Source organism: Adiantum capillus-veneris, chromosome 23, assembly GCF_014529385.1.
Source record: "Adiantum capillus-veneris isolate H3 chromosome 23, ASM1452938v2, whole genome shotgun sequence".
In the NCBI taxonomy this organism is placed as follows: domain Eukaryota; kingdom Viridiplantae; phylum Streptophyta; class Polypodiopsida; order Polypodiales; family Pteridaceae; genus Adiantum; species Adiantum capillus-veneris.
In genome coordinates, this window is record NC_140953.1 from 130,527,589 (window position 1) to 130,599,677 (window position 72,089).

The window sequence follows — 72,089 nt, forward strand, 5'->3', positions numbered from 1 at the left end:
AAGGATGCTGACCCGCATTATGATTTTTTAAGCTATTTGGGAGGTCCTTTTAGAACATAGAGAAAAAGGGTGTAGCCAAGCAAGTGTAGCCGGATGTGACATTGAAAAATAGTCCACAATTTTGAAAAACATGAGCTTCCTTTCACTTTTGGGACCTCTTTCTTAGGTTTACCTCCAAAAACACCTTTTACAGTGGGTGAGCTGGAGCTACAACATTTAATATACCTTGACTTGCAACTAGCACACCTACATACTAACAATATGTGGAGAAAAATCTGCCTCTAGTTTATTCTATTCCTCCTCTTGGGAATTCTTAAACCCTCTAGACAACACTTTTCTTGTGTTGTTTGTCCCTACAAGCTCTCCTCCATAGCATACTCGGAGTGTTTTGATAAGGTCCCCTATGCCTACTCTGTCACGCTATGGAATTACTAGTTGTTACTCGAGTTAGCCCAAATTCTTTGTTATCTCCAAGACCTAGAAGTCCCAACTCCATTGTGCCCTCCATTCTCATTTGGAACGCTATTGACTCTTACAATCAATAAATAGAGATACACATGGCCCAAGGGTCTTGGGTGGTAATGGAGCCTAGTTGAAGAAAATCCTCCCATACCTCTAATATCTATAGAACATCATTGAAAATGAACAAGTATTGGATTTCAAAATGGAGTCTAGAAGAAGGACCATTTGAGAGGTACTTTGTCCAACATATATGGAGCTACATTGATATTGTAAAGCATGGTGGTGAAGTCTCTTCATTCAGTAATCTATATTACAACTATAAGTATGATGGTCTTCAAATTAACTAATGTGGACTAGAAATTTATCAATTGGCTAGTTCCAGACACACTCATAATGAAATTTGTGAAGATCAATTTGTTAATGGAGATTCTTTGGTGGAGTTTTTGGCCTCTTCGTCTCAAGTATCAGGTGACTTGTTTTCGCTTCAACTATTTGCCTCAGTAAACCTTCCTCCTTTGTCTCTAGCCCATGATGTATCACCCATTTTTGTAACTTTGTATCATTCGATTTTTTCACCCTAGTGTGACACCTTTTTGTTCATGCCCATTGAACTTGGCACCTCACAAAATCCTCATAATAGGTCAACGCCTTGACCAAGCCATTGGGTGGCTGTGTGTATAGAAGGACTCCAACACGATCAAAACTACATTGTAGCTAAGGGTGGCTACACACCACCCACCCAAGATTCGGAGTGCAGACATGGAAGCAACATGAGGTAAGATAATTTGTTGTGTAAAACGTACTACGGACAAAATATGGGCAACCTTGACCCCCTCCTACTGCCCAAAATCAGGTGGGGGTTAAGCTCTTGACATCATATTCAACTTTTATAAAATAACCAAGAGTTGATGTGTAATACACATATGCTCGTCCCCAAAAGTGACAGGAAAGCATTGATTTATCATGTATGCAACCTAGTTAGGGTTTGAGGTTTGGCAAAAAATATAAATTGCTTCTTTAATTTTTGTGTGGCTTGGAGCTCTCATAGAGTGTTACCAAGGCCTAATCAAGTTCTTCAAACAAACAAAAAATAGGGCGAATAGTAGATCTTTCTTTAGCAAAAATTGAAGGAAAGGGGATCAAAAAATTGACTTGTCCACATGGATAAAAAAGAGAGTAATCAAACATTGGTTTAGCACATGTCTATATCTCTTTTTCAACACACATTTTTGCTATGAAAATAAGAATGTGACTAAAACATTTATAAGAATCAAAATATAAAATTGGTATATTTGCAATCACAATATTGACAATATAGACATGGAGACCAACATGCCATAAAATAATTCTTTATTTCAAAAAAATCAAGATCAACCTAATTAAGCTTATAGCCACTACAAAGCATGGCATTGCCATTAGAAAGACTATAACAAGCTTTAGACAAGTAGTTATAGACAAGCATCACAATCGTAATCGATTGGGTAGTCGCTAGAATCTGGTCAATCCCATTTGATACTGATGAAGAGATTCTCACATATAATAACATGAAAGCCATCTCTATGCTTCACTTGTAGGACACAGTAAAGATTGCATGTAAGTCAATTTGCACACACGCACCTTGTGAGACAAAGGAGACTACAAAATTAAAATCAACACCTAAGCTTGAGACAAAGATCGTGCACTTAAATATCCATAAAGTATACTCACAAGGAGTGGTTCCTCTACAAAGAAACCCCTCATAATTCTTATGTAAAGATAACTGAGGCATTTGGGAGATAATGCCGCATATGTGCGATAGTGGGACCCTTGCCTAGAAAATTAGAACATGAAAATTTGTGAATTATAGAAGAAATTTCATGGTTTTGATCTCACCATTGCATCTGCAACTCCCAAAATCCCTAAATATGACTATCCATATACCTCATGTTGACACCCGGAGAGGAATCCCTTGGTTCATTTTCCACCACGAGTTTATTTGAGGATTTTTAGGCGTTCTAAACACTACGGTGGGCAAAATCATAGTTTTCACATTTTACTTTTTAGGATGATTACCCCACTTGCACTTATACAACATTATCTACCAAATGCTTTACAAGCCTTTACAGTATCCTAAAAATTGTAGTAGGGTGTTCTGCAAAGGTGCTATATGGATGGCTCATGATGTTGCACATGTTCTCATGTACCTTTACTATTTCTTCTTCAAGGTTCTTAAGTTGGTCATCTATTGCCCATGAATAATCTTCCAGAAAGAAGAGGGTTTTTCTCAGGAAGAAGAGGAGAGAACTAGCTCAAGTACTCTCTGTGCGTGCGTGCATGCGTGTGTGTGTGTGTGTGTGTGTGTGTGTGTGTGTGTGTGTGTGTGTGTGTGTGTGTGTGTGTGTGTGTGTGTGTGTGTGTGTGTGTGTGTGTGTGTGTGTGTGTGTGTGTGTGTGTGGGGAAATTCAAGGTACTAAGCATACAGTCAGCATCTTCATAGTTGTCACGAGTATGTGTTGTTTTTATGTTCCTTAAAAAACCACCTTTAGATTAACACATTTAGCATATTGAAAAAAATGTGTGCTAATATCTTTGTGTTACTGTTATCAACATAGTTCCAATTGTCTCGTTTTATTAAGGATTGAATTAGTTTGCTTTTGGCAGTTCATGCACAATATTGCCTTGACCTTTTACAAAATTGGATTTGTTTAAGGCATTTAGAGAAATTTATGTCTATTTGTTGAAGTTAGCATACACAAAACAGCTACATGGCCGGGCCATAAGTTCTTTGCTTCTTTTGGCATGGCATGGCAAGCATTTGTCACAATAGTGTTTTACAATCATATAAAATATTGACAAAGTATATTGTTGTTGAGATGTTGATGTTTTACATAGTTTCAATGTCATCTCTTTGGTCGATTGAATGCATTTATTATTATAATATCTTATATGTCTTTAAAGTGACCTTGGTAAAGGATAAGGTAGCTAAAGTCAACATTGAATGATATACATGGTGGGACTCCCTCAAAAATGAGATCGCTCAAGAAACTTGCTCACTTTGTGAAACTCTTCTCATAGTGGGCTATCAAGATACACATTTTTGAGAGAGAATGAGCACTGGTAACAAAACCCTAAAATATAACTGAGTCACTATGTGAACTCTTTGGCCTTATCTACCGGTTCCTATTCTTATCCTGTAATGCATACAAGCTTATGGAATGCCTACAGACCTTATAAATTTCTTTATGTCATGTGAAAAGATTAAGCCTTCCTTTTCTTGCAAAATGAGAGAGAGAGAGAGAGAGAGAGAGAGAGAGAGTCCTCCTAAGAACCATCTCAAGAGACCTCAAGGATCTATCCAACGGATCTTGAACTCGAGGCCTGATATCCAAGAGTAATCTCGGATAACCAATCCACCACACTTCGGAGATAGACAAGTTATTCCAATCTCCTCTTCTTCATCACACCCACCCATGAGAGAGAGAGAGAGAGAGAGAGAGAGAGAGAGAGATAGAGAGAGAGAGAGAGAGAGAGAGAAGAAGAATAAGAAGAAGAAAAGAATTTTAATGTCATGGGAAACTATCCCAAAAGACCTTAAAGATCTATCCGACGAGGAGAGTTGAACTTAAGACCGGTTATTTAAGAGGGAAATGGCATAACCAATCTACCACACTTGGGTGATAGAAAGGTTATACCATTTTTCTCTTCTTATTAGCGCACACACACACACCCAAGAAGAAGAGAATCTTAACGTCGTAGGAAACTATCCCAAGAGACCTTAAAGATCTATTTGACGAGGAGAGTTGAACTTAAGACCTGTTATTTAAGAGGGAAATGGCATAACCAATCTACCACACTTGGGAGATAGAAAGGCTATACCATTTTCCTCTTCTTATTAACGCGCACACACACACACCCAAGAAGAAGAGAATTTTTAACGTCGTAGGAAACTATCCCAAGAGACCTTAACGATCTATCCGACGAGGAGAGTTGATCTTAAGACTATTATTTAAGAGGGGAATGGCATGTCCAATCTACCACACTTGGGTGATAGAAAGGTTATACCATTCTCCTCTTCTTATTAGTGCCCACACACACACACACCCAAGAAGAACAGAATTTTAACGTCATAGGAAACTATCCCAAGAGACCTTTAAGATCTATCCGACGAGGAGAGTTGAACTTAAGACCTGTTATTATTGTATAACTAATCTACCACACTTCGGTGATAGAAAGGTTATACCATTTTCCTCTTCTTATTAGCGCGCGCACACACACACACCCAAGAAGAAGAGAATTTTAACGTCGTAGGAAACTATCCCAAGAGACCTTAAATATCCGACGAGCAGAGTTGAACTCAAGACCTGTTATTTAAGAGGGAAATGGCATAACCAATCTACCACACTTGGCTGATAGAAAGGTTATACTATTTTCTTCTTCTTATCAGCACACACACACGCGCGCACACACCCAAGAAACAAAATAATGTTAACGTCATAGGAAACTATCCCAAGAGATCTTAAAGATCTATCTGACAAGGAGAGTTGAACTTAAGACCTGTTATTTAAGAGGGAAATGGCATAACCAATCTACCACACTTGGGTGATAGAAAGCTTATACCATTTTCCTCTTCTTATTAGCGCACACACACACACACACACCCAAGAAGAAAAGAATGTTAACGTCATAGGAAACTATCCCAAGAGACCTTAAAGAACTATCCGACGAGGAAAGTTGAACTTAAGACCTGTTATTTAAGAGGGAAATGGCATAACCAATCTACCACACTTGGGTGATAGAAAGGTTATACCATTTTTCTCTTCTTATTAGCATACACACACCCAAGAAGAAAAGAATGTTAACGCCGTAGGAAACTATTCCACGAGATCTTAAAGAACTATCCGACGAGGAGAGTTGAATTCAAGACCTATTATTTAAGAGAAAAATGGCATAACCAATCTACCAGACTTGGGTGACAGAAAGGTTATACCATTTTCCTCTTTTTATTAGTGCACACACACACACTCTCAAGAAGAAGAGAATTTTAACGTCGTAGGAAACTGTCGCAAGAGACCTTAAAGATCTATCCGATGAGGAGAGTTGAACTTAAGACATGTTATTTCAGAGGGAAATGGCATAACCAATTTACCACACTTGGGTGGTAGAAAGCTTATACCATTTTCCTCTTCTGATTAGCACACACATAGACACCCAAGAAGAAGAGAATTTTAACGTCGTAGGAAACTATCCCAAGAGACCTTTAAGACCTATCTGACGAAGAGAGTTGAACTTAAGAATTGTCATTTAAGAGGGAAATGGCATGACGAATCTACCACACTTGGTTGATAGAAAGTTTATACCATTTTCCTCTTCTTATTAGCGCACACACACCCAAGAAGAAAAGAATTTTACCATCATAAGAAACTATCCCAAGAGACCTTAAAGATCTATCCGACCAGGAGAGTTGCAATTAAGACCTGTTATTTAAGAGGAAAATGGCATAACTAATCCACCACACTTGGGTGATAGAAAGGTTTTTCCTCTATTTCTTATCACACACACACACACACACACCCAAGAAGAAGAGAATTTTGACGTCAAAGGAAACTATCCCAAGAGACCTTAAAGATCTATCCAACGAGGAGAGTTGAACTTAAGACCTGTTATTTAACAAGGGAATGGCATAACCAATCTACCACACTTGAGTGATAGAAAGGTTATCCCATTTTCCTCTTCTTATTAGCGCGCACACACACACACCCAAGAAGAATAGAATTTTAATGTCTTAAGAAACTATCCCAAGAGACCTTAAAGATCTATCCGACGAGGAGAGTTGAACTTAAGACCTGTTATTTAAGAGGGGAATGGCATAACCAATCTACCACACTTGGGTGATAGAAAGGTTATCCCATTTTGCTCTTCTTATTAGTGCACGCACACACACACCCAAGAAGACGAGAATTTTAACGTCGTAGGAAACTATCCAAAGAGACCTTAAAGATCTATCCAACGAGGAGAGTTAAACTTAAGACCTATTATTTAAGAGGGAAATGACATAACCAATCTACCACACTTGGGTGATAGAAAGATCATACCATTTTCCTCTTCTAATTAGCGCGCGCGCGCACACACACACACACACCAAGAAGAAGAGAATTTGAACGTCGTATGAAACTATTCCAAGAGACCTTTAAGATCTATCCGACAAGGAGAGTTGAGCTAAGACCTGTTATTTAAGAGGGGAATGGCATAAGCAATCTACCACACTTGGGTGATAGAAAGGTTTTCCCTTTTTCCTCTTCTTATTAGCGCACACATACACCCCCAAGAAGAAGAGAATTTTAATGTCGAGGAAACTATCCCAAGAGACCTTAAAGATCTATCCAACGAGGAGAGTTGAACTTAAGAGCTGTTATTTAACAGAGGAATGGCATAACCAATCTACCACACTTGGGTGATAGAAAGGTTATCCCATTTTCCTCTTGACCTTAAAGATCTATCCAACGAGGAGAGTTAAACTTAAGACCTATTATTTAAGAGGGAAATGGCATAACCAATCTACCACAATTGGGTGATAGAAAGGTTATACCATTTTCCTCTTCTGATTAGCGCACACACACACGCACACCCAAGAAGAAGAGAATTTGAACGTCGTAGGAAACTATCCCAAGAGACCTTTAAGATCTATCCGACGAGGAGAGTTGAGCTTAAGACCTATTATTTAAGAGGGAAATGGCATAAGCAATCTACCACACTTGGGTGATAGAAAGGTTACACAATTTTCCTCTTCTTATTAGCGCACACATACACACCCAAGAAGAAGAGAATTTTAATGGCGTAGGAAACTATCCCAAGAAACCTTAAAGATCTATCCGACGAGGAGAGTTGAACTTAAGACCTATTATTTAAGAGGGAAATGGCATAACCAATCTACCACACTTGGGTGATAGAAAGGTTATACCATTTTTCTCTTCTTCTTGGATGTGTGTGTGTGCGCGTGCTAATAAGAAGAGGAAAATGGTATAACCTTTCTATCACCCAAGTGTGGTAGATTGGTTGAGCAACCCATGCTGGTCTCCAAGGATGTTAGGCCACGCAAGTTATTACAACCACTCCAACCATACAAGACAGTTGGTTCATGAAGGTGATTTACCATTGTTCCATAGGTCCCATTAGATCAAATCAACATGAGAATCTGAATATGTATGTCTCACCTTGACTTCTCCAGTTCACTGTGTGCTCATAATACATAGAATATTGAGACCTGAATGATGGTTCTCGTGACAAAGACGACGACGACAAAGAGAAATTTTCATATCATAGGAACATTCCCAAGAGACCTCATGGATCTATCTGACCTCATAAATCAACAAAGAAAAGAGTACAAGGATTCATCAAAGCTTGCTGTAGTAACCAGTAACAACAGGGTACAAGCTTATGCCAAGCGAAAAAAAATTATTGAGCTCGGTGACCACAGCAATGCCCATTCAAAGTAATCAAGCTGATTAGTCCATTAACTCATAAACCCGGGGCACATGATTCAAACACTTCCAGAAGCTGGAAAAGGTACCAAATGCTTACAAAATTGCGAACATCTTATTGGCAAACTCTGCCTGCTTGTCAGCGCAGACAGCAAAAGAATAAACAACAAAGACCTACACTATCTATCTTTATTATACAAGGAGTGCCATCAAAACTAAGCCTAAACTCCGACTTTAACATTAGGAGGGTCTTCGACAGCAAAATGTACAAAAGGCTAATTAGCACTCAGAAAAGGTCAGTTAGTGATGTATCTTGTCCTAGGATCTGGTATAATGCTCTTCCCGCCATTGACCTCTAAATCATGCCTGCATCACAAGACCATCTTAAGCAAAATTCTAAAACGACCATTGTTTTCAAGGCTTCACATCTTTCACTTTTTCAAAGCTGCTTACTGGAAGACAAAATCTGGGATGGTCAGTTGCTCTCTAGGTACAAATTTGAACAGCTGCAAAAGCCTCTCCACGTACATGACTTTGCGCCAAACCTTTTAATACATATATCGAAACCCATCTTCATACGAAGTCATATGACAAGACAATTTCACGGGGAATGTAACCAAACTGGTACAGAAATCAAATTCCCTACCTCGCCGTCAACAAGCAGCTGCAATCCCAAAATAACTGCCTTTAACCCAAAGGTGGGATGGAGGACATAAATTGCCTGCAATCAATTGTTCAGAAGCATGCTCAAAGAACCTCCAAAAACAAATTTCTCTTCAAAATAGTAATCTATCTTTCTATTCAATGACTTCAAGTGAAAAAACATTAAAAATAAAAATGGTTTCATTACAAAACTTTGCAGAAAGCCGCTGTCACTTGCACCCCTAGAATAGCCATGATCAAAGGCTTAGAGCAGCAGGGACATCAGCTAGAATTAACTATGGTAGAAATTTACACGTGACATGCCTTGATTCCTGAGAACTGAAAAGGTAATATTTAATTGCCAACTCAGCTTCTCCCCCAGAAAACCTCATAACAACAAAAGTAAAACTGCACTCTCGTGTGGAGTTTTTAAGAGGAGGCTTCCTATATTTGGGTAGCCCCTCCCTCCTCCATGTTTGCATCCTCATTTTTCCTTCCCTGATATCTGATTTTCACTCTGGCCTTATTATCCATCAGTTCCATTGCTCCTTTCTGAGTATTCTTTACTAAAGGCTCTACATTATCATTGTACTTTTCTTTTCAAAAACACGGGCTTAGAGTGGATCAAATTCTTTGCAAAGCTGCACCGCTTGGGGCTTCAGTTTGTCTTGAGCAGATTTGTGTGGCCCTGTTATCCAATCATCTGCCACTTCAGCTTCCTACTTTACCCTATCTACATGTATTTTGGTCTCCTGATCATGTGCACTTGACTAGAGAGCAAACCATACCCTCCTCTCTTATTGTGAACACCCTCGTGCAAGTCAGCTCCCGAAACTCCCTCCCTGCGCGCACAAAAGCTTCCTTGGTCGATCATCGGTCAGAGGGTTCCTTGGGTCGTGCAAAGGTCATTGGTGCTACTTATGGGATGCTGCACATATGCGAGAGACTGATGCGGCTATTCCTGCTGACTGACATGGCCTTATTGGGGATTTGCAGGTTGGCTGGGTTGGAAAACCCTAACCCGCCACGCCTTTCGTGGCTTGAGATGTCAACAGTTTGTGACAATGTGTGTGTGTGTGTGTGTGTGTGTGTGTCATGAGGCTGTGGCAACCACTAACCTTAATTGTTGGTTTCTTTCCCTTTATTTTTAATTAAGTTTTGGGACCCTCTTTTTGAAGTCACAAATGGCCGGACATTGTGTGCCTAGTGTGAAACAGCCGACGGCCGAGAGTTTCACCCGCAGACGGGAAGGGCAACTGGCCACGAGATGGTCGGGCCAACTGGCACTCGAATCCGAGCTGTAATAGGGTATCTAGTCTCAGTTCAAAGTCATTCAGGCCCCTCGCTACACTTATAAGTCGGTGGGAATTGGAAATTAACTCAAAAGAGGAAAAAATGGACACTTGGCGGCTACAGAGCAGTTTGCCAAGTCCAGCATGAAGAGGGGGCGCCCATTTCAAGAGGGGAGGCTGATTTTAGCTACGAAGTGAACCACTGTGTCTGAGAGTAGTGGGTGCAGGTGATCACAACTTTAATGGAAAGCTTGCCTTCTCCCTTGCTTTATGTAGCGTGATGATTCCGCTCTGGCTCACCTCTCTCCCCCTTTAAATACAAAAACATGATGCCCCGCTCAAGGGCTTTTCATCTGTATGTACAGTTGTGTGGGTTCATGCGCGAATGCTGAGGCAAGACCCTCTTGCACATATACTGGAAAGCTAGTTGCTAATCCAGGTCGAGGGCTTGCTACAGATGCGACCGGCACGTGAAACGGAGCAACCTCCTGTGTAGTTTTGCAGGTTTAGGGTTTTGGCCCTAATTGATCCCTAATACCCCCAGGAGCTTCAAGGAAGCGTTGGGATCACGATTCACTGTACAGGTGATCTGGTGCATTTTCAGGGCAGAAAACAGAGAATTCAGCATGCTACAGATACTTGCCAGGTTTGGAAAAGTGTCTGTATGCGCCGGGAAAGTCACCTTTGGCATGGGGATTTTGTCTGTGAAGCCTCCTACTACGGTTATGCTGCCCAAATCGTTCTAGAGTAGGCCATTTTCAGCCCGGTAAAAGCGGGACAGCTCGTAGGAACTTGCAGGTTTTTGTCCCAAGTTTTATGATAATAAAGGAATACCAAAAGGGGCGCCAGTCTTTGGGGCCTACAGGGTGTCGTTGTCTGCTTGGTAGCGCTCTAGCTCATAGTTACAAGGAATGGCCATTTTCAGGTCCCAATTTCCCGTTCCACATCCCCGTTCCGTGTTTCACACGTGAATATCCGAAACAGGGAATGGCATTTCATGCATGTTGTCGTTCCCTGTTCCGGGTAACTATGCTCTAGCTGCCAAGCCGTGGTTTGTTTGAAGTGTTAATTCCAGTCTCACGTTTATTCGTGAAGTTCCTATGTGTCATAAAGTTCAAGTAAAGATATCAAGTAAAACTTCGGGTGAAAGTAAAAGTCTACCAGGACAAAATCACTTTTTCCTTAAAGAGTGAGCCTTGGTTGGTTTGCGGCGAAGACACAGAGCACAAGAACTTGGAATTACACTATGGCTGACAAGACAAACGACGCCAGGGAAGAGAGTTCTTCCTCACACGACAAAGAGGTTGTTCCTCCTCCAGTGTTTGAGCGTGGCGAGAGTTCACGGCCACCCCTGTTTGTACATTTTGTTGATTTGAATGTTCCACAGGGTCAAGGGTCCATGATTGGGCAACTAGACAAGGATACGTTCAAGACACGGTTGGTTGCTGTTGTGAATGTGTTTTCTCGATTGGTACAAAATCCTAGGTTTATGGAATTTTTGCAAGTGCCACCAGTGTCACAGCAAACAAGGAAACTGTCTCACGCAATAGGGCATGTTGAGGCTCAAGCCCAGGTCCCTTGTGCGTCCCAGCAAGGCGGGGAGCACTCTCATGTTGCGGAGTCACGTGGGGCTCCAAGAAAAGTTCCTTCTGTTCACAAATACGTGGTTAGGACGCCTATTCCACAGGCTTTGCCAGTTCAGCCCGCCACCTTTCAGAGTCCAAATGTTGCATTAAATGGACAAGGAACCAGTTTCCAGGCTATGCAACAAGTCTTTCCACCACCCACGGTACATCCTGGATATTCTGGGGATGGATCAGTGTTTCAGAGCATGGCTGGTTATGCGCCTGGAAACCAACAATATATGCTAGGAACAATATTTGGGAGTATGCAAGGCATGATGCCAAACCCCATGTATGGTAACATAGGCATGCAGCAAGGGTTTCACTGCAATCAGGGCAAGTTTGGGGTGCCAAAGGGCAATTTTGGCATAGTTGGTTTTCCCGACTAGCAGCCACATATGGCACCAATGACGCCGAATGTCAATGGCCAAGGGGCACTGATGATCCCTATTAAAGTGCCCATGTTGCAGACGCTTCCCTATGACAATTTGGGAGCATTGGAAAAGCCAAAAGCCTACAACGAAGGTGGTGCAACTGTAAAGTTTTATTCTTTTAGCGGCTTTGAGGATAAGGCAAAGGCTCTTACTTTCCTCCAGCAGTTTGATACAGCTTATGCAGGGGAAAATTTTACAGAGGCCTCCAAGGTTAGGAAAGCTGCCGCTTTCTTGAAAGGCAATGCGCTTACATGGTGGATGACACTGTTGATGCAAGGATAGACACCCGCCACATGGATATACTTCAAGCAAATGTTTGCATCTGCGTGGCTGTCAAATGAATTTGAAGCTGATGTCATAACAATTGGCACCAACTCACTGCGGCTACTTGCAAGAGCCTACAGGAGTACAATCGGAGGTTCTATAAAGCGTGCTCTCAATAACCTCCTACAAGTTTGTGCCATTGACAGAGCAGATTGAGAAGTATTGTTGTGGGCTGCCTAAATTATTGTACAAAGAACAGAGTGGCTACCCTCACTCAGCTTATGGAAGTTGCCTACACTGGTCTTGCCTTGTTGGAGGGAGAGGACAGTGGGTTTCCAAGCAACGTGAAAGAGGGGCAACAAAAGAAAAATTCAGCACAGAAGCCCGTTGTGAAAGTGACTCCTGAAGCGTCCCAAGGGTCAAAAAAGGTAAACTAAGGCGCAAGTCATTCGAGGAAAAGAAGGCTTTAATGGCTGAGAACAAATGCTATATATGCGAACAGCCTGGTCACTTTGCTACAGATTGTCCACAAAGAAGAAGACCAGCTGATTCGGATGATAAAGAGGACAGGAAAGGCAAGAAGCCTAAACCCACACCAAGTCTAGTGCCAGATATGGTGGGTGATAGGCCCAAGTTCAGATGCCAGTGAGCTATGCAGAGCGTGGGGTAAAGTCAAAGATAAGACAGCACTTATCTTCTTTGATCCAAGTGCTAAAGCCAACGTTATCTCACCAATGTTGGCCATCAAGTTGGGCATCAAAGCGTAAGAGATGGGATACACAACAGAGGCAAGGTTGGCATGTCCTGGCCACTCAGAGTGTGTTACGCCTATCATTGGAAAGTTGCGTCTGCATCTCCAGTCATATGTAGACACAAAGGAATTTTATATCATGCCATTGGAAGGGTGCGATGCGCTGTTGGGAATCCCGTGGATGTTCCGTATACATGGAGTGCTGGATGTCTTCATCAAAAAGATCACCCTTCAGCATAGGGGCAAAACTCACATCCTCGATGTAAAGCTTAAAGGGGAGTCTGTCCCTATTGTATCTACTTCCGCTATCACTTCTGTAATTAAGAATCATCTTTCTACGTACTTGATTTTTGCACGAGATGTTTCAAATAATTGTCAATCACATTTATCTGTTTAGATAAAGAAAGATCAACATTTTTGCGAGAGTTTAATGACTGTTTTTCTGACTCATTACCGTCTCGGTTGCCGCCGGAGAGGCCCGAGGATCATGCGATAGATTTGGTGCCAGGTTGTAGCCCACCAAATAGGCCTCCCTATAGGGTTAGTGCAGCTCAACAGAAAGAGATTATGGGCCAAGTACAGGAGCTGTTAGAGAAAGGGTTGATTCAACCTAGTTCTTCACCCTTTTGCTCCCAATGCTTCTAATGCAGAAGAAGGATGGCTGTTGGCACATGTGTATTGATTACCGTGCGTTGAATAAGAATACCATCAAGAACAGGTTTCCTATTCCAAGGATTGATGATATTCTTGACCGACTAGAGGGTGCTGCAATTTTCAGCAGAATAGACCTTAAGAGTGGTTACCATCAGATTCGTATCAGGCCAGAGGATGTGCACAAGACTGTGTTTAGGACAACATTTGGTCTGTATGGTTCTTAGTGATGCCGTTTGGTCTTACAAATGCTCCTGCTACGTTCAATAGGAAGATGGGTCGATTTTCCGTCCACATCAAAAGTTTGTCGGCACATTCTTTGACGACAGGATAGTCTACTCAAAGAATGAAGAGGAGCATAGGAGTCACTTGACCATTGTCTTCGAAGAGCTACGCAGTCACAGGTTGCTCATTAATCCTAAGAAAAGTGAGTTCTTCTTGGAAGAGATTCACTTTCTTGGCCACAATGTCAAAGGATGGTGTCCGAATGGATCTTGCCAAGGTTAAAGCCATTAGGACATGGCCAAAGTTAAAGACTGTGCATGATATCCGTAGCTTCTTGGGCTTATGCTTTTAGTGAAGAAAGTTTATCAGGAACTTTGCCGAGATTGCTTCACCACCACATGCTTTGCAAAAGAAAGAGGTCACGTTCAAGTGGACACAAAAAGAGATTTCAGCTTTTAATCTCTTAAAGGAAAAGATGACTTCAGATCCAGTAATTGTTTTATTGGATCTCAGAAAGTCGTTTGTGGTCCACTGTGATGTGTGTGGCAATAGTATTGGGCAGTGTTAATGCAAGATGGTCGGGTAGTAGCTTACGAGAGCAGAATCTTGCAAGGGCCAGAAAAGACGATGCAAATCTATGAGAAAGAGTTACTGGCCGTCATTCATGCGCTCTCTAGCTAGAAGCACTACCTGCTAGGTGCTGATTTTGTTGTCCAGACAGATCATTAGACCTTGCGAAATTTCTTGACACAGTAAAAGCTATCCGAAAAGCATATGCGATGGGCAAACATTCTCTCTATGTTCCACTTTCACATTTTGCATATGGAAGGCAAGAAGAATGTTGTGGTTGATGCGTTATCGAGAAAGCCACGAATTTCACTTGTGTCAATTCCTTATCATCATGAGCTTGATGACATGAAGAAACACTATGCTATTGATGAAGATTTTGCAAAGATCTTTGAACAATTGCAAGATGGGCAACGCCATGAGCACTACCTCCTCAAGGATGGTTTTATGATGATGCATGGCAGATTATGTGCCACTAGGCCATTACGACATAAGGTTATGGTAGAAAGCCATTGTTGGGTTAAAGGCCTAAATAACCCCGTTTTGTACATTTTTTTAAAGTCACTTAAAATAAAAGTGGGAAAACCCAAAACTCACTTATTGAGTTTTCCCCAAAAACGTGAGCTCTCTCTCTCTCTCCCTGCTTCGATCCCTAGCGCTTCCTCTCTGTTGCACTCCGTCTCCTGCTTCTTGCCCCAATCCTGCACTACATCGCGACACGCACCCACCGGTACCCTCTGCTTCGCGCTTTCAACTAGTATCAGAGCCCTAGGGTTTCACAAGGACCTGCGCAGGTGGCTGGACAGCAAGCAAAAAGTGTTTTCTTGCGACAATCTCCACTTCTATCGTGAACCCCCTTGCTTCCGGGGTCACCGAGGATACCGAGAGTGCCAAAGCAGCCCAAAACAAGCTGTTTTTAGGTCAAAAACAGGTTATTACAGCAAAGTACAGGTTCTCTCATGATGTATTAAGTTGTGGGAACACTTGTACTTGGTCCCTACTACCCTAAATCAACCAAATTTACTGAAAAACAGGTTTTTACAGCAAATTACAGATTTATGCAAGTTTATGCAAATGTACATTTGATGTATTTGGATTGGGGAAAGTATTAAATGCTGTAATTCCCGAGCATTAAGCAAGTTTTGGATGCAAAATGTCCTTTTCGAGTCAATTTTCTGCAACTTTATGCTAAAAATTGGGGCTTTTGTCCATACATGCTCCCAAAGGCTGTGTTTTTGCATTATGTACATTCTTTGAGGTTAAAAACAACAACATTTGTTGTTTTTGGGCAAAAATTTGCTTGCTGAATTTTCTGCACAAAAAATTCAGAAAGTGCTATTCTTGCCTAAACTTGCATATTTTTTTCTCAAATTGCTTCTGTGACACTTTGGAGCTGTTGTGCACATTGCGATGAGGTTATATTCTGTTTTTGGTGCATTTTGCCCAAAAATTTCAGCATTTAAGCCCTCTTGTTTGTGCAACTATGGCATCGACTTCCTCTGGCGTTAAGAATCTCTTCCAGATCAAGCGGTTTGAGGGAACAGGTTTTGATCTTTGGAAGGATAGGATTCAAGGAATCCTCTTTCTTAAAGATTGTGACAGGGCACTTGAAGCAGAGAAGCCAGAAGATATGTCAGATGCAACATGGCTTACATTGAACAAGAAGGCCATTACCTACATTAAAATGGCCGTCCCTGACGAGATCTTGGTAGATCTCAAGGGTCTTGTCAATGCGTTTTGAGTTGTGGGAGAAATTGAAGGCAACGTATGAGAATACGACCCCAGTTAATCAGGTGCATTTGATGCGGGAACTTGTTGGCATGCAATTAGATGAGTCCAAGAGCGTTGCAAAGCATTTGTCATTGTTTACAAGCACTCTATCTCAGTTAAGGACTCAGGTTTGCCCCCTTTTGATGATAAGCTCAAAGCTATCTTCTTGCTGATGACTCTACCCGATTCTTGGAAAACATTGGTGGTCTCACTGTCAAATAATCCCAACTTGACTTTTGATGGAGTTAGGGGTTCAATATTGAATGAAGAAATCAGGAGGAAAGCAAGTGGAGAAGGAGGTGGCTCAGCCAACATGGTTAGAGGCAGGACAGAGAAGAAGAATGCCTATGCACAGAGAAGTAAGAGTAAGAGTAGAGAAAGGGGAAATTCCAGCAAAGGCAAGGGTGATGTGACATGCTATCAATGTGGCAAGAAAGGTCACAAGAAACCCGACTGCAGGTACTATAAGGCAGAATTGGAAAGGAAGAAGAACGATGGAGACAAAAAGAAAGAGAAGGAGGAGATCAAGACAGATGCACAGGACAGTCCAAAGGACAAAGAGAAGGCCAATGTGGTCTCTAGTGTTATTATTGAGGAGCTGTCAGATGTTGAAGACATCTTATGTGCCACTTTGTCAGCTGATGATGCTCATAAGTCTGATGCCTCTCTCAATGTTCATACACAAGATATGCAGATCACCAAGAGTGATCTAATTGATGCTTTATTGACTGTTCATGATGCATTATCCCAGACTTGGATAGTTGATTACGGTGCTTCATTTCATGTGACTCCTATCAAGGAGTGCTTTTTTACTTTTGTTGCAAGCAGCCATGGCCATGTTTACCTTGGAAACAATCATGCATGTTCCATTGAGGGTATTGGCACCGTGCATCTTTCTATAGATGGCACAAATGAGCTTGTCTTGCATGATGTTAGATATGTGCCAGGAATCAAGAAGAGTCTGCTTTCTGTTGGTTAGATAAATATGCATGGTTACAGCATTTTGTTTGAGAGAGGATCATGGAAGATGACAAAAGGCTCAAAGCTGATTGTAAAAGGTACAAAGAAAGGGACACCTTACTGCTTGCATGGAAAGGCCTTGTGCCAGGAATCAAGAAGAGTCTGCTTTCTGTTGGTTAGATAAATATGCATGGTTACAGCATTTTGTTTGAGAGAGGATCATGGAAGATGACAAAAGGCTCAAAGCTGATTGTAAAAGGTACAAAGAAAGGGACACCTTACTGCATGATGTTAGATATGTGCCAGGAATCAAGAAGAGTCTGCTTTCTGTTGGTTAGATAAATATGCATGGTTACAGCATTTTGTTTGAGAGAGGATCATGGAAGATGACAAAAGGCTCAAAGCTGATTGTAAAAGGTACAAAGAAAGGGACACCTTACTGCTTGCATGGAAAGGCCTTGTTGGGCAAATTTATTGCTTTGGCTGAAATTAACTCACATATGGAGTTGTGGCATGAGAGGCTTGGCCATATGAGCCAAAAAGGCCTTACTAAGCTTTGTAATTTGAACAAGCTTGATGCTAAAGGCACAAAGCTTGATTTTTGTAATGAATGTCAATATGGCAAGCAAGTAAAAAGTTCTTATTACTCCCGTGTCTCTCGCAAATCTAATGTGCTTGGTCTTGTACATTCTAATGTTTGTAGCATGCCCACTAAATCTATGGGGGGTGCACATTATTTTGTCTCTTTTGTTGATGATCATTCTAGAAAAATCTGGGTTCATTTGCTCAAATCTAAGGATGAAGCCTTTGCTGCGTTTAAGAAATTTCATGCATTTGTGACCACCCAGACAAGTAAAAAGCTGAAATGCTTACGTACGGATAATGGGGGTGAGTTCACAAGCGGTGAATTTAACAAATTTTGTGAAAATTTAGGCATTAAGAAGGAGCTTATTGTTCCATATAGCCCCTCTTCTTATGGTGTGGCTGAAAGATACAATAGGACTTTATGTGAGAGGGTGAGATGCATGCTGTCCACAGCTAATCTCCCTCATGGATTTTGGGGAGAAGCTCTAAAAACTGTAGTGCATATATGTAATCGATCCCCTCACATGTCTTTGAAAGGTGACATCCCTCAAGAGGTTTGGTCTGGTAAACCTGCTTCATATGATCACTTATGCGTCTTTGGTTGTGAAGCGTTTGAGCATGTAAGACATGAGTTGAGGAGTAAGCTGGATGTAAAGTCCATTAAAGGCCTCTTCATGGGATACGGTGAAGAAGGTGAAATGGGCTACAGAATTTGGTTACCTCAGCTCAAAAAGGTTGTACGCAGCCGGGATGTTGTTTTTAATAAGGCAAGGCTGCTTAAAAACAATTGTGCCTCTAATGATGACCATAAGAAGGTCAAATTTCAGCATGTACAGCCACCTATTAGGCCTAATTTTGACCCTCGGGATGCACCACATATGGCTAAAAATGTTGATGAACCAATGTTGTTTGAGCCAGATGATGTTGGACAACAAAATGAGGCTCCTGAAGGGCATGTGCAGCCACATAACAATGCTGAAAACAGGGCTGAAAATGATGTACAGCAGCCCTTTGTTGATGATATCATTGTTCCACCTGATGTAGACCCATTTCCAGATAATGTGGATCATTGGGTGAGGCGTTCTACTCGTCCAAGGCAGAATGTGAGTAGATATGATCCCTCTTTCCATTATATTATGCTGACAAATGAAAGGGAGCCTCTCACTTATAAAGAGGCTAAGACATGTGAGTCACGCAGTAAGTGGGAGTGCAAGAGGAAATGAAATCCTTGTATGCAAATGATACTTGGGATCTTGTGCCATTGCCTAAAGGGAGAAAGGCTCTTCCTAACGAATGGGTATACAAGATTAAGATTGTGGATGAAAAACCCAACTACAAGGCAAGATTGGTTGCAAAAGGATATGCACAGAAAGAAGGAATTGATTTTCAAGAAATCTTTTCTCCTATTGTAAAGCTTACAACTTTACGTGTCCTTTTTGCTCTCGTTGCAGTGCTTGATTTGGAATTGAATCAAATGAATGTAAAGACAGCGTTTTTGCATGGTGACATTGAAGAGGACATATACATGAAACAACCTAAAGGTTTTATAGTTCCTACACGTGAGGAACTTGTATGCAAACTGAAAAGGTCTCTATATGGTTTGAGACAATCATCACGACAGTGGTATAAGAAGTTTGACACTTTTATGCTGTCTCAAGGCTTTAAACGCAGCCATGCAGATCACTGTTTGTATACGAAAAGGGATGAAGATGAAGATGGTAGTCCCATCATACTTGTTCTCTATGTTGATGACATGCTACTTGCCAGAAAACATAAGACTAGTCTTGATGCTCTAAAACGTAAGCTAAATTCAGCATTTGCTATGAAGGATTTGGGTGATGCAGAGCATATTTTGGGCATGCGTATTAAAAGAGATAGAAAACGAAATTGCTGTTTTTATCTCAAGAAAGGTACGTTGCAAAATTACTTGACAGGTTTAATATGGTTGATGCTAAGCCTCTTGGAGTACCTTTACCTCCATACACTAAACTTAGCAAAGCAGATTGCCCAAAGGATGAGGTGGCATTGAAAGCAATGAAGGGAATCCCCTATGCATCAGCTTGTGGTTCTCTTATGTATGTTATGGTTGCCACTCGTCCCGACATTGCTTATGCAGTGGGAGTTGTTAGTCGATACACGTCGAATCCTGGCAAAGCGCATTGGGAAGCTGTCAAATGTATTTTGAGATATTTGAAAGGTACACAATCAAAGTGTATTCGTTATGGAAAAAGTGACTTGAAGTTGCAGGGATATTGTGATGCAGACATGGCAGGTGACATGGATACCAGGAAATCTACCAGTGGATATGTATTTGCCATTGTTGGTGGTGCAGTCTCTTGGTGTTCTAGGTTGCAAAAAATTGTGGCATTGAGTACTACTGAAGCTGAATATATTTCAGCCACAGAGGCTTCAAAGGAGGCCATTTGGTTGGGCAAACTTGCAAAAGAACTTGGCATGCCTACTCATACACCCGTGTTGGGTTGTGATAGCCAGAGTGCTGTCAAAAATGCCATGTTTCATGCGCGTACCAAACACATAGATGTGCGGTACCACTTCATACGTCAGGTATTGGAGGATGGTCTAATCACCTTGACTAAGATCCATACACAGGATAACCCTGCATATGTTCTCACCAAGAGTCTTGCTAAGGCTCAACATGAGCATTGCATACAATTGGTGGGAGTTGGTTAACTTAAAGGCGTCATTTATGCCTTTAAGTGGGAGTTGTTGGGTTAAAAGCCTAAATAACCCCGTTTTGTACATTTTTATACTTTGTCCACGTTCACATTGAACCTGGACACATTTTTTTAAAGTTAGGTTCACATTGAACCTGGACACTTTTTTTTTAAGTCACTTATAATAAAAGTGGGAAAACCCAAAACTCACTTATTGAGTTTTCCCCAAAAACGTGACCTCTCTCTCTCTCCCTGCTTCGATCCCTAGCCCTTCCTCTCTGCTGCACTCCGCCTCCTGCTTCTTGCCCCAATCCTGCACTACATCGCGACGTGCACCTACCGGTACTCTCTGCTTCGCATTTTCAGCCATGACCCACCGTATGCAAGGCATCGTGGTATAGATGCGACACTAAAAGCGGTCGAGACATTCTTTTATTGGCCTACTTTGAGGAGAGATGTGGATGCCTTTGTGCAAGCGTGCGTAATTTGCCAAAAGGTCAAGTTTGACAGGCAAAAGGCACCGAGGTTATTGCAGCCACTACCTATGCCAGATAAGCCGATGGAAAGCATTGCTATGGATTTTATCTTTGATCTTCCGAGAACGCAGACAAGGAATGATGGTATATGGACCATTATTTGCAGGTTTAGCAAGCAGCCCATTTTATTTCTGTAAGGAAGAGGATAGAAGCTGACCAGATGGCACAGTTGTTTATGTACAATGTTTTCTAGTACCATGGTATGCCACAGTCTATTGTCAGTGATCGTGATCCTCGTATGACGAGCCTGTTTTGGAGAGGCTTGTTTGAAAACATGGGCACCACGCTCAAGTTTTCATCCACAATCGAATGGACAGTTAGAAGAGGGTGATTCTACTGTCTTGGATCTGTTGAAGTCAGATAATAAGGGCAAGTGGAAACAATATCTACCCATGCTTGAGTATACGTACAACAATACGGTGCATTCGTCAACAAGTAAGGCACCTTTTGAGATTGTTGAGGGTGGCAAAAAGGTTCCTCCCATTTTGCACACAAAGGATAAAATTTTCGAAGCAGATCGTCATGTTGAGAATATGGATGAAATGTATAGAAGATCAAGCTTGCCTTGGAGAAGACTCGGGCAAAGGCCGCTAATCGTCACCGTCGTGAATTTCTTTTTTCACCTGGTGATCGGGTACTCTTACGGTTTGAAAAGGCAAGGTTAAAGAAGATGAAGGGCACAGGAAGGTTGTTTCCAAAGCTCACCATGCGTTACCATGGGCCTTTTCAAGTACTTGAGAAGATCAGTGATGTTGCGTATAGGCTAAAATTGCCTGACACTTGGAAAATTCATAATGCGTTTCACGTGAGTCTTCTAAGACCCTTTGTGGGTGATGTGCTAGAAGATATGCCAGATGAAGATCAACCAGAAGTTCAAGAACTTGATGAGATCTTGGTATCTGAGCAGATTTTGGCACATAAGGAAAGAAAAGTTAAGGGACAGGTTGCAAGATGTTATTTGGTGAAGTTCAAGAACTATCCACCTATGGATGCAAAGTGGATAGAAGAGTGAACTTTTGGAGTCACCAAATGTATTGCAGCTTTACCTTGAAGCCTTGGGTTACAACTTTTTGCTACACAAGCGATGGCTGAATTCTACACAAATTGAAGCTGCTTCATTTTACGCAAGCTAGAGAGAGAGAGGGCTTTAAAAGATGCTTTTAATTGAACGTCGTTGGGCTCCCACTTCTCAGAGCATCTGGATGCAGAGTCTGAGAGTGAGACCCAACCATTCCCGTGTACTTTGTGCAACAGATTATTACAAAAAGAAATACCGAAAGGGGTGCCAGTCTTTGGGGCCAATATCTCTAGGCACGGAACTCCGATGGGCCGTGTCGAATCAATTGCGAACTGTGAACTGTTTTGAAGTGAATTCCTGTCGTGTCATGGTAGAATCTTGACTTGGAGTGTCCAAGTCTGTTACAGCACGCAATCTCTATTGAGTTTAATATTTTATTCTACCCGCGGAAGATACCCTTAGTGATATTCTAGTCATCCAACCTGAGGCACATCAGGAATACACACACTGCAATATTCAACTCTATCCTGACTTACAGAATTCTTCCTGCACAATATTCAACTCTATCCTGACTTACAGAATTCTTCCTGCACAATGCTCTAGTAGTTCTCGAATGGTCTAACTTTCTCTGTGCCATCTTATGACACACTAAGGATATCATTCTACCTAGAAGTACCTATACGATATTCTGTTCACAATCCTATACTCATCTATCTGATGATGACGCATCCTGAATACCCATTCTGACTCAGATGAATCCATACTCATTCTGTGCACAAACAGAGCATTACTATTTATCAAAAAATAGCTTTAACAGGTACAGATTAAGCTACCGCAAGTCACTTTGAGGGTTGTCTTTTTGAAGTTTTTGGTGTCAGGTACTCCCACATCACAAAGTCACTTTGAGGATTATCTTTCAAAATTCTTTGCTGTCATGTACTCCCATGTCATTTGGGAAAGACATTATAGATTGAAGCCAAAAAGCCTTCTACTCTGAGCCACCTTCAAACATACCCTCACACTCAGCCACACCATCCCCTACAATGGTGGCCATTGCTGATGCATCTCATTGTAAGCCTCCTAATGACAGAGGAGCAATGCTAGGGCCCTGTCGATCTCATAGGTCAAAGTCCAAGTGTGTTCGTAGCCAGCTTCACCCTTTGTACTTGACCTTGGGGTCTAAGCCCTTGAAGCATTTATTGATGGAGGATTTTTTCATAATAAAGAGAAAGAGATATCAACAGAACAAGTAATCAATTCATGCAATGTCTAGAATGGACGTATTTCTAAACCCTAACTTCAAATTAAGTTTCCCAAAAAGTAAATTTCATTTAGCCCTAGTAGAAAAGAAATGTGTAGCAGAAGCCCTCCAAAATCTCAAAACATGTGCTCTACTAATGTGTGCAATTTTTCTAGTGATTTGTCAAGTAAAAAGACTTTACATGCAAATTTTTCCTATGCTTTCGACCCAATATCTGCTGTAGGCGTTTCATCCAGCCCAGGTCTGGCTGCCTACAAATGATTTACATCAAAATGGTATCAGTGCCTCAGTAAAGGAAACTTTAAAAAGACCTAGTGTACAAGGCCATGAGGCATACATTTGCAAAGCTGCAGCAGAGTGAAAGTAGACAATCGAATAGGGCCTCTGCATCAATGGTTCAAATTCCTGTAGCACAAAACATTACAGTCAGTACGAAAAAAAGCATAGGAGCAAGAATGATTATACTGCCCGATGGCACAAAATGGCAGCAAAGAGACTCCGACCCACAAATAACCTAGGAACAGGGGTCCTACCTCTAGCAAGCCTACCAGACAGGCACTTACATTACATGGCTCAACAGGCCTCGTGCGGGTATGTCTACCTCACATACAGTCGGGCCAACCACATAGGGCACACAGATGAATAGGCCACAAAACAACTCTTAACACCCTAATCTGTTCTTGAGAGATACCACAGCCATCACATGCCAGGAGGTGAAACTCTAAGATATGTTACGATATCTGAGATGATGAAAACCAAGAAATAGTCTCGATTCTAGTAATTTTTAGATTATTGAGATTACTCCTCTGTTGTAAACCAGCATTTTCATATAATTTATCTCAGGGATGTGCCCTCGTGATGTTTGACTATTAATAGGTACTTATGTATTTGATGAAACCGTACCGTACTTTACCGTACGACTATACAATGGCAACCTTGGGCACACATGTTCCTGTCCTCTATGAATCCAACAAAAAGGACAAATGTGCTGAAAATAAGACAAAGGGGTTGTGTATATGTATATGCGGGTGAGGGGGATGGAGCTCTAAATGGATGTGGAACTATGTGCACAGGGGAGTACAACCATGATATGCAAATGGCTAGCTAGCTCCATCTAGTGCCAAATTAAGGGTGTAGTACGGCATGCATAGGGAGGTAGGGAGAGAAGAGCCCCCGTACCATAGCAGCACGGTCTGAGAAGCCCACCCCCTATCTCCCTTTGTTCATGTCGTAGTCAGATCTCCCATATGACCATGTGATGTACATTATGGGCCTAGTGCTCTAGGGTATAATGTAACAAACGTGGACACCCCAAGTCTGGAAACTATCGCAACACGAGCGATTCACTTTAAAAACTTCACAAATTTAAATCACAGAACAACTGAGTCGACACGGCCCGGCGTAGTTCTGTGCCCAGAGAGAGTGGCCCCAAAGATTGGCACCCCTTTCGGTCATTCTTTTTGTATTAATAATTGAGCAAGTACAAGTGCCCTGGGCTCTCCTCTGCTCATCGGCTCGTTGACATTGGAAGAGCCAGAGAGAGCCCTAGGGTCTTATTTAAAGGCCCTTGGCCTTGGAAAAGCAGTTTACATGAAAAGCTTTAGTTTCAAAAGCATCCGGTGCCAAAAGCTGCCGCCCAACACAACCAGTGTAGCCGGGTTGGACACTCCAAGCGAGAAATCAATAGCAACACACGAACAGAAACTTCATAATCACTGAACTTTAATGGAGAGAGAGAGAGAGAAATGAAATGAAATGAAATGTTATATTAACGTCTTTGAAAGGCCAAAATGACCTACGAGACCAAAAAAGTTACAATTGGTGAATCTAATAGAGAGAGAGAGAGAGGGGGGGCCCGGCGGAGTTCCGTGCCCAGATGTATTGGCCCCAAAGACTGATGCTCCTTTCGGTATTTCTTTTTATATTAACCTTTGAGCAAAGTACAACTCCTGCGGGTGCTCGCTCTCAGACTCTGCATCCAGATGCTCTGAAAAGTGAGCCCCCTTGAATCACTCATAAACATTGCAAGTGGAGTAAAATCAGCCAGAGAAAAAAGTGGAATTCCGTATAGGTTGCCGCATCAGCACACCTGTTAGCACAAAACGCGGAAATCCGTATTGTCTGCTACGTCAGCATGTTAGCGCAGATTCTGGAAATCCGTACAGTCAGCCACATCACATGTCAGTACAATGGCCACGTCAGCAGTCTACGGGCAATCATGCCACGTCATCATATTGTGACATACCTCCCTCTTGAAAGAATTGTAATCGCCCACGATTACGCCTGCAAATCAAACAAAAGCCATAAACCAATTCAGTAAACACTGACTCTAAGTACCGACGCACTAGACACGACACCTCTAGCACTTGTACAAAGATGACAGTCACATCACAATACATCACACCACATCACAGGACATCACATGACAAATCAATCACAGAAAAATTCATTCCAAGTCTCAGAGCATGACTACCAACAACGTATTTAGTAATCGCATCTAGATCCATCCCAAATCTCACTGATGCCCGATTAACTAATCCTTACTGCGATCATGTCTATAGAGATTTATGAGACCGAAATGTTGCAGTCATTTCGTCTTTCAATTCCTGCACTCAAACAAGTCAAATGAGAGAGTACAAATCAATCATGTTCAATTTCGGGAATTCCGTTTAATAAAGTCATTCGACAGAATACTATCAGTCCATCAATATCAAACTATTGTACAAACTCAAGGGCACAATGGGTGTCGTGGCTTGACTCCCTTCCTTGAACTCCTTGGTTTTCTTGTTTTTTTTTTTTTCCCAAGAAAAAGATCCTTCTATTAGTTAATGAAACTGCCCATAGGGCTACAACCACCTCTACAAGAGAGGGCTACAACAATCCTGAGGGGGAGACTCTCTCAATGAGAAAACAGCATATGTACAATGAGGCTAAATCAAGAGATGAAAGGAGGGAAAAGCCACACAAGTGGATGGTACTGCCATCTAAGCACACCCTGGACCATGGTGAAGAAAGGACCAGGGCGCCAGAGTCGAAGGAAAGCCTCTCTCCGCTCCCGCATGCGATCGGAGCTGCCCTGGAGTCTCTCAAACTGTCCTCTGAGAGTATGGATCAGCTCTAGCCAAAGATCCCGAACTGTCTCTGCTGGTGGTACAGGGCGAGCCTCAAAGATGCGGAAGCAGCGGGCCCGCCAGATGAACCAGAGTGTCAGGCCGCAGATGAGCTCCCAACACTCCTCTCTCTCACTACACCACTCCTGTGGAGTAAGCTCTGTAGCAGGCTGGAGTGTAGGTCGACCCCCCTGCATCACAATCATCATGTTGGTGGAGGATAGCTCAAACTAAGTGCCAGGCCCGTGAGAGAGGACCAAGCAGTTGCCCCCCAAGTGTACTGCCGTGCTGTAGAAAGAGCTGGCATCAGCCAAAGAACACGAAGCCAAACCTGTTGTGCCAAAGGACAGTCTCAAAGAGAGTTGACGCTCACTCTCCACAAGATGGTCACAAGCTGCGCATGCTACCAAGAGACCACTATGTACTAGCCAGCTCCCAACTGTTGTAGCTCGATGTGCAACCAGCCACTGGAACAAAGTGACTCGCCGCGGCTGTCTGGAGTCCCACAACCTCTCCCAAAAAGCTGACAAGAACTTGACAAAACCTGTCTGTGTCCCATGTATAATGCTCTCCAAAAGTGGCTGTATCCTCAAACTCAGAGCCTTGGCAAGAATTTTGTAGGATGAGTTGAGGATGGTGATGGGCCGCCACTGTCGAATATCATCCAACGAGCCACCCTCCTTGGGAATGAGGTAAATCAAGCCCTCACTCATGCTGTCAGGCATCTCTCCTGTGTGCAAGATGTACTGAAAAGCACTGCAAAGATCTGAGCCAAGCAAGTCCCAGTACTCCAAGAAAAAGTTGGGAGTTAAACCATCCTCACATGGACAGCTATCACTGGGAAGTGCTTTAAGGGCCGTGTGTAGCTCCTCCAGCTGAAGAGGCAGCTCAAGCCTCTGGCGCATCTCCTCAGTCACAAGACAAGGCATATGTGCCCACACCTGCTCTATGCATGCATCCTGACGCTCTGACTGAGGCTCTGCAGACAGCAAGTCACGGTAAAAGTCAGTAGCAATTGCACGCATGTCCTCTGGCTCTGAAGCAACAGACCCATCAGGCCTTCTCAACTGGCTGACCTTGGCATGCACATGTCGAGGCCCCACTGTCTCAAAGAAAGCCCCTGTCACTCTGTCACCCACCTGGGTCCACTGCAATACCTGTCGATAAAAAGCAAACTCGTGGCGTCTCTCCTCTGTGCTGGCAAGCTTCTGGCGAGCCTGCTGCAACTGCTCCTTCAACCAGGGACTGTCTAGATGTTGCTCTTGCATCCTCTGCAAGGAAGCAACGCCTCGGCGGAGCTGTTGCTCCTCCTCTCTCGCTGCAGCCAGGCGGGCTGTAGACTCTTGGAGAAATAGTCGGCTAAGCTGTGCAAGTCCAGAGGCCACTCTGTCAGCAGGAGAGTCTTGCATGTCTAAGCCCTCTGTCCAAATAGCCTCCACTCGCTCTCTGAGCGTAGAGTCCAGCAAGACCCTCTCTGGGATGCGGAGCATCGTGCTCCCCCTCCTCTGTCTATCTGTCACTGTGAAAATCACTGGTGCATGGTCCGAAAAGGAAGTTCCGGCCAGAATACAAACTGTCCCACCCAAATCACAAAAATGGTCGCTAGTGTACATTCACTCCTCTCACTCTACGGTCCGAGCGAGAGAAGGCCAGGCTGTCTGGGGGCCTCACAAAGCTAGAATGTTGCCACACATCTAAAACCCGCAGAGTCATAGTACATACATAACCTCTCCCAAGCTGCCAACTCAACTCCATGCACTGTATTGTGGCTACCTCCAATCCTGTCAAAGGGGTCCTCCAACATGTTGAAGTCACCCCCGGGCCCCAATGCACCATTGCTCTGCCTATGGCAGAGACTATACAATGTGAGACCAAAACTCTGCACGTGCACTCGCCACATTGGGCGCATAGATGTTCAAGAAACCCAAGAGGCACCCCTGAACCTGTATAGTAATCCACTGAGCCTTGCCAGGCACAATAATACCTCTGTCCACAATGGCCTGCTGCGAAGAGTCCGCAATAGTCATGCATACCCCTCCCTGGATGCCACCAGGTCCAAACGCAGCTGACCAAAAAGTCTCATATCGTCCACGCAAAAGCTGACCACAACGTCTAATGCGGCTCTCACACAGGTGATGCTCCTGTAGCATAAGAAGGTCAATCTCTCCTCCCACAAGGCATCGCTGAAGCTCATGACGGAGTCGGCCCCTCTGACGCTGAAACTGGGGCCCACCTAATCCCTGCACGTTCCATGAGACGAACCTCATGGGAGCGAGAAAGAACTGATGCTGCAGCAGCAACTAACCGTGCTATCTTCGATGCATGCAAGATACCCACATTGAGAAACACTTTGTTTGATTTTTTCATAATTTGTTTGTTTGTTTGAACCACGAAAAAATCGTTGTGCTAACATCCTTTTGTTGGGTTTTACTCAACTGCATGCCAAAAACCAAAAAGTCAAAAATGTGGAGTTCCTTGCTTTTGGTGTTTCTGCCAGTTTTACACTACAAATAGTGACAATCGCAAGTCAGACCCCGAATAGTTAGTTTTGGGGCCTTACATGTGTTCTCTGTTCCCGAAATGGTCTGACAGCAGCATATAGTCTCTTGGATGCTCCTACTGGCAATGGTTTAATTCACAATCAGTTTCTTGCATACGGGGATGCTGATACCATATATTGATAACCGTCGTCCTTTCTATGGATGAGGCATGGAATCCTTCTTTATACAGTTTCCAAAATGCATGGAGTAATTGTGTGCAGTTATGTACTTCCACAAAGGTTCCTACGAACCACACACTAGCTAGTCCCTAGTGATGAATAAAATTATTTTTTGAATGGTAAATATCACTTCTGACACACTGAAGATCAAATTGAACAGGAAGGCCAACAAAATTTCACCTTCACAACATAAAGCACAAATCTTTCCAGGTCAAGACATCGTAGGAGGAAGTGCGCTCCAACAACCACCAAGACAGGTCGCCCTTCATCATCCACTCCACCCCGATATCTGAAAAAAAAAAAACCATTCCATGGCTTAGCTGATTAGCATGCTGACTAAGAGAGTATCATGGCAGAAAAAATAGCCACGAGAAGAGCAGTATGCATCATTAATTTTAGAGAATGCAGTTTCATGCCAACTTTGGAATAACAAAAACCTTGCTCAACGGACTGCTCTCAGGTTCCAGAACACATCAAAGAAATAGAACAAAACAAGTAGCTTTGGCTTTGCAATGTTCCTATACCTATACAGGGCTACTGTTGAAATGTTTATGTTGATCAATTAACCAGCCATAATTTAACCCAAACCTTGAGGATCTCTAATCGAACCCTGTATTACCAATATGACCTTTGAGATAATGGAATGAAGAAAAGAGGCAGACACAAATCATAATATTCCACAAAAAAATAAAAATACCACCAAAAAGCATAAACTAAAAGGCATGACCTAAATCAATAATTGAAGACCCACAAAGGTTACAAGACAAACAAAATGTAACTTACAAAATCTTCATTTCTGCTATTTCTGACAGGTTGACCGCATTGGATCGTGCAAGGTAGCGTGCATGAAGTGAATCCTCCTCTGCGGCAGTAAGAGGAGGACCACCAATGTTACCTAAACCAAGCCACTTCGCCCATGTCCAGCCTGCCTGTGCCTGTGCAACTCTTTCCCATTGTTCCTTGCGCCTTTGATCAGGATCCTTGGTCATAGTCATGAACAAGGGATCAATAAGAGAATTCAATGATAATGATCTGCAAGTACATACAATCCATAAAAAGATGGCAGATGTGCTTTGATAGATAAATCGCTTTCAAGGCATGCTTGAGGCACATACCTTGTGAATGCCAGTTGTAGATCATCTTGGTTGGAATCACCATGACTGTTTGATAGTGGTACAGTGGCTGTTGATACAGGAAGATCAGGGAGAGCTTTGATCCTTATTCTGCGCTCAGAAATGCTGGTCTCTCCATTCTCGTCCCCAACATCTTGGGGAAGCTTTGAGCGTGCCATCTCCTCTTCAGATTTATTTCTCGGAAAATACAGAGGAAGCAATCTGTGATACAAGGTGATTATTGTAAAATACAGTTTGTGGAAGCATTCATAATCAATTCTAAAAAGAATCCCTAACCGGAACCTTGTTATACAGAAGCTGACAAGTAAACAGAGAAACTACAGCATATAATGCATACACATCTAGCGTTTCTGATGGGTAAAAGAACATTTACAATACAAAAATTTGAAGCACGAAATTACCGTTTGTAAATCTCTGTGTCAGATGCTGTTGAAGTGCAGAATACTAAAGCAGAAACCCTTGCTTTATGTTTTTCCAAAAAACGACGTACAGTTCCTGGGGAAAAATAATTTAAGCAAAAGCTCCCACCAGTACTAATTCATCTTAGGTGCAAGTCAACAAAAGAGGCATAGCTGTTCATATTAGCAGTGGCTTACTTATAGCAACATGGGCAGCTGGTTCACGGGGATATCCTTTTGATTCTGTATAAATACACCCCAGAGCAATGCTGATCATACAACGGGAAGTGTTAGATTGATCCGAGTTAGAAAAAAGCTTGCTATAAAATGTGTGCACAAAACCGAGTACCTTTGAAGGCCTAAGTCAATTAAAGCCTCTAAGCACGATCTATAGCAGTGACTTAAAGCATTTTCTGCAGCTGTGTGATATTTTACAGCATACCTTGGGCCCACAGTATGTATAACTTTCCTGTCATTGCTTTTTATATCAGTCACATGCATAGCACATCTTAACAAGAAAAGATAACCACATAATAAGGCATAAAGGAGGAAAAGTTTGTATGCAAGACGAAACAAAGAAACTAGAATCGTCCTACCTTGCAGGTAAATCATAAGCATTTGTTACTTTGGCCATCCCAGTCCTGCAACCACCCTGCTTAATAATGTCAATTAACCATAGAAACTTCCGAATTCTCTACTGCCCTGGCAAAGCCTAAACCTATCCAAACACTCGCTCTCATTCACCTTTACACATGGCAAAAAAGCTTTTTCAAAGAGTCTACTCCCAGTAGCAGTTAAAATGACAAGGAAACAAAACAGAACAACTCACCAACGTTCCACACTCCTCAGCAAGGCCAGGTCCCGCAGTTGCATGTAGTCCTGGACTACTGTGCATTTCATCAAGATTCTGTTGAACAAATACATCCAGTCAGAAAGGGAGATAATAGTTTCTCAGAAAAGATGAAGGGGTTCGTCGATGCGAATAACATTCATACTGACCAATGGCACCAAAACCAGATGACAATGTACTCTGATGATGGACAACTATGGGCAGAAATCTCTATCATGTTGGCAGATGCAATGGCACAAGAGTCCACGTGTCTATGGCATACACACAAAAGAAAGGTTCACATGGGCAAGGGGGGCGTACTTGATAGAGCTTAGGACACCATTTCAATTCCTATAGCATACACAACTCAGATCATCACTGACCAACAATGCATGTGGTGTGGAAACTAATCGGCTTAACCTTGACACGAATAAAAAGATAACTGAATAAGATAAGGCATAACTGATAAAGATTGAAACAAATATTTGAATAGAACACAGCAAGACTGAATTCACTACTGAATTAAAATGAAGAACGCAATGACATGAGAGATGAAGTAGGTGTGATTTGGGACTACTTTAGGTGACTATGATCAAGGAGAAGTAGATCCCACTTTGCTAGGGTAGGTGACTAAAGTAGGTGAATCTAGCTAGACCTAAATCTAGGTGAATTTAATCCACCATTACATCCCCCCCTTAAGGGAGAGTTAAATTGTTGACTGGACTGTATCCCCCCTTCAACAAGCTAAGCTAGGCAGCATCGGCAACTATGGGTGGAGAGACAATCCGATGCAAGATGCATGTTCCTTTGGACCTGGAACACATATGGTGAGGAAATCTGCCCAATTGCTGACTGTAGGAGCATACTCCAAATTAATAAAACCATTAGCAGCAAGCTCCTTTAAATAGCGCAATAGAGGCGGATGGGCGCCGAATCAACAGTAGATGGAAGTTGTAGCTCGTAGATGCAACTCCCGTGCAAGGACAACTCAGTCTTCGGATTGGCGAATACAAGGACCGTGAATGCTTTTTGATGGCACCCATCGAGGGATGTGATATCATCTTGGGTATGCCATGGCACTAACAATGCAACCGGTCCAAGATTATGTAGAAAAGACCCTCGCTTTTGAGCATGAGGGCAAGAACATTAAAAAAAAAATTGATGCAAGGGATTGGCTACTCTCGATTGTAAGCCATATCTCCATTAAGAAGGAAATAAAGAAGTGTGTTTCTGTTTACTTGATTTTATCACGTGAAAGAAATAAAACTAATGAGGGTTCGCTCTCTAGTTTGGAAATTAAACGTTTCCAATTTCTTGAAAAGTAAAAAGATTGTTTCACGGATACTCTACCGGACAAACGTCCGGAAGATCATCACATTGATCTCGTACCAGGTAGCTCTCCCCCAAACCAACCCCCTTGCCGGGTAAGTCTTGCTCAACAAGAGGAAATTCTGAAGCAAGTCAACGAGCTTCTGGAAAAAGGTCTAATACGACCAAGTACTTCGCCTTACTGCTCTCCAGTTCTACTGGTGCAAAAGAAAGACGGCACGTTTCGAATGTGCATAGATTACCGATCTTTAAACAAGATCACTATCAAGAATCGCTTTCCGATTCCCCGGATTGATGATATTCTCGATAAATCGCAGAGTGCAAGCATCTTTAGTCGCATTGACTTGAAGAGCGGGTATCATTAGATACGCATAGCCCCTAAGGATGTCCATAAGACTGCCTTTCGCACAACCTTTGGTCTCTATGAATTTTTGGTGATGCCTTTGGCTTGACCAATGCTCCTGCCACATTCAATCAAATGATAAATCGAATGTTCAGCCCACACCGAGCTTTCACATGAGTGTTCTTTGATGACATGCTCGTCTTTTCAAAGACCGAGAAGGAACATCAAAAGCATTTGGACATAGTGTTTCAGGAATTGAGAAAGCATCAGTTGCATGTGAATGCAAAGAAGAGTGAGTTCTTCCTCACTGAGATACACTATCTTGGCCATATAGTCTCACACAAGCAAGTAAGAATGGATCCCGCATGCAAAATTGCATGCCTCGATCTACGAGAAGGAACTTATGGCTATGATTCACGCCTTATCTACCTCAAAGAATTACCTTCTAAGAGCGGATTTTGTGATCAAAACCGGTCGTTAGAGTTTGCGGTATTTTCTTACGCAACGGAAATTATCTAGGAGATAGGCCAACTTTTTGTCCATGTTTCACTTCCAAATCCTTCATACAACTAGGAGTAAAAATGTGGCTGCAGACGCATTGTCTAGACGGCCTAGGGTGAATGCATGTCTATCACCAAGAACTGGAATCACTTCCGGATTTATATCCAAATGACCCCGACTTCTCCACTTGGAATAAGCTACAGAACGGAGAAAAGGAATATCCCTATTCTATTTGGGATGGTTACCTCTATCACCACCAAGCAATTTGCGTGGCAGAACCATTGAGAAAGAAAATCATGGAAGAAGCACATGCCTCACCTTATGCGAGTCATCGGGGAACTCTTCCTACGACTTTAGCATTGGAAAGATATTTCCAATGCCTTAAATTAGACATGGACAATATGTCAAGGAATGCTTGGTTTGCCAAAAAGTAACGTATGATCGGCATAAGACGCCTGGGTTACTCCAACCTCTGCCTATGCCTGATCAACCCTAGGAGAGTATTGCCATGGATTTCATTATGAATCTCCCAAGGACTCACATTGGAAATGATGCCATCTGGACCGATGTGGACAGATTTAGCAAGCAAGCTCACTTTATTCCAGTCAAGAAAACAATCAAAGCGGATCATATAGCTAGGATTTTTCTAGCACAGAACTTTAAGCTTCATGGGATGCCCAAGTCTATTGTGAGTGATCAAGATCCTCGCATGACAAGAAACTTTTGGTGTGCCTTGTTTGATAACCTTGGGACGAAGTTGAATTTTTCTTTTGCATATCATCCTCAAACGGATGGGCAGAGTTAGATCGCTAATTCTACAGTATTGGATATGCTGAAATCTTATATGTCAGAAAGACAATATGACTGGGAGAAGTATTTGCCCTTTGTCGAGCACACGTAAAACAATACCGTACATTACGAGAAAAGCACCTTTTGAGATTCTTTATGGTAAGCCTTTGTTGCCACCGATCCTTGTCACTAAGGATAAGATTTTTGTAGCAGATGAGTGTCGGAGATTTGGACACGGCCTACAGGCAAGTTAAGAGAGCAACTTTGCGCTCTCAGGAAAAACATAAGAAAGCTGGAGACAAGCACATAAGGAATCTGGACTCAACAGTCGGTAAATTAGTCTTACTCAAGTTTGAGAAGGCAAGACTAAAAATACAAGCGACTCATAAAGGGAAAGTGGTAAAACTTTCCAATCGTTATTATGGGCCGTTTAAAAAAATTGACCAAGTGAACGATGTGACGTTCCAATGCTTTCCATGTTAGTTTACTCTGGCAGTATGTGGGACCACCTCCAAGTCAGCCTATTGCTGAGGAACCTGCTGAGGTTGAGGAATCGGACAAATACTCCAACTGGAGCAGATCATTCATCATAGGGAGCGGCCACTCAAGTCTGAGAAGATTACGCGGAAGTATTTGGTGAAGTTTAAAAATTATTCTACTCTAGACGCTTAGTGGATGACCGAGCAGAAATTAGCATCCTATGTCGAGATTTTGGAAGGATATGTACAAGCACTACAGTTGAGGACAACCGTTTAGAAGCCAGAGGGATGTTGCTAAATGGACTATTTTCTTATTTTTCTAAGTAATTTCTTTTTATTGAAATTAGGATATTTAAATGTGTGCGCTTGAACTATAAGGTTAGGAACTGTAGATCTATTGGAATTGTTAAAAGCCATCACGAACAGACAACTCTAATGTGTCATATGATGGGTGACATTAAGCAACGCGAAGGGGTTGTACCGTTAGTTCGGTAGGAAAGACCGGCAAACGGATATTCCTGATGCGTCACGTGATGGGTGACGGGAGCATCGGAAAGGAGATATTTTGTTGGTCTGACAGGAAACCCGAACTAGAAAAAGGAATACTCGTAAGGACGCAAGCACAAGAATAAAGATGGTTCTTGAGAAGCTTTTCAAAAAAAAGCAAAACACTCGCGAGGAACGCAGCTGTTTTCCCGCGAGGAATCTGTGTCTGCATAGCATCTGTGCATGTGTACTGCATCCTGGGATGCCTAGAATCTGTTCAGATAGCACTAATTTTCAGCTCACTGAGTATTTTTAAGTTTTGACCAAGCTCACGTTTTTTAAACGAGTGACCAGCCGCCCACTTAATAAGTGGGCAGCCCATAAGTAAAATAAAGCATGGCTTATAGAAAAAAAAAGGCAGCATTGGTTTGTACGGCTGAAAGAAGAAGCCAGCTATCACTCTCTCTCCTCTCTCTAAAATCTGCCGCCAACCCTCAGCCCTCTCTCTCTTTGCTTTTCTTGTGCCCCAAGCCTGGCTATTTCTGCCAGGCAGTCCCCGCTATTTGTGCCAACCCCCAGGGCCTATAAAAAGGACAGCCAGTGTTCAGTTTTGGAGGAGAAGAAGCCGGCGCTGGAACTTGGAGAAGACTCTGCCGCCAGGAATCTGCAAGTGCTCGTGTGAAGACAAGCGTACAGAGGTCATTTTTCTGTGCAAGGAGCGACAGGTATCAATTGTGAATTCGCCATACGAATTGTTGTCTCGTGTTTGTGTACTTCATCGCGAAGGAGAAGCGGGAAGGCCTCGACCTACGCTTGGGAATTCTGGGAATGGAATTCGGAAATTGTCTGCGGAGCCTCGACTTCGAGTACAGACGGAAAAATATTGAGAGCTCGTCTCTCGGATTTCCCCCACGGGAAGGAACGACCATCAAGTTTGAGAATTAGAACGGAGGGGTTTTCTCCGGTTCTTGTGCTTGTAAAAAGATTCTCCCTAATAAAGATTCTCTCTAAGCAGAGGGGGGGGGGACCAGCCCGTCTTTTGGTCCCAAATACTATATCGATCTTCTCCTTCAACTCTTTTTAGTTGAAAGATTATTTATCTTCAACTTGTTGATTATTCGTGTGTGCTCCCGTTTGTGACACATTCACATCACTATCCCCGTCGAGATCTTAGATGAGAATCATGATCATTGTAACTTATTTAGTAATCACATCCACACCGCGCTTATCCTTTCACGGATGTCTTGATCTACTAAATCTCGTTACAATCACATCCACATCACCCCTCAGGTGACCGAGACAAAATGTTGCAATCATTTCGCCTTTCAAACATACACTCAAACAATACACACATGAGAGAGCACATGTGACAGATTCATTTTAGGAATTCCCATTTTAAAGTGCTTCTCTACATAAAGTTATTCAGCAGTTAGCCTTAATCTCAAAAGAAATCAGTGCCTCCATCCACTTGTGTCACGTGACACATCCAACCCTATGTGTCTGTGGACAAGCTACAGGCATGACAAGGGTTCAGTTCAGTCCAATTAGTCTAGCTTAGGAAGTGTTCTGACACTTTTGTGAGTCTGTTCGCAGACAGGGCAATTTTGCTAAAGTAATATATAAGCAACCTAGCGCTAGACCTATCTGGGAGAAGAGGAGAAAGTGCAACAGGCAAATCACTTGCAGCAGGCTACTCTCTCAGGTGAGAAAGGTGGATGTTGAAAAACGCCGGGTGGATGGGGTTGGTTCTTGCTTGAGAGGCGCAGCCAATCAGTAGCGCCCGCAATACTCAGCCACTTCAGCGTTTTCAACAACCTGCTGGCTCAGCGTTTTCCCAGCCATAATAGCCAGCGTTTTTTGGCTTGGAATACCTACAAATTTAGCAAGAAAAAGGGCAGCAGACCCAGCGTTTTAAGGCAGCAAATCAGCGATTGAAAAGGGCAGCAGATCCAGCGTTTGAACAGCAGAAATTCAGCGACTAAAGACAGCAGATCCAGAGTTTTCAAGACGGCAAGATCAGCGTTTTTCTATCATCAGCATGGGCAGCAGAAGATAGCGATTCAAGTCGTCGTCACCGTCGTCTCCACTCATTGCATTATAGCTTCTCAAGTTTGCATCAGAGTCTTGTACCAGTTTGTGCAATCAATAGCATAGACCTCTCTCACCATCGAGAGAGGGGCCCTTGGAGGAGGGTTTTACAACTTTCCGGTGTCGTATTCTCTTCTCTGTCTATCTCTCAGTCCTAGCACCTTCATTCAGTGTTCATCCACTTTGTCTGTGATCACTTGCACTCTCTCGTTAAAGAACGGAAGGCTCTCCCTTCCCTAAGTAAAAGGAACCTTGAGCACAATTCGGAGCACTCATCTTGAGCAAAGTTCAACATTCATTTTGTTGCACTCTACATTGGTATCAGAGCTTTGGCAGTGTTCTGTATCACTCAAGGAAAGAACCACGAGAATTTTTTTGCTTGTTGCAATCGCACGTAACCAAGAGTTCTTGGACGTGTCGATTCCTAATCGTGTTTTTGAAGAGTGACAGGAATCCCAAGAAAGAAGGGATTGTCCAGCCTCCCCTTGTGCCTCCTTTCACTCATTGAGAGCGGACCGTGCACTTAGCGGCCAGCCAATCGACGTGAGGTGGGAAAAAGCAACCTTGGTGTGAGCGCAAGGCCGCCAAGGGGTGCGCCCGCGGAAAAGAGCAGAACTTGGGTGAAGAGAAGATCCTTCTCTAACACGGATTGCAAGCGAAAGAAGAAACTCAAGAACCTCAAGACCCCCAAGAACCTCAAAACCCTCAAGACTCCAGGACCCACAAGAACCCAAGTTCCTCATGAACTTAAGAACCAAAGATCCCAATGCATGGTCATCACCTGAAGCGGAATGGATACTTCGCATGGAGGTGATGGGCATGAAGTAGTGAAGAAGAATTTCCTCACCATGGAGGTTTTCCTGACCCTCCCCCTTTGCCATCTACGCCAAGGATTGCACCAAATCCTACGGACGCTTTGGTCAAGACGATGATGGACATGATCGCACAACAACAAGAAGCAAATCGCGTTGCGATGGCTCAACAACAAGAAGCGAATCGCATTGCGATGGCACAACAAGAAGCCGATCGCTGTGCCTTGGATCGCGAAGCACGCTTGGCGGCCAAGGAACAAGAAGAAAGAAAAGCAGAACAAAGGGCCAACCTGGAACAAGCGCGCTTGGCGGTCGAAAAGAAAAGGGAAGACTTGGATCGTGAACACAAGGACAGAATGGTAGCCTTGGATAAAACTCACATACTATGCACGCGAAGAAAGAAAAGCGGCCTTGGAGTTAGAGCGTGAAACCCAGAGAGAACAACGCATGAACGACTTGGTCCTACATGTCCTCACCTCGAAGTCCGAGCCAGCCAAAGATGTTGGTAGTTCATCCAGTGGCGCAAGCCAAGATTCAGACTCCAACAACCCAGTCCTCACAGAGAAGTTGACTTTTAGTAAGTATGATGATAAGATGGATGCTGTTGTTATTCATTCTTGGTTGCACCAATTTAATACTTATTTTGCAACAACTAAGAAGACAGGCAATAGCAAAGTTTTGATGGCAGCCATGTACCTTGCCGGTGATGCCATTAATTGGTACCACGCCTGGCAAGAGGCACAGTTGGCCGCGCACCTAGAGGAAGCCGACGATGACGCGCCCCTTTTCTTCAATTGGGCCAACTTCCAAGACAAGCTGAAGGCGCGGTTTATGCCACCCGAGTACCTCGCACGATTGAAGGACGATTGGTGCGCTCTCAAGCAAAATGGTATGCCAGTTATGTCTTTCTCTTATCGTGTCTTGCAACTCAGCACTCAATTACGCAAATCAAATGCAGAGCGCAAAGAGGCATTCCATTATAGATTGGACAAGTATATCAAGTTTGATGTGGAGGTCCTTGATCCAATCGATCTCAACAAAGCGGTAGTGATTGCTCTCGCACAAGAGATGAAGCACAATAAGGGAAAGCTTAAGGAGAACAAGACTTCTCAAGGAACCTCTCAGACTTCTCAAAACCCGCAGAATGGTAAGAACGGTAAGAATGGTAAGAATGGTAACTCTTCTAGCCCATCTTCCTCTAATCCTTCGGAAAAGAACTCTTAACAATGAATCTAAGGGTAAAGCTAAAGCACTTGCAAAACCTCAGCTAACCCCGAATGAAAAAGCTGCACAAGGAATTATAGGAGGATACGTCACGGCTGAAGAACAAGTGATTTATGCTAAGGAAGGTAGATGTTATCAATGTCACGTCAAGGGTCACATTAAGAAGGCTTGTCCTAAGACAGCCCCCCCTAAAGAACCAAAGGCACCAACAACAACCACAAGCACTTTAATGAACCAAGCTAAATCTTCTCATGTCTCTGACACATACATTGATGAGTCTCTCATGAAGTGTTATGGTCATGTTAAGGGTCACCGCTTTATCATATTGTTTGATCCAGGCAGTATGCATGATGTGATTAGTGCCTCTCTTGTTGAGAGAGCCGCCTAGAGATTAGTCAGAAATCTCCTCTCGAGGTTTCTGGCTTCGCTCTCGGTATGGACTCTCTCATCATGAAAGAGTGCCTTGATGTGTTGTTTACAGCTCAACAAGCTACTTTCCGTAGGAAATTTCTCGTGTCTCCTCTTTCAAGATGTGATATGCTTTTGGGCATCAGATGGTTTCGTGAGCATAATCCTCTCATTCATTGGGAGGCCAACACTCTCACATTAAATGCCAAGACTGACTCCCCCATCATCATTCGTGCTAAGGAAGGTCTGCATTCTTTGCCTCTCATTTCTCATGTGCAAGTAAAGCGTGAATTATGACGAGGAGCACAAGCGGCATTCATCTATGCTGCTCCAATTTCCCAAAACATTCAGGCTCCAGACAAGTATTCAAATTCTTTTACCAACTTTAAGCATCTCTTTTTGCAGGATGATCTTCCACCTCGTCTTCCATCCGAGCGGCCAGAGGACCATGACATCCCCCCTTCTTGAAAGAAAGTAATCGTCCGCGATTACAGCACGGACGATTACAGCATATCTGCAAAACAACTCAAGTTAGCTCAAAAATTTCCGAGGGTCAATTTGAGGGACATTCCGAGGGACAATCCAAGGGACAATCAGTTTTCTCATTCCAGATCGGAGCTCTTGATATCCTTGCTCCAGCACCAGCGACAAATTGAACGGCAATAACTATGCTCATTGGAATTTGATCATGCGACACTGGTGCACACGGAAAGGCTTATGTGATATTGTCAACGGCTCGGAGCCCCGTCCCACGAGGATCCCAACAACAGGTACACCCGCCTTCAAGATGACGAATATCTCAAATCGTGTGTCGCTTGAGATGCGGCTAATGCGAAGGCAATGTCGGCCACTGCGAAATCTCTTACAAAGACCCTTTCTCCAGCCATTCAGACTTTGAAGACTGCCAACGATATGTGGTTCAAGCTCGTTGGAATGTTTGATCGGGATTCTACAATGCGAGCAGTCACCTGCCATCCAATTTCCACGAGGAAGTTCCATGCAATCATTCCTTATGAAGGCTAAAGTTGTTCATGATCAACTATCGGCTATGAAAAGTGCATTGACAAGTACTCAGCTGCTTTGGTTCTTACGAAGTTGCCTAAGGAGTATGAAACGGTGTCTAGGACACTTCAGCTACAAGCACGAAGGAAAAGCGGGAATTTGATAATCTCAGCTCTTTTCTCATTGAGGAGGAAGCCGTGTTGATAACTCAAGGCAAAATTCAGATTTCTGAGACAGATGGGGAAGCATTTGCTGCTTTGGATTCCAGAAAGAGGACCAAGAACCGTTGTTACAATTGTGGAAAACGTGGTCATTTGGCCAAGGATTGCAGATCCAAAGGCAAAGACAAAGATTCTACAAAGAACAAAGATAAAAGCAAGCATTAGGAGGAAAGCAATGATAGTGACTCAAGGAAGGACTGTAAAGAGGTTGTTGGTGTGGTGGTGACTACACTCGCACGATCTCCCACCTTCTAGTCACATGGAGATCAGTGTCGCCACTAGATTAAGCCAGAGAGAGGCTTGTGAATGGCAAAGAGGAGCAAACAGTGCTCCGTATAATTAATTTGGGCCCTTGTGTTGGAGTTAAGTTATTGGTGTTTGAACCCATAGGTCGGAGTTCAAGGCACATGCATCTTGCAGGGAACCAATCAGACGTATCTAAAACACTATGGATGAGTGCACCAATCCGTCGTTGTTGGTCGGATCATGGACAGGATGTGTGTCACAAACTGCTGACGTGTCAAAGCCCTGAAGAATAGAGCCAACTTGTAGATGTCAGCCGAGGGGCCTAAACCCTAAGAAGAACAAGTAACAGAAGAAGAAGTCCTACCAACTTATGGGGACCCCATCCGATGGGGCCCCAAGTGAGTTGAAGTGACATAAAGGATTAAAATAAAGCAAGACCTACACACAAAGGCTTGCGCATGAGCTGATAACGTGGCAGCTGTATGGACACTGCGGATTTATCGTTGGCTGATGATGTGGCAGACAGTACGGATGTCCGCGTTTTGCGTTGACTGCTGACATGGCAGTTGTACGGATTTCCGTGATTTACGCTGGCAGTTTTTTGGCATTGCTTTTGGACCAGAGGCTTTTGAGTTTGTAGGCTTTTCGTGTAAACTGCTTTTCATAGGCCAAGGGCCTTTAAATATGTACTAAGGGCTCATGCTCTGGCATGCTTCCTGGAGAAGGTGCAAAGCGTGGAGTACCGGCTTGTACTGTGTTGATGCAATATAAAGAAATACCGAAAGGGGCGCCAAGGTTGGGGGCCAATACTCTCTGGGGTGGAATTCCGCCACTCCGTGTCGCGTGTCGTCTCTCTTTCAGTTCAGTTGTTATTGAAGTGCTAAAAGTCTATTCAGTCTGTTCTTTTCTATTGGCACATGGTGCTCGTCTTGTTACAATGTGTTCCACAATTCATTATCTTGGAGTATTATATTTTGGACGTGATGTGTTCACAGTTCACGAATGGGGATTCTAAAACGTAGTGTGGTCTACAATTCAAATTTTCTAAAAAGGCAACCAATGCTCAAGATGGCATTATTCTCAGGTACAAAGTTGAGGGTAGCAAAATCGAGGTGTCTCCAATTGGTGGCCACTTCTCGGGTGTCCATGGTAGCTTCTTCATCGACTTGGTCTCACTATTGATGTCCACTATGAGCTGCAAAGAGGGTGTTAAGATTTTTGGCATCTCAAGTGAACTGCCCAATGTGATCTCATTATTTATTTTGACTTTTAGATATTTATTTTACTTATTTGTCAAAGTCTAGGTAGGGAAATTTACTGAGGTTGCTATATAAGCAACCCCTTGCCTCCATTGTACACATTCAGTTATTCATTGCCTGGTTCAGGAGAGACTCTCTCTCTCTCTCTCTCTCTCTCTCTCTCTCTCTCTCTCTCTCTCTCTCTCTCTCTCTCTCTCTCTCTCTCTCTCTCTCTCTCTCTCTCTCTCTCTCCCCCCTTGATCTCTACGCTTCTGCATCGTCGACCTTGACAAGCTCGAAAGTACACTTTTGATGTTGTAGCTTGGTCCACTCTCACGGGCTCTGCGCTTGAATTGGCTTCCACCAGCACGATGATTGTGATCGAGGGGGGTCGACCTACACTCCAACTTGCCACAGAGCTTACCCCCCAAGAGTGGTGCAGTGAGAGAGAGGTGTGTTGGGCATAGTTACCCGGAACGGGGAACGGGGAACGGCAACGGGCGCGTGAAGTTGGAATGGGAACGGGGAACGGAGACTTGAAAATGGTCATTCCCTGTAACTATGGTGTTGAGAGCTCATCTATGGCCTTACACTCTGGCTCATTTGGCGGGCCTGCTTCTTCCACACCTTTGAGACTCGCCATGTCCCACTGGCAGAGACTGTTCGAGACTATAGAGTGCCAAGTCAACAAATTGATGAAGCAAAAGAAGTATTCACATAAGGGACAGAGGCCCAAGTCTTTTCCCGACTACCTAGGCCGACACTTTTATAGATATTGGAGAGAAGGGGTCTCAAAGGAAACAGCATCGACGTGTTCACTTTTAGGACCACTCTAGTTCTAGTCCTAGTTAAACTTCAAAATCCAATTTCAGTTTCAATTGCCTTTACACACAAGGCCTAGCCTTAGTTGATGAGCATGTGGTCACACAATCGTAAAATTCTCTTGATCAATTAATAAAGATACACTGCAAGGAGCGCTTGACTTGAGGGCCAATAATTTCTAGAGCGGAAATATGCAGCTCTCATGTTGTCTACAAACTGCAAGTGCAATATTCTCACTTCTTTCAAGTTTTTCAGTCACAATTTGCAGTGTTTCGATGAATCATATGTTTAGCGGGTGATGACAATGATTAAACAACATTTTCAAGAGCATAGGCAATATGTGGACACATTCTTTGATGATATTATTATCTCCTCCAAGTACGAAGCAAAGCATTAAGGGCATGTGGCACAGGTCTTTAGAGCACCATGGATGTAACAAACTTGGACACCCCAAGTCTAGATTCTACTGCGACACAACAGAGATTCACTCTAAAGCAGTTCACAAAAGACGACACGGCCCGGCGTAGTTCCGTGCCCAGAGGTATTGGCCCCAAAGACTGGAGTCCCTTTCGGTATTTCTTTTTATATTAATCTTGGTGCAAAGTACAAGGGAGTCTCCTGGGACTCACACTCAGACTCTACGTCCAGATGCTCCGAGTAATGAGGGCCCAACAAACATATTTATTGTTACAAGGGATGCCCAAAAGCAGACCCCCAAAATCTCAAACTCAAAAGCTCTTAAACTCAAAAGCAACTGTAATCCAAAAGCTTCTCAAAAGTTAAAACACAGTGCCCAAAAGCTGGCCAGCGTAATTTTCGGAATTTCGTATGGTCTGTCAGCGCAAAAAGCGGAGCGTCCGTACTGATGTCCGTACAGCCTGCCACGTCAGCATGTCAGGGCGTTTTGCGGCAAATTTTCCGCTGGCTGCCACGTCAGCCTGCCGGCGCATTTCAGGCAACAAGGTGTGTGAGTGTATGTCCGGGGGTCAGCCACGTCACCAATTTGTGACATACCCCCCTCTTGAAAGAATTGTAATCGCCCTCGATTACGCCTGCAAAAACAGAGGCCAGAAATTGTCTTAGTAGACACTAACTGTTAGTACCGACGCACTAGGCACAACACATCTAGCACATATACTAATCGACACTCACATCACAGGACATCACATGACAAATCATTCCAAATCTCAGACAATGATTAATCGGCAACGTATTTAGTAATCACATTCAAATTCATTCCAAATCTCATACCATGATTAATCGGCAGTGTATTTAGTAATCGCATCTAGATCTAGTCGGGACCTCATAGATGCCCGATTAACTAATCCATATTGCAATCATGTCTATAGAGATTTATGAGACCGAAATGTTGCAATCTTTTCATCTTTCAGTTCCTACACTCAAACAAGTCAAGTACAAATCAATCAGTATCATTTTCGGGAATTCCAATTCATAAAGTCGTACAGCAAAATACTGTCAGCCCAGCAGTATCTCTGAAACCCAAAGGGACATCAATGACTCTATATCAAAAATTGGGGTAATCTGTTGACAAAGGAGCGGAGCAACTATCCTCTTGTGCAAGCCTGCTGCACTAGATTCACCCATGCTGAAATCGGGGTTCTATCGGAGTAGACTATGCTAAACCGAATGCTTCAAGGTAAAGTTTCAAAATCTGAGGAGTATCTGTTAGGTCCTCCTCATCCATCCACTTCGCATCCAATGCAGGATAGTTCTTGAATTTAATCGAGAGCCGCCTAATCAATTTACCTTTAGTCTTTCTATCTTTATGTGCCAATATATGTTCTCGAACGAATATCTCCTCGCTTTCCTCCACTTTGGGTTGCTCATCTGGCTCCCCATCATCGGGCACATCGCCTTTAAAAGGCTTCAAGAGACTCACATGAAAAGCATTGTGAATTCTCGAAGTATCGGGCAGCTTCACTCTAAAGGAGACATCATTTATCTTTTCTTTTATCTGGAAAGGTCCATAGTATCTCATGCTAAGCTTTGGAAAAAGTCGCTCCTTTCCTTTTCGTTTTCTTAGGCGTGCCTTCTCAAAACGTAAGAGCACCCAATCGTCCTCCTTTAATTTCAAATTGCGACAATGTCGATCTGCTGCCTTCTTATGTCTTTCTTGAGATTTCTATAAAGCCTCCCGGACCTTGGCAAAAGCAGTGTCCAAGTCCCTCGTGTGCTGGTCGGCTTCAAAAATCTCATCTTGGGTCCGGAGAATGTTCTGATCTACCGGTTGATTCCCTTTTTCTTTTCTTTCCTCGTGCCCTGGGACCTGCGGGTAGCGTCTTTCGCTTCCCTGTCCATTGGCACGTCAGAGTCAATCATCGAAACCCTAAGACGCACTATCATCTGATTCCTCTGTCTCTAGAATGCTTTGATGAACTTGCATCTGTTTTCCTTAGTTCGTCGGAACCCTCTGATTCGCCAGAATCCTGTGATGAGCTATCATCTGGTTCCCTTGATTCATTCTCTTCACTGGAAGACTCTTGCCTTTTTGATACTTTCCTACCCGTCGCATAAGTCAATGAGCTGGCATGCATTTCAAATGGTTGCTTAGTCATGTCCCGTGGAGTGACACTTCTGGTTTAAAGCATAGTCTTGAATCTCTTTAGCAAATCATAGCAAAATCGCTCAATCTGGTCTTTCAAAAGAATCTTCGACAAGTATCCCAAAATCTTTGGCAGTAGTCATCCAATGTATCTTTCTCACTCATTTGCAAGTGATGCCAAGGCATAATGAAATCTTTTGCATATTCATCATTCTTTTCAAGTAAGATGCCGCCTTTCGCTCCCTGGAATGTTCTAAGAATCACGCTCTAGAGAAGGCGACGTCAAACTGTTGTTCAACTCAAGGGCTCGATGGGTGTCCTGGCCTGACTCCCTTCCTTGAATTCCTTGGTTTTCTTGTTGATCTGTTCATTGTCAAAAAAGGACGAGCTCTCCTCCTTTAAACGGCTAGATGGCCTTCCATGCCTTTTAGACTTTGTTTCAAAAATCTTCTTCAAAAGAATCTTGTCTTAGGTGCTTAGAAATTTAAGGAGCTTCTTAGCACCCTCGAACACTTCAAATGCCGTCTTTCCCGTGTGTCGTTGTAGGCAAACTCCACCAAGGGAAAATACTTTTTCCATCTAGTCTTCCGATCCAAAGAAGAAGACTTCAACAAATTCAAAACCATTGAATTGGCTATTTCCAAATTGCCCATCTATCTGCGGGTGGAACAAGGACAAGAACTGCAACCACGTGCCAATGTTCTCCCAGATTGCCGTTCAAAACAACTAGTAGATCGGGGATCTTTGTCCGAAACAATGGACTCAGACATGCCATGTATTCAAAAGTTTTGCCAAAGGATCGGGCTTAACTGTCTTCTTTACTGGAACGAAGTGAGCTTGCTTGCTAAATCTGTCGATGACGGTCCAAATGCCATCATGCCCACTTTGTGTCTTCGGGAGATCAAAAATGAAATCCATAGCATTACTTTCCCAAGGGCGGGTGGGAATGGGTAAAGGCTGTAACAATCCATGTGCTTAATGCCTGTCAAACTTGACTTTTTGGCATACAAAGCAACTGCATACAAAAGTCATCCACATCCTTCTTGAGTCTCGGCCAAAAGAAGTAACGCTCCACATCTCTCAAGGTAGTGTCAATGCCACGATGACCCGTAAAAGGTGGACAATGGCATTCAGTTAGAACCTTTTCCCTCAACGAGCCATCCCGTATGGAATATCCCGCTACTACCTCCCCATTTTGTATTCGAGTGAATACATCAATAAAATTTGGATCTCTGGCGTACTGATCGACCATGTTCTCGAAGCTTCTATGATGAATAGCGGAAATAGCCAAGACTAACGGCTTTCAGGACAAAGCATCTGCCACCAAGTTCTTTTGTCCCTGTACATGGACAATCTCTAAGTGAAACTATGCCAAGATGTTAGCCCACCGCATCTGCTTTTCCGAAAGCTGCTTTTGTGACAAGAAGTAGCATAAACTCTGATGATCAGTGAAGACCGTAAAATCGGCTCCAAGTAGGTCATGTCGAGATAACCGCCAAAAGCTCTTTCTCATATCTGTACTGTCAATTCCGGCCTTGAAAACAATCGGCTTTCGTAGGCAATCACATGGTCTTCTTGCATTAAGACCGTTCGCAAACTATGACCACAAGGATTACAATATAATTCGAATGGCTTTTGTAAGTCCAGCAAAGCCAACACTGGTCCAGTAGTCAATTTCTCTTTCAGTGTCTGAAAGGCAGTCACCTCTGTAGGTCCCCACGAGAAAGGGACTCCTTTCTGTGTCAGAATGTGCAAAGAGGAAGCTACCCCTGTAATCTTTCGAATGAACCGCCGGTAGTAAGAACATAGGCCGAAGAAGCTTTCAACTTCATGAACTTTCTTCAAATCGGGCCAATCGCGGATAGTTTCAATCTTGGCCGGGTCCATCTGTACTCCTGCTGGTGAGACGATGTGTCTCAGAAAGTGTATCTCCGGCAAAAAAAATCGCTCTTTTCCATATTTATAAGCAAAGTATGCTTCCTCAGTGTCTGGAAAACCCACCAATGATCGATACTCTCTGAAAATCCAAAAAGTCGTTCTGAAAGCTGTCTTATAGACGTCTCGGAGCAAAACAGAGCTGATGATATTCACTCTTCATATCAATTCGGCAAGTAGCATTCTTGATATTCGGCAAGTAGCATTCTGAAGTCCGTCAAGTATATCATCAAGTACAATCTCTTTGCCCTTCATTTGTCAAAGTCGCTTTCTCAGTCCGATAGTCAACCACAGTGTTGTTCTTGCAGTTTAAAGGGATTTCGAGGAAAACGTCACAACCTTCCTAAGGGCATTACGTAGAAGCCCTTGTGCCCTAAATACCCATGACATTGCAAACGAAGTTTGCCAATGATTGGTGTAATGGCATCATCCCGTCCGGGTGCCGCTAGAACTGCCTCTGCCTGTGGCCTCAACCTGTCTCGCGTAATTCCAAATCGAGCAGCCAATTCAAGAAGTTGGCCTTAGCTCCTCCATCAAAAACAAAAATGAGGGCTTTCTAATCTTTCACTTTGCCCCAAGGGCGGCAAAGTTTTGTACTTTCGTTGATTTGATTCAGTTCGGGCCCCACTCAATGTGGTACCAGTTCTGCTTTCATCTTTCCTTTTCTTCCGCACTCGACTGCTACTCTATAACTCTCAAGTTTATCTTCTGGTGGTCCTTTGAGTTCTGGTCTCTCTCTTTCTGCGTGTACAGGTTCCGTTTTTCTACACTCGTCTGTCCTTTCGGCTTTCCTCCCTACCTGAGAGGAGAAGCAATGGCTACATGCCATCTCGAGTAAATCTTATCAATCGGGTAATTCTTCAGGTGTCTCGCCAATCTCGGGTCTCTCAAGTACTTAATCAATCTGTTCACAAGTATGCCAATCTGCAAGTGACGTTTGTACTCCTTTCTGGAACTCCAAATCTTCATTCTTTTCTTCAGTTCCCGCGCCAGATCTTCAACTTTTCTTTGCCTTCCCACTGAGAGGTGTCATCTCTGTCAGATTCTTCACGAGAACCCATGTGTAATGTGGGATTCTTTATGGCTTTATGCCATGTAAGACAGAGCGATGAAGACGGGAGCGTGCCTGATGCGGGATGTATGAAGAGTGGGAGTGGCTAATAAGTCTGGGGTCGGGGCACGAAGATTCTTTCCAAAAAACTGTGCGCTGCAAAAAGGATCGAATCTTCCGTAGAAGAAGAATCTTTCTATGCTTTGATACCACAGTAACAAACTTGGACACCCAAGTCTAGATTCGACCGCGACACAGCAGAGATTCACTTTAAATATCACAAAAGACGACACGGCCTGGCGTAGCTCCGTGCCTAGAGGTATTGGCCCCAAAGATTGGTGCCCCTTTCGGTATTTCTTTTTATATTAATCTTGGTGCAAAGTACAAGGGAGTCTCCTGGGACTCACACTCAAACTCTGCGTCCAGATGCTCCGAGTAATGAGGGCCCAACAGACATATTTATTGTTACAAGGGATGCCCAAAAGCAGAGCCCCAAAATCTCAAACTCAAAAGCTCTTAAACTTAAAAGCAACTGTAATCCAAAAGCTTCTCAAAAGTTAAAGCACAGTGCCCAAAAGCTGGCCAACGTACTTTCCGGAATTCCGTACGGTCTGTCATCGCAAAAAGCGGAGCATCCGTACTGATGTCCGTACAGCCTGCCACATCAGCATGTCAACGCGTTTTGCGGCGGATTTTCCGCTAGCTGCCACGTCAACCTGTCGGCACATTTCAGGCAGCAAGGTGTGTGAGTGTATGTCCGGAGGTCAGCCACGTCACCAGTTTGTGACAATGGGAATATAAATTGATGATCAACGGAAAGAAAGGTCACTTGCTACACAAAAGATACACTTCTTGGGGCACGTTGGTTTGTCAAAGGGTGTTAGCATGAATCTGGTCAAGGTTGCAACTATTACCTTTGCATAATGTTCATGATGTGCGAAACTTTTGCGGCTTCTTACTATTGGAGGTTCTTTAGGAAGTTTGCGGAATGTTCCTGATGTGAAGAGATTCTTGGGCTTCTTACTACCGAAGCTGTACCATTCACTTGGGGACCTTCATAGATTATGGCCTCTGAAAGACTTAAAGACAAGTTGACCACAGGACCTATTTAAATACTTTCAAACTTGCAGACTTCTTTTGAGGTCTAATCTGAGACATGTGGCAATAGTTTGGGAGCGGTGTTGATGCAAGAAGGCCACATGGTAGCTTATGAAAGTTTGTCTGGCAAGCAATGTGTGAGAAATTGGTTACGACACTCAACTTCTCATTCACAGATCGATAAACAAAGAAAAAAGCTATGGACGTTAGTGACAAATCACTGCTAGTAGTAATGGGTACAGTCAAACCATGAAAACCATTGAACAAAATCATACGTACATTTTGAGTAACATCCATTATGTTTGTGAATACCCTATTCATAACCATTTTCATATCCACAATACATCTCTTGCTTCGGAAATTTTACAGAAAAAATCCAGGTAACCACTTAACACAAAAGATTTTCCCTTTGACAAGTTTCTAGCAGCGTGAAATTCAAAAAGAACATTTTTTTAATCGACTGTTCTACAAAATCACGAACTTCAAAATAACATTAAACTGCACTTGCAGCTCCATTTAGGTTTTTTTCTACAAATGGAACAACGGACTGGGCCACATGTGCTACCTCCTCTTCAAATGCCAATGTGAGCAGCAAAAAATGGTATCACCAGTTTAGGGACCAAAAGAACGCATTTGGTGTAGAATGTGCCAGGTTTAGTAGAGACTCTATTGATTGTGACTGATGTTGAAGGTTGAAACTCTGTAAAAGCTTTGCAAAACACGCTTTCATAGATGTGGAACTCATTTATCATTCACCCCTGATAACCCTCACAGAATACCGATTTTCCTCCCATTTTCAGCATGATCTCTAACATGTTTGAGTTCAAAAGTGATGCTCCAAGGAGACATTGCCTTTTAGAAAAAGTAAACGTTGTTAACCCACATCGTTATCCTAGCACCTCCTTGAACCTTGGAGCCCACTAGCAACATTATGGCATGGACTGGCTATGACATTAAAGTAGAGCATTACATGTAAATTCCTCGTGATCCTTCTGCAAAACTTTGATAGCATGGACAAAACACTACCAGAAAATCGGGTTGTCTTACTCTACGTGAAAATTGGACTGTGACACATTGCCAACAATAGACAATATTGTACAACTAAATACAAATGCATCGACTAATTACCTCATTGGAGGAATTAACAACAGCATCAACTTCCAAGTTCCAAGGATGGCCGCGCCAGAGGTAAAGCTTGGAGTTGATGGCATGATCGAGAGGGAACCTTGAAGTAGAGACTTCTATAAGTCCATTTGCATGGGAAGAGAGCGGATCACCTACTAAAGCAGAAAGCTCATCAGAGGGATGGTAATCTGCATCGCTCCAGCGGGGGACCTGGTCGAGCTTTACTACATAGTCAACTCCTGTTCTGGAATCCATTACCACACACCATCACTTGAAATCCTCCAGCATGCAGCCTGGCATCATCTTGATCTTCTCAAACACATGGAGATCTCGACTCAAAGAGTTTGATCTTGGAAACGTGGTAAAGCCCAATATTCAGCTTGAGCTCTCAATTGCCCATGAGCGCTACCCAGAAATTCTTGCGAGATACAGTGCAATATCCGATAGGCCCGCTCCTTATAAGTCTCGACTCGACTCATGGGATAATGATTTGCACCAACAAAATTGGCCCCTCGCGTAAGGCTGCAAGCCTGGGAAGGAAAGCCGCAGGCCGCTTAAGCAGAACGAGCGTAAAAGAGGCAGATTCTCACTGAAGATGAATATCCTTTTACCAGTTCATCGTTTTACCACCTGTTGGCAATGTACATGCAAAAAAAAAGCTGATGTATTACCGAATTTGAATGAGATGTTTGCTTGCAGACACACATGTTCAACTTATCGCAGTACATGTTTGCTTTACAGACCCAATTGTTCAACTTTTTGTATCTTTGTGTACATATACAGCACTAAAACCTAACCAAAATTATCACTTTTGACACATGGAACCCCGAAATAAGACAAACTTTGAAATCTCAGCGCAGTGGGATGACCGTTAGGCACCTTGCATTGAATCCTTAATGATTCCCCAAAACTTTTGTGGCACGAGTGTATATCCGCAAGCTGAGAGAGAGAGAGAGAGAGAGAGAGAGAGAGAGAGAGAGAGAGAGAGTGCAACGTCATCACCATTGAGTGTGAGAGAGAAAGAGACAGTGGAGATAGCTCTTGATTGGGGCTAGTGATGACTCCTGGAAAAAGCAGCCGGGGAGGGAGGGAGACGAAGGAGGTGGACATTGGTGGAGGAGGAGAGAAAAAAACGCTATAAAAGCAGTCCTTATAAACAAATTAATTGTCTCATAGCATTTTTGTCGATTCAATCGTAGTCCTTATAAAAGCAGTCCTTATAAACAAATTAATTGTCTCATAGCATTTTTGTCGATTCAATCGTAGGTTTAAGTGCTAGTGTTCTCTTCAGAATTTTTTGACAAGCCTATGCATGCATTTGGGCCTTAGCCAGATCAACTCCTTGTGTATTGACATTGTTATTAGGTTTGTTATGTTACTGTGTAGATAGCTATGTTGCATCATCCATTGTGGTGACCCACATCAAAATGCTCACTACAAATGGTGTATCTTTATGGAATGGCACAGATGGATTTACACGTAGAAAACAAATGGAGGTAGTGTCATGGACTCTATGTTATTTTCGGATGCCATCTTTAATTGCATACAAAGTTTTACACACTTGGCCAATGGATTCTGGAATGATCACGAGACATAATGTCTTGCTCTCAAATGTCCTAAGAGATTCGAGCATGTAAAGTCCAACCAGAGTGTGGGGCAGTCATCTTTGTGCATTAGTGCTCAAAAAGATCCTAGGTTTAGTGCAATCCCACCTACAAAATGTTGAGATTCGCCTCTAAATTTTGGATGTGAAGGTGGGAAAACCTACAAAATCTTAGAGAAATTTAGTGCAAAAACCTTCACATTTAGTCAATTTACCTCTCCAATTTCTCATGTATAGGTTTGCCAAGTAATTTTCAAGCATTGTTGTGCATACACTTCAAATGGGCATTTGTGTATAGTGATATGTTCGGAGCAAATGCTACAAACCACGAAGCTCTCAAATGATCCAACACTAGGATGCAAGTCAAGCAAATCATTTGGTCTTGTGCGGACGAATGCTTTGCCGTGAAGCACGTGTCTCGCAAAGGGGGCAAGAAAGGTAGCTCAAAGAAGAAATGGTTTGGTAGGTAATGTAAAGAAGCACAAAAATATTTGATCATGAGTTTGAATGCAAACAAAGAAAAAGAAGATTATCAAAAGCATCTACATACATACAAAGTTGTCCAAAAAAGAGAAGAAGATGGGAAGTCAATCAACAATTTTTCCATGCCCAAGAGAAGGCACAAGCTTGTGTAACAGTTTGGAGAAATATAAAAGACAAGTGTGTTGAGATTTTTGGTGACTTAACTCTTATGGCATAGATATGCATTGCAAGAATCTATATGCCCAACCAAATGTAGGAAAGACGTGGTGTCATGGTTCTCTTTCATATATGCCTTCCTGCTTTATAATCAGAGATATATGTGGAAGGCTTTAGAAATTGGGCATTCACGAAGCAGAAGAACTTCAAGGTATCAATCTTGAAATGTTGAAATGGAGAAGTGAGGAACCACATTATTGGATGCTTAACCTTGCACTTCAACATAGGATGTTTTCATGATTGGAGTAAAAAATGGATCAAACATTTACATAAAGCGGAGATGTTAACAATGTAAACGACTATTGGACCACGATGGTTGGTATTTTTATGGCAAAGTTTCTTGTATGTATCATGGAAATACAGATAAATGAATGGGCTAAAAATAATGACAAAAATGCAAGAGGTTTTCCAAAAACATTATGTTGATCGTGGAGCAAAGGTGAGAGGTTTTCATCTAGCTTTGTGGGCTTTAATAAATCTTTTGATATGGTTCCCCGGGAGTATGAACTCTAAGTCCTCATGGAGCAAAGGTGAGAAATTGGCATCTTGCTTTGTGGGCTTTAAGAAAGATTTTGATATGGTTCCCCCATAGTATGAACTCTAAGTGCCAAGTAAATATATGTTATGATATTGTATGTCCCCTATGACTTTTGTGGTGCATGTGGTTAGCATCAGCATGTGTAGGGGATAGCTTGGCTTTGTAATGATTAATTAATATGTTGTTGTTTTGGTAAATTAGTGGTTAATTGATGGTAAGACCGATGTTTGTGTCAATTGGAATTCAGGAAGTTGAGAAGGAGACCACATAGTTGATTACTTCATTTCAATAAACAATGTGTATTGGCCTAGTGTTTTATTTTTGTTCAATAAGCTATCCATAGCAGATCATTTTGTATATATTATGCTAGAGATAGTTTTCAATAAGTGGAAACCATCTCCAATGCCATGAAACTTCATGTAAAAAAAAGGCTCTAATTTTTTACATTATTCTAAATTTTGAATAAATATCAATACCCAAGATATAGAGTGTGCCATACACTTGAGGGCTAGATTTAGCCCAATAGTTGTGTGATTCTCTTATCTTCTTCTCTAACGTATTCTCTATATGCAATCTAGTCACCGTCTTCTTCTCTTACACTGTTTTACAATTTTGTGCCTACATAAATATTTGTGTGTGTACCAAGAAGATGGCACAATCTTGAGTGTTTATGCTTTTGAAAGGAGAGACAGTGAAAGGTGTGAGAAACATGTGTGTAGTGGGAGCTTAGAGAAGGTTTTTGGCTTCCCCTTTGGGCAATTGTGGTATGAGAACCTTGGCTCAGTGGCTTGACATTGGCTAATGTTTGATTTTGGCAAGCACTGGCAATTAAAAGTTCCGAATCGGTAAAAATTTACAAAAAATTGATGTTGTAGTAAACTTCAAAAATTTCTTTGAATTGCTTAAGAATATTGGTGGCAAAGTTTTTCCTGCAATAACTGTAGGAAAAACTGTAATAATTGCGTATGAAATCAAATTGGAGCTAATAATTAAACTGAATTTGCTATGAGATTCAAAGTAATTAGGACTTGAAAAAATACGTTAATGCATTGAAGAAATTAGGCAAGGAAATCTCACAACTAATAAAGCAAGATTAATTGAAGATTTTTTTGACAAATCATTGCAAGAACATTGCGAAGAAGGCTTTTGAAGGAATTGTCAGCTTTTTGCAAAAGCTATGTGGGAATAACTTCTTGCACACAAGCAAGGCTAAAATCGACCTTCTTTGAATTCAATCAGTGTGGCTCCAAAAAAAAATCATGTTGGGATTAGGATCATCTCTTTCTTCTACATCATGGCTTAAAATAGTTTCAAATCCTTGCTAACACCTCTCTTCTCCCTCATGTTTCCTTCCCATCCTACCCGCAACTATTATCCAACACGTTCAAGCTAAAAAGGCCACTTTTCTTGAAAATTTATGGCTTTATAAAATTAGTTTTAACTTAAAATGGATACTTTCCCATGTGAGCCTTGAAGACTTTGCAAGCTAGAAAGAACTAGTCAGCTTTGGCGAATGCGAGCATCCTCGATGATTATATATGTATAAATCATTCAATAAAATCCATTCTATTTTTTGAGAAAACAAAAAAATAAAGCCACAACAAGATTGCCTGAAGGAGAAATAGCCCGTTGTGGTAAGATTCTTTGGCGGATTTCACAAACTATTTGTGAGTAAACCTTGTACTTGGGACCAACCAAAAGCTGGAAGGTAGGTTGTTTTTTGAGCTCTCTTCACACACAAATTTTTGATTCACCTACTCCCAATTTCACCCTCAATTACAAAACCAGTCAAGAGATGGTCCAATGTTAAATTGCAGTTCCACAACCATGTATGCTGGATTCCATACTATTTTGATTGTCTGCATCTCCTTGTTTTCACATGCATTCATGGTGCACTTGCTACAAGCACCTGCGATCATGAAACATTTAATTAATTTACTACAAATTCTTATATATGCATGTTGTGCATCAACTTGAAAAATAATTGTAAGAACCACACAACAAACCTACACCAACTCTAAGAAAGAGTAAAATTAGTAGTAAAACATTCAATTTTAAGGATTTTAATGGAAATATAGATGCGAGCATAGTTTTTCCATGTGTCTCAACTAGATTATTATTTTTATGATGAATATTTCTTTGAACACGATAGAGCTAAATAAGCATCCAATCATCTCAAAAGTATTATGGTGGGATGCAATTAAACAGCATGGTGAGAATCCGCTTACATGGCTTGCATTTCAGAAGCCATTGCTTCCATATTTTTACTTGCATAGTACAAGTCCACAACAGGAAGGCAATGGATCTAGTTTGATGGGGTAAAAATAAAAGTGTACATACTATGTTGACCGTTTTTGGAACTATTTGATCGAGCTATTTACTTTCAGCATGTTAGCAAGATAAAGTTTAAGCGTAAGTTTATTTTAGGATTAGCACCTCAACTAGGTGATGATGTACATGTTTGAGTCTAACGATTTTTTTTAAAGCTAACATTTTGGTTCATTGGAGTCATACTTTCTTCAGAAGATACAAATTGGATAAATCTTCCACATCTTCTTGGTGATATGCACATTCTACCTATGAGTTCTTCACCTTGGGCATCCTCAATTCTCTTGGTAAAAGGAAAAAGATGGGTCTATGCGTATGGGTGTAGATTATCATGCTTTAGATGTAGTGACTATTAAGAACAAATATCCTCTCCTAATCATGGATGAGCTATTTGATAGACTAAAAGGAGCTTGTTATTCCTCTAAGATAGAGTTACGATCCAGCTATCATCAAGTACTCAAACGTTTAGCATATATCCCAAAGACTGTTTTTCGTACAAGACTTGGATATTATAAGTTTTTAGTTATGTCTTTTGGTTTAACTAACTCTCCTACAATTTTTCTCACTACTATGGATGAGACAATATGACCATATTCAAGAGAATCCATCATTGACTTTTTTGATGATAATTTGTCTTTAATATTCTCCAAGAAGAGCACTTGCAGTACCTCAAGCTCGTTATTGAGTTGCTACAAGAGCATAAATTCTATGTGAAGTTAAGGCAATAATGTTTTTGAAAACAAAAATCACCTACTTGGGACATGTTATCTCTTCTTATGGTCTTCAACTAGATCCAATTAAAGTAGATGTAATCATGCAATAGCCTCATCCTACTAATATAAAAGAATCTTTGATTTCTTTACGTATTGGAGGTTGTTATCATAAATTCATTTAGGATTGTGCAAAGCTTAGCAATTCCCATGATGGACGGGTTAAAGGCTCAAGAGAAATCCTTCACTTGGGGCAAAGAGAAACAACATAGTTTTGACGAGCTTCAGGTATCTTTAGCTACAACACCCACTTTTAGCTACTGTTGATCCCCTCAAACCATTTGTGCTTGAGATGGATGCCATTAGAAATGGTATTAGAGTAGCACTTTTGCAAGACGGATAGCCTATCAAATTTAAAAGTAAAATATTGGATTCCACTCAACAAAATTACTTTTCTTATGAGTGTGAGCTTTATGGCAATATTCATGCTTTAAAAAAACGGCGATAGTATTTGTATGGTGCTCAATTTGAAACTGGTTTTCATCATCATAAAAGCATCAAACAATTATCACATCAAATGGTGGTCTGAAATACTTACGATTATGTAAAGGTCAATGGTACAATGTTGTAGCTGATGCTTTAAGTCACCTGGTTGATGTAAATGCTTATGGAGATTCAAAGCAAATTTGTGCAATCTCTTAACAACATTTGTGAGGACAAGTAACATTACTCAATGGTGTGGACTCATGTTAAAAAGAGAGACCTCGTTAATAGTGATGAAAATTTTTGGAAGACTATCAAGCTCTGACATCACACCAGATTCTATTTGAGTTTCATAAATGTCCTAGTGCAGGTCACCTCCAAATACAAAAGGCATTTGGACTTATATGTGGACAATTGTACTAGCCACACTCGCATTAAGACATACATGCTAGGTTATTAAGGTAGAGCGACTCAAAGTTAGGGGGATTGCTTTGTCCTTCAGAGATCCTTGATGGAAAGTGGGAAATAATCTCAATGGATTTTATCATTGGACTTTTGAGTATTGTATGTGGACATGGTTTCATTTGGGTTGTTGTTGACCATCTTACCAAGATGTGTAACTTTATTCCTACTAAGAATACATTTAAAACTACAAAATTAACAAGGCATTTATAGAGAATCTCTACTAGTTATATGGTTTACCAACTAACATTGTAAGTGATAGTGACCATAAGTTCAATGGCCATTTTTGGCAAGAAATATTGATCATAAGTTCAATAGCCATTTTTGACAAGAAATATTTGAGAACTTGGATCCTAAGCTCATCTTAAGTGTGACTAATTGTCCTGAGATAGATGGTCCCTTGATGTTAATGAATGGCTTTCAACCCTGTTCACCTATGTATGTTGGGATAGCCAATGAAAAGATTCAACAAGTCAATGACTTTTTATGGGATCATATGTCGTCCATGGTATGTAGTGCTTGTTTTTATGTTAATCAAGATCAAAATGGATATCAAAAGTATGCGAATGGCAAAAGACGTTTAGCTAGTTTTGAAGAAGGTGATCACATTTTTTTTACGTGTATGGGAACAGCCATACAATCTTAAGACTAGTGTGGTCCATTAAGATCATGAATCCATTGGTGTGGTTGCCTATAAATTGGATTTACCATCCCTGTTTCCGTGTTCATCTAGTGTTTCAACTTATTTGTTTGAAGAAACAACTAGACACTTATGATAATTTCATGGACCTAGACATTTTTGTTATCTACTTGGAAGAACATTAGTGTGATTAAGAAGCGTTTTCCCACTTTCTTTTGACAAAAACTCTTCTCCAAAGGGGGGGGGAGTGTTATGACAAGGGTCAGTAGACCATAGTTGGCCACATGGGTATAGACCCTAGGGCAAGTCCCTTATAAAGTGCATGGCTAGTGGGAGGTTAATGGCATCCCAGTCTCCCCATTGTCTCACAATTATACAACAAAGCTGAAGATGACTATGATAAGGGGTAGGATCTTGATTATGATGGTAACCAAAGAAATTATCTAAGTACTTCTATCTCCCCTCATATATTTCTTTAAGTGAAGGGCACAATGCCAAGCAAGGATGTCACAATTTTTCTATGTGATGGCAGTAATCATGACTTTATTTCTTCTGAGCTTGCACAATAACTTTGCCTACATCACGTCTCTCCATTGTATAAGGTTAATACTATTCTTCATTTTTATAATTGTAACAACCAAGCAGAAGTTGAAATGTCTATTGGTGGCTTTTACAAATGCATACAGTCTTGCCGCACCTTTGCATGGAATTGATGTGCTTCTTTGCCATGAACCACCTTGTCTCTCTCGTCCTCCTCTCTCCCCTCACCCTCTTTCTACTTTCTCCCCCTCACTCAATATGTACCTCCACTAGTATGCCATAACAATCCAACCTTGAAAGATCTCACCCAAAAAAGCTAATAAAAATAAATTTTATTTTGAAATTTCACTATTTCTAATGGAATGAGTATATAAAGATTGTTCAATTTTTATTATTTGGTTATTTTTCTTAGACTTGTACATATGTCTCCTTCTCCATCTCTATATCGTTCTCTATCTTGCCTTCCCCTCTCTCATGCATGTATGGGTATGTGTTTTCATATGTTCTATCATTGTTGCATGCACAAGCATGCATGTTTGTATATATGCTTATTGGTGTGGATGCCTCCTTCCTATACGTGGTGTATGCATGGGTGTGTATATGTGTTGATGCTTGTGTGTGAAGGTATGTGTGCAGGTATGCATGATTGTGTAATAAATAAGTTTGGAAGAGAAACAAGTTAAACCCTCCCCAACCCTATGTTGAAAGTTTGTACATGTGCACCTTGGATTTTTGGCTATAGAGACTCTATACTCAATGTGAAGCTTTGAATTTTCCCATAATAAAAGCCTGATGCATTTATTTTATCACCACTTTCACTTTCAAGGCTACCATTGACATAGAATTTGGCATGTCAATATGTTTCTTGGCTTCCAAGGAGATGCCAATGTGCAATGTTCTTTTGGTGGTGCACAACGTCCTTTGTTATTTCCTTTTGCTACAAGTGAATCCCACCACATTGAGTGCTTTCACTTGATTTGTTGTTAGTTTTGACCTTCACCACACACCAGTCCAATGATGGATAGATGGGTGGAGACAAGCCACACATGCCAAGGATTTGAATAGTAAAACCATGCCCATGTATCCCTGCTCTTTCCCTCCCATTAGGTTTTTCCTAGAAAACTTTGGGTTGGCACCCCTACCATGCAACTTGCAATTTGTTTCCTCCACCTTCCATTTGAGCCTGGGTAGCCATGTCCTCCTTGTTAGAGACCCTCTTGTACTTTGCATTTGTAAAACCTAGTTTTCTTGCTCACCAACATTTTGTGAGACTTGTTGGACACCACCTAATTCAGGCTATGAGAGTTGTTTGCTTTGACATCGACTAGAATTGTGCCCTTCCTTCTTTTGGTCATGACATTGTTGCAAAAGGAATCAGGTTGCTAAAAGATTTTGCTACTATAAAAAGTAGTACATCAAGCTAGGCCCCATCCCAATGTGTTTCCATTGGTGAATGCCATTCTATTTGACTATTGCAAAAGGTAGTGCTCACATGAGATATGGCACCTTCATTAAAAAGATATTTTGTGGTGGTGCCCATCCCTTGCAAGCCAAGACACAGGCTTGCCGTAAGTCAATTTTTTTCTTGGTGCCTTACAATTATCATTCACTACCTATATGCACATATAGATATTTTTAAAAATTGTTGCTACCATATTGAAAGCACCAATTTTTGTATAATGGTAGTGCACCCCAAGAATCATTTCACTAGTGTGGATATTGCAAGTGCCACCACCTTGGCCAATGGTCCATCAACGATAAGTTTGTGCCAGGCACTTTCTCTGTGGCCCACCATGCTCGTATTAAGTGGAATGGCAATTTTTTTCCCAATTTTTGGGAAAATTATATAAATTTTTCAAACATGTTTGTGTTATGCTTGATGAGAAGCGATAACATACTTAGGAATGGATTAGAAGGCTTTACTTCTACTGGAACATGCATGGATTTTCCCTTTCGTGCATGACATTATTGGGGCTTTCATTGTACATAGTCCTAATGAACCTCCAATTTGCATGAGCTTCATCCACCATGAAACCCACAAAGTTGGGTGGCGCTCCTTTATTTGTTGCCAGAATCTGATTAAGATTGTTCCAAAATAGAACTTGCCTGGGCTATCCACTTCTTTTGTTTGCAGATTGCTATTGTCATAAGCCCTTGCACATTGCTAGTGAGTCCAAAATGTAAGCTACCAAACATCATAACGATAACTCCTTTCATCACACCACAAACCTTAGACCGTATATATATGTAACCATTGTTATCATACCTTCCATTTTGTGTACTTGGTTGAAACAAACCCAATAATGAAGAAGGTCCCCTTTATCCATCCTCCTTGTTTTGCTGGTGAGATCAAGTCTAGCAATGGACATCTTGAATACAAAGCACCTCTTCACTTGTGTTATTGCTTGATTGGGAAACCATAAATGAAAGGAGATGTCAATAAGTGCTAGATATTCCTTCCCTCAAGAGCTAGAGTCCCTTTAAACTTTCGAACCCAAATCTTAACCTTGCTTATGGAAGCACATCTATACATAAAAAGCCATTTTTCAAATTCAAAGAGCTAGAGTCCCTTTAAAATTTCAAAGTCAACTCTTCACCTTGTTAATGGAAGCACATCTATACATAGGAAGCCATGTGAAATAATTGTTTAAATTAAAAGAGCTCTAATGGCTATACCTCCTTGTTTGTACAAGGGGATATATCTAATGGAAAAGAGCAACCAATCCCACCTCCCCTATAGTTTCAAAGATTGAACTCTACATTTGTGCACCCACGCTTAACAATCATTTAACATCCAATTGAATCTTGCAAGGCCCAGATATGATGTTGGTGCCCTCCATGGACTCCTTCACAAGGCTTGTCTCTTGGCTAAGAAAGTCTCTATTAAGCATCAACCTATAGAACCTCATGTCATGCTACAAGAAATAAACAAATGACATGGACAAATGCTTTGTAGCACCAGTGGGGTATGATGGTAAAAGCACCCCAATGTTTTTAAGGCTTTGATCTTGGAAGACACAATTCTCAATTCTTAAAATGGGAAATGTTAGATACTTGTCCATGTTTTGTGGTTGCTTGACATCATGGAGAAGATTTGTCCACAATTGTCACACATGTACTTTAAAGAGTCCCCACAACAACTTCTTTTTTGTGGTGGTAAATAGAAAGTTGAAATTGTTGGTTTTTTCCATTCATGACCATCCAAGCACGATCCGACACAAACCATGGGAGAAAGTGTAGCATCAAAAGGTAGTGGAAGCTTGAACATTGTGCACTATTAATATATGATTGGTATCTTTGTACAAGTCAAGAGGTGGGGTTTTGATGCGAGGGTGCAATGCAGGAGCATGCACGTAAATGTGTGATGAGAAAGGAGGTGAGAAGAGGGAGATGCTTGCTTGGTGGTGTCACTGCAAGACAAATTGGTGATGACCCCTTATTCTATTAGGAGAAATGAATAGAGGTTAGTAAGTTGTACGGACAACCACTTGATTGTTATCCTAACAACCTCCCACTTAACTCTCCATGTGGCCTAAGTGATCTAAAACAAAACTATGTACAAAACCTATACACTATGAAGTATGATAATGGCTTCACCCATTAGCTCTATGCAATTTGAAAATCACTCCAAAGAAAATCTCTTTGTAAGAGCATGGTTTTGATCGATATGAACTTTGACAAGCTCCACTTATCTACCAACACATCCCAAATGAAGTGATACCTCAGCTCAATGTGTTTTGCTTTGAAATGAAACACGAGATTATATGCCAAAGCAATGGCACTTTGACTATCACAATGCAACACTAGAATTTTCTAACCCTAGTCCACATCTCCCACTAAAACATGCCAACCATAAATCCCTCTTGTTGGCCTCTGATCGTGTAACATACTTAGCCTCTGTAATGGAAGAGGACATATGATATTGAAGACGTGATCTCCAAGAGATAGCTCCTCCAAAAATATGAAAACGTATTCAAATATAGACCTCTTATTGTCAACATTCACCACATAATCCGCAACCAATGATGGATGCATCACTCATTTTGAAGCATAAGCACTTGCTTGTTGTACCCATAAAGTACCTTTCAATGCATCCCAATGTTTCCAAAGCTAAGGAATAAAGAATCTTAGCCATCTTGAATCATCCTTGCTAAGTTTCACATATGTCGGCATTGGGGTACTCGATGCCTCCCCCCCCCCCCTGCATAATGAAACAATGTGAACCTTATGTATATGTGATTCTTGAGACACATTGAATTCTCTCTGACCTATCAGGTCTGATATGCATAACAATAAAGTGACTAGTTTCCCCCAAATCCTTCATAACAAACATCTAACCAAAAAAGTGCTTTAAATTGGCAATTTCTTGATAGTTCTTTCCAACAACTAGCATGTCATCCATATATAATACGAGAAGAATGAGCGAACCATCTGTGAACTTCTTCATGTACAAATAGTGATCTTCTTGATTTCTCTTATATCCATTAGAGTGCAAAAATGTATTGGATTTCTAATACCATTGCCTAAATTCTTGCCGCAAGCTTTTTTTTTTTTTTTGAGTTTACACACAAGCTCTTCTGTGCTTGGCTTCACAAACTTGATCAATTTGCTACATGTATACATCCTATTGGAGATCACAATGAAGGAAATCCATCTTTACATCCATTTGAACTAGCTCCAAGTCCTCAATAGCTACTAATCCAACACCAAACACAAAGTAGTAATCTTGACCACATGTGAGAAGATTTTGTCAAAATATACAACTTTCTATTACACAATTTCCCTTCTTGACAATTTATCAACTATTCTCAAACATGGTTGTGTATCATCTAGTTGTCCAGCAGAGACTAACTCAAGAACATGTCTGACATTTGCTAGCATAATTCCATGCCACGTGGAACCACCAGATTATTTCTCCAATTCCAATAATCTCAAGCGAGTGAGACCAATCCAATTTGACTATACTTAGAGAGCCCTCCGCATAAGGGGAAAACCACTCTCTATGCGATGTAACATAGAAACTTGCATTAGAATCTATCAACCAATTTTGTGTATAACTGGCATCTTGTGTGACAAGTGTAGTGAGATTTGAGGTAAGAACCAAGATGTCTAAGGTATGAGTTGTCTCAAAAACATCTTACAACTTGATTTCCTCAAGCTTAGCCTTCCCCTTTGCATCACTATTAGACTTCCTAGTCTCTTGAGACATGTTGTCTCTTTGTACCACACGACAATCCTTCTTACTATTTCCTTTCTTAGGCCAATAGAAGCACTCAACATTATGCATGGAACCATATACTTACTATGAGAGTTCTTGCAATCCTTAGACTTGGCATGCTCATAAGTGCTCTCTCTTTGTGAGACTCTGCAATGTAAACATCACTACTCTTGATAGGCTCAAGACATTTCCTTTCAACCTCCTCAGTAAGCAAACTACCGACTAAATCATCATAGACCAACTTGCCTTGAAGCGCGGAGTTACTTATGATCAACACTGAAACAGCTACATTTTACTTTTTCATTTGCGAAATACTGGTGAGATAACATTCCATTTTAACTACAAAAGAAACAGGGTACTCATGTGCAAGAAAAGCTTTAACATATTCATAAGGTTTACTTGAAGTTATTTGAGACTCTTTGCGAATTGTCCATAGGATTTTTTTTTGAAATTTTCTTGAAAAAAAAAATTTGGCGAATTTTTAAAAAAAGTATATAATGATTGCCAATTCTCATGAAACGCATACTTGTTTGATATAAGAATTAAGAAAATTAAGGATGACTACACAGATTAGAGTGACAACTAACCCAGAGAAACTTAAAGCAATTAATAGAAAGTTACAAATGGCCAGACTAAAACACAAATCACGACCAGTTGAACCCTATAGGACTAGAGAATTCTTGCCTAGAAAAGCTAAAGCCTCTGAAAAAACTGTCATTGTGATTGATCATAAATCAAGATCGTAGAGGGTTGTCCTGGGGGTGTGACAACGATAACAAGTGGTGGGGGTCACTTGGTATCTGTCTACCTATTCATTGCAACCTATCTTAATAAGCTTTGATGTTTGGACGGTGGCACGTACCGACCTCTCCTTCACCTAACAGGAGATGCACCTACTTCTCTAGGATTGCCAGTTGTTCTTTGTGTACTTGATGAATCAATTGGTTGATTTTTAGAGTTCAATTTTTCATATTGTGTCTTTACAATTGAGTCATTTTTTGAAGTCTACTTAAGTTTGATAGAATTTGAAACAATTCACTATATGGTTCTGTAAAGATGGAAAAATAAAGCAAACACACACACACACACACACACACTGAGATTGCTTGATCCGACCTTAATCTGCTAAAGACATTATTTGTTTGGAACTCTTTCTTTTCTGACATTTTGTTTGAAACTAAGAAATTGCTTTAGTTTGCTAACTTTCATATGTTTATAATTATCGCTTAGACTCCCCCTATATCTCTATATCATGACTTGGTTATCTTGGAAGGTTTGCCCTCATAATACCTGTGTGATTGACTTTTTGAGCTTTACCTGGCACTTTTCTTAACCTTGGTGGGACCCCCCTTTTTTGTTAAGTATGGAGCGTGATTTACCCCTTGTATTTTTTGTATTAAGAACGCACATTTGTAAGGCCCCCGTTATGAGGAGAATCCATCATGTGTGAAGAAAAATCACTCGTCAAAAAACCAAAAATTCATTGCCATTCGTCGAAATATTATGACTGGACGACGGTCGAAAAGTGGTTGTACAATGGCCAATCGGTTGGCCGGTGGCCAATAGTCAATGGCCGATGACCGATTTCAAGGCGGACTTGTCTTCTCAAAGGTGTACACACATGGGCACATTGGAGAGTCCAACTTGGACTTGTCTACACAAGGACGACTACACATGAGACCTCTCATGAGAGGGGGCAACCCTTTTGGCCTATAAAAGGAGGCCTCTTCTGCACACAAAAGGGATTGTGGTGCATTGTGAAGTTGATTTGAAGTGGTGAGAGTGAAGCAAAGTGGGAGCTCTATTAAGGGTATAATCCATTTGTAACCTACTTCTTGTTTGAAGTACTAAAGCCATTGAGTGGTTGCTTTCCCGTGGATGTATCCCACATTGGGTAAACCACGTATATCATGTGTGCTCTCTCTCTCTCTCTCTCTACTCTATAATCTCTCATGTGTGAAAATTATCTCTCTCCATCAAGTAAACTACTCTAATATCTACTTAGCTACGTCCTATTTCCTAACAACTAGTATCTGAGCAAGGTTTGCTCGTAGCTAAAGTATCTCAAGGAAAGGATTCCTTGAATTGAGTGGGAGTCGTGGCGGAGGAAGGGAAGCTCAAGATCAAAAAATTCAACGGCAAGAACTACCACACTGGAAGATGCAGATTGAAGACTATCTCTACTAGAAGGACCTTTATTTGCCACTAGGCGCTCTTGTAAAGAAGCCCACAACAATGACATATGAAGCATGGATTGTCCTCGACCAGAAGGCATTAGAAACAATTTGGCTAACCTTGGCATCAACGGTGGCCTTCAATATTTCGCAGATGAAGACCACGGAGGATTTGATGAATTCACTTGATGGCCTCTACAAGAAACCATCGGCATCCAATAAGGTATTTCTCATGAAGCGCTTATTCAATCTAAAGATAATAGAGAATGGTTCAGTTAGAACACCTAAACGACTTTAACACCAACATAAGTCAACTTCATCGATGAAGGTCAATTTTGACGATGAAGTGCAAACCCTCCTTATAGTCTTATAGTATCGTCTCTACCGAATAGTTGGGAGAGCCTTGTGATGGATGTAAGTAACTCTGTCTTTGACACAAAAACTCTTAAGTTTTATGATCTTGTGGGTGTTCTTCTAAGCGAGGAAATGCAAAGGAGAAGCACAAGTGCATCATTAAGTATTGCACTGTCAGTGGAAACAAGAGGAAGGCTTAAGGAGATATTCAAAAACCAAAAGGGTCGTGATTGCTCAAGGTGGAGCAAGTCAAGTCACGCACAAAGTCAATTCTTGAATGTTGGAATTGTAGCAAGAAGGGCCATGTCAAGATGGATTGCTAGTCCAAGAAGAAGAAGAAGGAGTCGGAGTCTCAAGATAACAAGCCAACATTGGAGGCCAATGTGGCAGGTAAAGTAGAGCAAGACGCGCTGATGCTCTCATGAGACAATGTGTCTAATTCCTTGATAGTAGATTTCAGTGCATCATTCCATGCGACACCACACAAGTAGCATTTCCAAGATTACACCAAAAATAATTTTGGGTATGTATACTTGGGAGATGATGAAGCTTGTGAAGTTGTTAGCAAAGGTACAGTTTGTGTCAAAACTACTAATGGAAATGTATGGAAGCTTAAAGATGTTAGGCATGTTCCTTCTCTTTGCAAAAAATTAATCTCTACAGGATAATTGGATGATCAAGTTCACAACATTGCATTCAAAAACAAATCTTGAAAGATCTCAAAGGAATCTTTGGTGGTTTCCAAAGGAGAAAAGGTTGGTACACTTTACTTGTGTATTGTAGTACATAAGTTGACAGTGCGGTGTGGAACTACCAGATTGAGCATATGAGTGCCAAAGGAATGCAAATCCTTCAATCGAAAAAGCTTCCTCGGGGGGTTCACCTCTTAGACATGTAAGTTACCATGTGAGTTCAAATGAATGGGTTTTTTAATTGCCAAAATTTTAAATTTTTAACAAGATTATATTAACAAAAGAGGTTTTATAAATGATTTTAAAGAAAAACTTGGAAGTTTTTTTTTTCAAAAAAAGGGGTTTTTTAATACCCTTTGAATGCACGTTATATGAATATTTCTTCAAGGTGCATCCCCTGAGGAAGCTTCTACAAGGTTTGAAAGAAGCGACTTACAATTTTGTGAAGATTGTGTTTATGGTAAACAAAAGAGGGTAAAATTTCAAAAATCAAGAAATGAAATAAAAAAGAAAGAACTTGAGTTGGTTCATTTGGATGTTTGGGGTCCTGCAAGTACACTATCGCTTGGTGGCTCATTGTACTATGTAGCATTTATAGACAATGCGACTAGGTAAACATGTGTTTATGTATTGAAGAATAAACCCGATGTGTTTTCCATATTTCAAAGGTGAAAAGCCTTTGTGGAGAATAAAGTTGGTACCAAGGTTAAATGCCTCAGATCTGACAATGGAGACGAATATTACATCCAAGCTTTTGAAATATTTTGTGCTAGCAGTGTCATTGGGAGGCAAAGGGCAATCCCAAGAACACCTCAACAAAATGGCATTTCCGAAAGGATAACATAACAATCATGTAGTGAGCACAAAGTATGCAGCTATATGCAAACTATCTCTTGAGCTTTGGGAGGAAGCAGTGAGTACATATGTGTACTTGATCAACTAGTCACCCTCAACGGCATTGGATGGGGGAGTTCAAAGGTAAGGAGAAAATGCTTTGCAGATTAAAGAAGAGCTTGTATGGTACAAAGCAAGCATCAAGACAGTGGTACTTGAAGTTCGATCGATGGATGTTGGATCACAGATTCAGAAGATGCAGTTTGATTGATGGATGTTGGATCACAGATTCAGAAGATGAGCTTGTATGGTTTAAAGCAAGCATCAAGACAATGGTACTTGAAGTTCAATCGATGGATGTTGAATCACAGATTCATAAGATGCAGCTCAGATCATTGCGTCTACACAAAGAATTTGGGAGATGAGAAGTTCATCATCCTACTGTTGTATGATGCATGCTGGTTGCAAGTGGTAACATGTCGGACATCAAAGACCTAAAAGAGGAGATGTCTAAATATTTTTCGACAAAAGATTTAGGTGCTGTAAAGAGGATACTCGGTATGAAGATATCAAGAGACATGACAAAGAAGACAATAAAGCTATCTCAAGAGGATTACATCAAGAAGGTCCTAGAAAGGCTTGCAATGAAAGATGCAAAATCGGTTTCTACACCTTTGGCTAGTCACTTATGTGTCCAAAGACACAAGAGGAGATAACATATATACCTAAAGTTCCATATGCTGCAGCGATAGGTTCTCTAATGTATGCTATGGTTTGGACAAGGCCAGACATTGCACATGCAGTGGGAGTTGTAAGTAGATTCATGGACAATTTAGGTAGAGAGCACTGGTAAGCTGTGAACTGGATACTTAGGTATCTAAAAGGGACAACAACAAATGCTTTGTATTTTGGAGGCACTGATATTTTCTTGCAAGGGTATGCTGATGCATATATGGCAGGTGACAAAGATACTTGAAGGAGCACTACTGGCTATGTATTCACATTTGGAGACACAACAATAAGTTGGGATTCAAAGCTGTAGAAAGTGTGTAGCACTGACAGAGGCAAGCAAAGAGATTCCGTGGCTTCACAGATTCTTGGAGGAGCTTGGATACAAGTGAGACAATTGTGTCTTGTACAATGACAGTCAAAGCTCCATTCATCTTACAAAGAATTCAGCCTTTCGCTCAAGGACAAAGCACATTGAGGTGAGATATCACTTCATACACACTCTTTTGGAAGAGGGACAACTAAAGCTAGGAAAGGTGCACACAAGTGAAAATCTTGCAGACATGTTTACAAAGGTAGTCAACAAGGAGAAGTTGAGCTTTTTCTCATCTTCAATCGGCATTCAAGGATAAGAAGCCAGGATGGAAAGCAGTCAAAGATTTGGTGTGGAGATCAGTCTCCAAGTGGGAGATTGTTAAGTATGGAGCCTGATTTACCCCTTGTAATTTTTTGTTTTAAAAATGCACATTTGTAAGGCCCCCGTTATGAGGAGAAGCCATCCTGCGTGAAGAAAAATCACTCGTTGAAAAACAAAAAATTCACAGCCATTTGTCGAAATATTCCTTTTCGTGGGAATACTATGGCCGGACAACGGTCGGAAAGTGGTCAAAAAACGGTCGCTCGGTTGGCTGGTGGTCTATAGTCAATGGTCGGTGGACTATAGTCAATGGCTGGTGGACTATAGTCAATGGCTTATGGCCGATGGTTGGAAGTCAATGGCCGGTGGCAGAATTCAATGGCCGATGGCTAATTTCAAGGTTGACTTGTCTTCTCAAGGGCGGCCACACAGAGGTGCATCGGAGAGTCCAACTTGGACTCGTGTACACAATGGCGGCTACACACGACTGTCTCTCATGAGAGAGGGCAGCCCTTTTGGCCTATACAAGGAGGCCACTTCTACACACAAAAGGCATTGTGGTGCATTGTGAAGTTGATGTGAGGTGGTCAGAGTGAAGCAAGGTGGGAGCTCTATTAAGGGTATAATCCCTTTGTAGCCTACTTCTTGTTTGAAGTACTAAATCTATTGAGTGGTTGCTTTCCCGTCAATGTAGCCCACATTCGATGAACCACGTATATTGTTCTCTCTCTCTCTCTACTCTATAATCTCTCATGTATGAAAATTATCTCTCTCCATTAAGTAAACTATTCTAATATCTACTTAGCTACGTCCTATTTCCTAACATTTTTTAGGATACAAAAATGCTTGGTATGGGAGATATTTTTTGGTCTTATTGCCTCTCTTGGAAAAAGTGAGCTCCATTCACTATAGATTCTTTGACATGCCGCGATCGGTGCTCTGTCTCACCAGGTATCTCTACTTTGTGTCCTTGGACATCTCCCTTCCCTCCTGACTTGTTGACAACTCGAACATTTTTTGTAAGACATGTTGCATGTCTTTATAGCTTGCCTTGATTTCCACATCCCGCTTTCACTTTGGTATGTCCTTGTGAACTTGGTGCCTTGCAGGACTATACCTACCTTGATGTTACAGGGCCTTAGTTTTGCAGTTTCACAGCTATGGTGTCTCAATGACCTCTACCTTTTTCTTTGGAAGTGGAGGCTAGTTTGCATCGTCTCCTGCTACTATTTAGGTGAGGGTTACCTAACCCTCACTTAGACTTGATTTTTTTCCCTCTTGTCTGCCAAAACAAGGATGAGAGGGTCAATAATATGATAACGAGGACTTGCTGATTGCCAAATTGAGAGAATGTTAGTTTTTTTAAGTACAAGAAGGGAAGAGGTACTGAATGGCTGAAGTTTTGATGTTTGTTGTGTGATGAAAAAGGAGAGCTTCACTCAATAATACCATCATGGATTTTGGGGAAGGATCTTTCATGCAGGTTTTTTTTCTTAATCTCTTTATTCTGGTTTGAGTTCGATCATGGATAGTTATTGCACACCATCTTTCCCACTTTGCTGGTTTGTTTGATCGCCATGGTCTTTTTAGTCTCTTGTTGATGATGTGCTTTATAATTCTGATTTTACAAAAAACTGTCTCATTTAGTTGGATCAATATAACATGCATGTTGTTGGTTGCAATTATACACAACAAGCATCATCCATTGGATTGCTTTGAAAGTTTGATGGAATTTTCATGTTGTATCTTGGTGGAATTTTCATGTTGCATTTTTTGATTTACTTTATATTCTGGTTCAAGAATTGTTGGAATTAGGGTTGCAAGGAAACGCACACAGCTTGGAGAAGATGAAGGAATCTCAAGGCACACTATAGAGAGTGTGTTAATTAGTGTGCAATGGAAATATAGATAGCCCTAGAGTGATGGGTGTATATACAATGCACGGGGGAAAAAACCTCCTAAAGAGGGAAAAAATGCCCCGGTGGTCCTAGTGTGTTCACACACATCACTACCACATGTATGTGGGAACAAATCCCCCCTGGAGTGATGCGGTGAACGAGAACTGGCACATGAGTAAAGGGAAGTGCCATGCCCTGAGGACATGGTCAGTCCACAAAGGGGAGTAAGCCCAAAGCTTTGCGAAAACCTTGAAGCTTCTTACGAGACAATGCCTTTGTGAAAAGATTTGCAAGGTTGTCCTGCATTGGCACATAAGTCAAGCTGATCTCTCCTGCTGAGAGCCTCTCCCTGACATAGTGGTAATGCACCTCAATGTGCTTTGTGCGAGCATGAAAAACTGGGTTCCTCGCAACTGCCAATGCGCTCTA

At 41.7% G+C, this 72,089-nt stretch overlaps 2 protein-coding genes across 2 annotated transcripts; one reads left to right on the top strand and one right to left on the bottom strand.

The window, feature by feature from the left end:
* Positions 1–7,993: 7,993 nt before the first annotated feature.
* LOC147428554 (appr-1-p processing enzyme family protein) lies at positions 7,994–51,731 on the bottom strand. The gene is made up of 14 exons (XM_086496352.1): positions 51,125–51,731; positions 31,362–31,439; positions 31,129–31,184; positions 30,882–31,001; positions 30,731–30,801; positions 30,536–30,629; positions 30,117–30,335; positions 29,785–30,033; positions 29,182–29,290; positions 23,510–23,577; positions 23,354–23,423; positions 8,566–8,640; positions 8,373–8,464; positions 7,994–8,285 (listed from the first exon to the last, which is right to left on the bottom strand). The coding sequence occupies exons 1-14, from the start codon at positions 51,374–51,376 to the stop codon at positions 8,216–8,218; spliced, it is 1,623 nt and encodes a 540-aa protein (XP_086352478.1). The 5' UTR covers positions 51,377–51,731; the 3' UTR covers positions 7,994–8,215.
* On the top strand, positions 16,310–17,140 carry LOC147428555 (uncharacterized). The gene has a single exon (XM_086496353.1). It carries the CDS (start codon positions 16,310–16,312, stop codon positions 17,114–17,116), a length of 807 nt encoding a protein of 268 aa, XP_086352479.1. The 3' UTR covers positions 17,117–17,140.
* Positions 51,732–72,089: the final 20,358 nt, after the last annotated feature.

Coding starts and splice junctions, on each gene's coding strand:
- LOC147428555 (XM_086496353.1), top strand. CDS start 16,310: ATGACTCTACCCGATTCTTGGAAAACATTGGTGGTCTCACTGTCAAAT.
- LOC147428554 (XM_086496352.1), bottom strand. CDS start 51,376: ATGGATTCCAGAACAGGAGTTGACTATGTAGTAAAGCTCGACCAGGTC. Junction 31,440..51,124: donor TTGTTAATTCCTCCAATGAG/GTAATTAGTCGA, acceptor TTTGTTCAACAG/AATCTTGATGAAATGCACAG. Junction 31,185..31,361: donor CTGAGGAGTGTGGAACGTTG/GTGAGTTGTTCT, acceptor ATTATTAAGCAG/GGTGGTTGCAGGACTGGGAT.